General features: G+C 40.6%; 4 protein-coding genes across 5 annotated transcripts; 1 reads left to right on the top strand and 3 right to left on the bottom strand.

Annotated features, from left to right (window-relative positions):
- Positions 1 to 22,333: 22,333 nt before the first annotated feature.
- Positions 22,334 to 32,752, bottom strand: stxbp6l (syntaxin binding protein 6 (amisyn), like). Its single transcript, XM_020091538.2, has 7 exons — positions 32,567 to 32,752; positions 31,046 to 31,262; positions 27,938 to 28,068; positions 25,079 to 25,406; positions 24,907 to 25,005; positions 23,290 to 23,447; positions 22,334 to 23,179 (listed from the first exon to the last, which is right to left on the bottom strand). The coding sequence occupies exons 2-7, from the start codon at positions 31,197 to 31,199 to the stop codon at positions 23,156 to 23,158; spliced, it is 894 nt and encodes a 297-aa protein (XP_019947097.1). The 5' UTR covers positions 31,200 to 31,262; positions 32,567 to 32,752; the 3' UTR covers positions 22,334 to 23,155.
- An 837-nt stretch (positions 32,753 to 33,589) lies between these two features.
- On the bottom strand, positions 33,590 to 50,902 carry ddhd1b (DDHD domain containing 1b). Of its 2 annotated transcripts, none has more exons than XM_069514543.1 (13): positions 49,875 to 50,902; positions 47,704 to 47,880; positions 47,225 to 47,353; positions 46,173 to 46,320; positions 45,965 to 46,074; positions 44,713 to 44,819; positions 44,137 to 44,393; positions 43,814 to 43,889; positions 42,805 to 42,954; positions 42,547 to 42,611; positions 42,023 to 42,201; positions 39,756 to 40,013; positions 33,590 to 38,071 (listed from the first exon to the last, which is right to left on the bottom strand). In XM_069514543.1, exons 1-13 carry the CDS (start codon positions 50,590 to 50,592, stop codon positions 37,887 to 37,889), a joined length of 2,559 nt encoding a protein of 852 aa, XP_069370644.1. In that variant the 5' UTR covers positions 50,593 to 50,902; the 3' UTR covers positions 33,590 to 37,886. The 2 variants fall into 2 exon arrangements, with proteins under 2 accessions (XP_069370644.1, XP_019947072.2); XM_020091513.2 differs by having other exon boundaries at positions 47,686 to 47,880; positions 49,875 to 50,901.
- Positions 50,903 to 51,134: 232 nt separating this feature from the next.
- On the top strand, positions 51,135 to 57,795 carry cgrrf1 (cell growth regulator with ring finger domain 1). Its single transcript, XM_020091865.2, has 6 exons — positions 51,135 to 51,532; positions 52,185 to 52,321; positions 54,322 to 54,499; positions 55,338 to 55,485; positions 55,858 to 55,965; positions 56,545 to 57,795. Exons 1-6 carry the CDS (start codon positions 51,429 to 51,431, stop codon positions 56,857 to 56,859), a joined length of 990 nt encoding a protein of 329 aa, XP_019947424.2. The 5' UTR covers positions 51,135 to 51,428; the 3' UTR covers positions 56,860 to 57,795.
- Positions 57,796 to 58,175: 380 nt separating this feature from the next.
- On the bottom strand, positions 58,176 to 69,853 carry psmc6 (proteasome 26S subunit, ATPase 6). Its single transcript, XM_020091864.2, has 14 exons — positions 69,693 to 69,853; positions 69,178 to 69,257; positions 66,584 to 66,623; positions 66,426 to 66,478; positions 65,977 to 66,044; positions 63,303 to 63,417; positions 62,160 to 62,247; positions 61,874 to 61,935; positions 61,632 to 61,755; positions 61,148 to 61,209; positions 59,606 to 59,726; positions 59,435 to 59,515; positions 58,615 to 58,686; positions 58,176 to 58,526 (listed from the first exon to the last, which is right to left on the bottom strand). The coding sequence occupies exons 1-14, from the start codon at positions 69,775 to 69,777 to the stop codon at positions 58,408 to 58,410; spliced, it is 1,170 nt and encodes a 389-aa protein (XP_019947423.1). The 5' UTR covers positions 69,778 to 69,853; the 3' UTR covers positions 58,176 to 58,407.
- Positions 69,854 to 71,820: the final 1,967 nt, after the last annotated feature.

Raw genomic sequence — 71,820 nt, 5'->3', positions numbered from 1 at the left:
CGATCTCACAGCCCAAGTACCCCCTAAGTTTTTCCACCATCATGTCCCTTTGCTTCATCTGTCCACAAGAAGTCATGAACAAAATTTCACCATCATTCAAACAAACTACCAGAGGTGTGTGAGGAAGGACAAAATAAATCTGAATGTATTTCAGTGACACCGAGATTCATGCAGTGCTAGTAATGTAATGTCTTGCTTCACCTGCTGAGCAACACAGGGAATAGAACCTTAAACCCTGGCAGCGTCAGGATGTTTTGAGCTTACACATGCACCCTGATGTTGCATATTTATAAGCAGCTATAGCTTTCAGATATGACTTCATCCCAGGGGTGTGACCAGGGGTTGAGGAGAGTTGAGTGATTAGAAAGTCCCAGATGGATATGCAGAACTATCCCAGACCTGATTCAGTTTTACACCTGTCAGATTGGATTATCAGTTAATAATATTTCACTGATGACACAGGAAAACAGGCTACACTGGTACCAATACATCCAGCTAAAAATAACACCCACACTCCCTCCCTACTCCGTAGACACAGCATCTTTGTATCCAAAGTAGTGAGACAGAAGTGAAGGCTGCAGCCAGGAGTGATCCACTGTGACAAGCCTGGATTTGATGTCAGCACTTTGTTCTCACCATGCTTTTATTTTGAAGCATCTGAAAATGTAGCAGAGTTCACTCAGTATATAACAGACTTTATTTCTATTTTTATCCTGCATCAGGGCTGAAGAATTTTTTTTTTTTTTTTACTGACATTCTGTTTTAATGAATTTTTTTTTTTTTTTACTGACATTCTGTTTTAATGAATTTATTTTCTGTTCTGTCTGTGTATGTGAGTGTGAATGGTTGTCTGTCTCTGTGTGTCAGCCCTGTGGATGGATTGGTATTTAATATGTGCTTTTTCTTCTTCACTTGTACTTGTAGTTTATCTGCCTGTTTGTGACTCTTCTCTCCTCTTAGACACCCATGTCCACTTTTAGCTCAAACACCATCATATTTAAAATTTAAAAGCACCTGTATCTTTGTGTGTGTGTGTGTGTGTGTGTGTGTGTTAGTACAAACCAGCTTTTCAGACATAGCCACTCAGCATAAATATTCATGTCCCTCAGCAGCCACAATGTATATTCAGGATCAGTGGCTGTGCCTGTCAAAAACAGCGTGGAACTGCATTGAGTGGTCAACTGGTTTTGAAAGAAGCTGTTAAACCACTTCAGCTCTCAGGTGAATTCACCAAGTTGAAATTGTGAATTTGACCCTCAGCAGTCTTCTCTAAAGGGGCTTTAAGTGTCCTGCACTTTATGTCTGCCAGTTGCTGGAGTGGAACAGGCCTCAGTACAGGTTTCCGTCACTAAAAGCACAGCTGAACGATACAGTTCTCAAACAGCAAGAACTTTATATAAGCACAAAACCTAACAATGTGTTAATTATACTGTAGAGAGTATTTTTTACTCGCAGTATGTTTATTGCTTTGTCATATGAAGACAAATGGTCATCAAACAGTATTCAAACAGAAAGTATTCAGCCAAGGTTGTGATAACTCTTTGTGTAATTTAAAATGTGTCTGAGTTGACCACTGTCAAACACAAAAGTGTTGATAAAATACCTGATAAAATATCACATTCCCTGATTCCAAATACTGAGAATTGCTGCATCCAGTCCCTTAGGGGAGTTGATACGGCATGTTGGCCAGCAATATATGTTGTCTGTTTCCCCAATAGGTGGTGAGGTGGGGGCCTGTGTTGGTGCACTGCCTATGTAAGTAGCCCTGTCACCACTGTCACTGGCCTGTCGACTTGCACTGCAGAGGGGCTGTAGTATAGAGTCTTGCACCTGAGCATCCAGACAACAATACAATTGGCAACTGTAGATTACATTGTAACTGTGGTTCTCTGATGAAGATGCACTTTTTATTATGGTACATGTATGCTCCTGAGTTTAGATGTTCCTACTGATGGTAGCTAAACACACTAGGCTTTGGTGAAGCCATTAGTTGCCTTTATGTGCAGCCATACTCATCTTGATGTGTCATATGTTATGTTATAAGAGTTGCAGAGCAGCTAATGAGCAGAGGTCTGTCAGGAACATTCAGTAAACTGAGAGTGCTGCATCTGTGGCTCTCTGCCACCTGCAGTCAAACCATAAAATCTGGCTTTTAATGTTGTCAAAAAACATCACAAATTGCACTTTTCACATAATTTTTTACACGTTATTGATCCTTTCCTTATGTTTTGCATTGCCAGTAAATTTAGATTCGTTTTTTGACCTGAAGACTAAATTATATGATAATGCTAGTGTAAATATCACACCTATTACTAAATATATTAATAATCAACATTTATAGGTTAAATATGGCTCATAATGCCACCTAGTGTTTGAAACAGTCTTGGGCCTTGCAGAGCCATTGCTCCAAGAATGAAGGGAACACTTAATGGTCACAGTATAACACCAAGTCAGTTAAACTTCAGAGATATCAATCTGTCCATTTAGGAAGCACAAGTGATTATGAATCAATTTCACTGCTTTGATGCAAATTAAAGTGACAGCAGGTTCAATGGAGAAGCAAAATCAAAAAGAGGATGGTTTTACATGTGGTGGCCACAGACAGTTGTGCTCTCCTCATCCTTCCTGACTGATTCTTCTCTAGTTCGTGTTCTGCTGGTGTCCTTGTCACTTCTGATAGCATGAGGTGGTACCTGCAGCCCAACTCCACAAGTAGTCCAGCTCCTCCAGGACACATACATGCGGTTGCAAGAAGGTTTGCTGTGTCTCCCAGCACAGTCTCAAGAGCTTGGAGGACATACCAGGAGACCGGCCGTTACACAAGGACTGGGCTGTAGAAGGGCAGGACCTGTATCTGCTGCTTTGTGTGAGGAGGAACTGGAGGAGCACTGTCAGAGCTCTACAAAATGGTTACAGGTTACATGTGTGCATGTTTCTGATCAAATTGTCAGAACTCCATGAGGTGGGGCCTGTGCTCACAGCCCAGCACCATGCAGCTTCATTGGCATTCACCAGAGAACATTGGAATTGGCAGGTTTGACAATGGTGCCCCATTACCTTCACAGATGAGAGCCGGTTCACACTGAGCACATGTGACAAGTGTGAAAAACTCTGGAGATGCCATGGTGATCTGGTCTGGGGAGGGATGTGCTTGGAGGGTAGCAGAGACCTCCATGTCATAACCAGCGATACCCTGACTGCTGTTAGGTACCATAATGAAATCCTCAGAGCGATTGTTGTCAGGGAAAATCAATGCTAAACCTTATGTTTTTTGTCTTTACTGTGGCATACACTGTCACTGCTAACCCTATCCATGGTTATTTTAATTCAATAATTTAAGTTCAGTCTACCATTTAAGATGGTTTCCTGCCAACTAAACATACAGTATATGTAGTATGTATAAATTATGTGGTTTAGTGACAGAAAGCTTTGTTCTATTGTCTGTTTGTGTGTGTGTGTGTGTGTGTGTGTGTGTGTGTGTGTGTGTGTGTGTGTGTGTGTGTGTGTGTGTGTGCGCGTGAGTGTGTGTGGAGGACAGGGAGGTGTGTTGCAATGTGTGGTCTCATGTCATGTCCTCTCCATCAGACCAGGCCAGTGGCCTCCACAACAGCACAGGCCAGTCTCATGTTACCGGGGAGCTCAGGACTTCACACCAGGAGTATGAGTGTGCTCACACAGTGACCTTTACTGCACCACCAGCCACCTGACAGAATAATCATTCAGGTTGAGTACAGGTTGCACAGGATTTGTAAATACTGCAAGTTAAGGGAATGTAACGGTATATTTCCATCCTTTATTGGCTCTGAAATGTAGAGAGTAAGTTTATGTAGTTTACACTACTACATGCTCCTAATGCTCCCACAAGCATCACTTCATCTTAACTCAACATTATTTTTCATATACTCGACCAGGTAAGATCAGGCTGCATCGTGGATCATGGATTATGGGTCGTGATAGTGGATCATGGATCATGATTGTTGCAGCTGAACGGGAATTATGATTACAACTAGATTACTCAGATATCCAAATGCCTACTCACATATAATTTGCAATATATCATTACTATTGCAATTACTGCTCACTTAATTTCTGTCAGATGTTTTCTTTTGTACAAATACTTGCACATCTTCGTTTGTGTTGGACACTTTCATTTCTCATGAATAAATATTCACTCAGCAATCAATCAAATTTTAGTTGTATAGCCCATATTCACAAATTAAAATTTGTCTCTTAGGGCTCAACAACAGCAACACCCTCTGCCCTTAACCCCTCAAATACAGTAAGGAAAAGCTACCCAAAAAAAAACTTTTAACAGGGGAGACCTCAGAGATATCCACGTGAGCACTTCAACAAAATAACAATGCTACGTGCGACATCTATTGCATCTGATTGTGCTGGGAGAGGGATCCCTTAGTAATCATCAAAACAGATGGTAACATACAGCTGGACTATTCTTTTATTGCATAAAAAAAATAATTCTCTTATAAAAATCCAGAGTTAATGCTCTTTATACTTTTACACTTTTTTATGGACCCTATAAACCCCTGGAGGCTGAAAAGCATCTTTATAATAATAATAACTTTCTTTGTATAGCACTTTGTTACTAAAAATGTTGCTTCACAGAATACATGGTAATAAAAAACTATTGAATAAATATAAAAGTATTACATTTTAAGCCCCAATGATAACATGTTAAGGTTGAGACCTTACAGTTCTCATAATCAGCAAGCACCTTGGCGACTGGAAAGAAAGAAACAGTTGGGTTACCGTCATTTAAGCTCTGTCAGACTGGTTGTTATAATGAAATGATAATAATCTTCAGTTGTACCTTAGCGCCATCAGGTTTTTTGGACTTTTAATCACAATAACGTTAAAAGCAGAACCTGAGGGTACGCTGAGGCTAAAGGTAAATCAGACTTTAGTGTAACGTCCTTGGCAGTCAGTGACCATTTGAAGCCTTTGAGCCACAGACATTATTGCCAAAGCCTGAACCACAAGACAGAATGACAGTCTGGGCTCTTTACAGTGACTTATTACCCAAAGGGCCACTACTGCCAGATTTATAGCTGATTTCCAGGGTCGCCATGGCATGAGGGTTAGGGAAGACGTGTGCACTTAATAGGAAAACAACATTTGAAAACCATTAAAGGAAGTAGTTCATGGTGTGCTGTAACTACTGGCAATGTGCAACTGGTATGGTGCTTTATTGAACACATCACAAATGTTTTTTCTTATTTTAACACTTAAAAAACACCCAAACTGATTCACCTGCAGTTTATAGGCCTACATGATGTGTACATGCAATTTTCTAAGCCTTTCTCCTTTTTCTCTTCGTTTAGTACAAATAAAAGTTTAGTTGTTTATTTTCAGGTGACATGTTGAATGAAATGGCTATTTTTGGAACCCAGACAGGGGAGGGGAAGATGAATGTGTGGTCGCTCACAGGCTATAGGTCTCCAAAGAGAGGGGGATGCGACTCAGCTCTGCCCCACCTTGCCACTGATAGATGGCCCTGGGGACTACAGGGTCCATACTTGATTTGGCCCCTTTGGAGCCTGACCTCAGTGGTGAAGGACAAGCTCCATCCACTGAAAGGTATGAGGCGTCATGCTTAACCGTACACACACACACACTTTTCTCAAGCTGTGTCATTTGATTATTCACATGAGAAAGGCCCAAACTTTAACAACTGTTCGTTGAAGGAAAAGAAATCTGAACTCCAGTTGGACACGTGAAGCAAATCAAGCAAGCGAACACTCACATGACACACGCCTTTCACCTGTGACTAAACAAAGAGATTTGTTTTAGAGGCAGTAATTTTGTATATATGACCTTTAAACTGATTTTTAAATAGTTCTCCGTTGCCTCAAGTGTTACATTTGGAATATAATATGACCCAAATTGCTGACTACTGGATAATAATAATGGTAAGCTTAATAAAAAAAACAAGCTTATAGTCTCTTTTGGAGGTGGGGTGGGGGGTGGGGAGGTAAATAGAAAAGCAGTGGATCCAAACAGGAAACCAACTCCAACCCCTCACATGGAGAAACTCATACCACATTGAGGAAACATCAGTGAATCAAAATATCAGTGAAACAGGAATTGATAAAGTTCAAAGTCCAAACAACAAGAAGGAGCCAGAGGGAGGTAGGAGGAGCCAGGAAGAGAATCACCAGCCTTCCAACTAGTGCACAACCGGCTCTATCTTCTGAGCATCATGGCTACAGCTGTCCACCAAATGTTTGTAATGATATCAATTATAATGGTATCAAGAGTAACAGAAGGACATAGGTAAGGTAGAAGATCATTCACCACATCAGTAAATACAGTTTAATTGGCACGACAAGACCTGAAAAGTTCAAAGTGATTAACGTCAGGTACAGTACAGAGGTTTTAAAAGAATGGAATGTTATAGGCTATTTGATAATCACATTGTGGTATCTTAACAGTTGAAGTTTAAAACTCCCTGACTGGACAAACTAGCTAATTCAAATGAGCAAATAAAGGTGAGCTTTGAAAGGACTGTCTGATGTAAATATCTATCTCATTACAGCTGGGTTACCATTAGGTTATCCCGCTACAAAACCTTGAGGCTGGATTACCAAAACATTAGCCACACCCTCAGTGGCCCATTGGCAAGAGCTCCAAAGGCTCAGTGTTGTGCCAAGCCGAAATTAGTTGGATATAATTTGACTTACTGCAAATGTAATTCTGTTGACTTTTCGGTCCCTGCCCTCATGTCAACCTTATTCTTTACCCCTGGTGTTTCCCACCAGTTCTACATTTCAAATACCTTTGCAATTTGCCAGATTGTCTTTGCGAGCTCTGTGTGCACAGCTCTCTTGCTCTCTTGATTCCTGATGTCTAGCTGTATCACTTTTGTATTTAATTTTACTCAGATCTTCTGAATTTTCCTACACCCTGTCTGATTTCTTTGCTTCTTGGACTGACTTTTTGTGTGTTACCCAAAGGATTCCCAAAAGAGACTGCATAGACTCTCATTTTACCTAATCCAACCATCTAACCTACCACAGCGTCTCTGAGTTTTGCTATTGTTTCCAGAGGTGTTGCACAAATAAACCATACTGATTATAAGTCAATACTCATTATAGTTGTCAGTAGTGCACCGTATCCTGTATCGCATTGTGGCCAGGGACGTTGCCACTGGGATCCCCCAACAACAGTCAGAGACAAACCATTCACTTTTTAACATGTTTATTAGAGAATAGAAAAGGCAAACATAAATTCAAATAATAACTCCTTCAATTATAATAGGTCTCTTCGCTGTTTCACAGCGCTCAGGCCCTAATAACTAAACATATATTTTCTAGCGGTTTCTGCTGGCATCGTGGCAGCTCAGCTCTTTAATGTGTCTTCCCATGTGTCTGTCTCCAATGGCAGCTGTCCTACTGCATTTATAATCCAGGAAGAGTAATTGGCCAACTAGACTCAACTGTGCTGATTAACTCTCCCTGGTTCAGTCGGAGGTGCTCTCCCAATCACCACCATGGCCACACACTATATTACAAAGACTAGATATTGGCTCTAGTTGCTGTAGTAGTTATGTAGTAGTAGTTATTTGTGTTCAAATAATCTGAAAGGGGATCGTTAAACTTTAAACCTCTTTTAAAACCATGGTTTCATATGATGGCCACACACAGGCAGACAAACAAAGAGTGACCAGTGTTTGTATTTGTTGTTGTGTGCAGCACTGTCCTCATCCCAGAGTCTGTGTGACATCACAAGTCATCCTGTTGACACTTTTGTTTCGAGGTCACTCCTCAATGAGATGTGCTGTCGCACACTGAGATATTTGCAGTGACGTCCCAAGGTGCAATGTGCTGACACCTGCACACAACGGTGCCATCAAAGGCAGGCTGGTGTTATTCCTGTGCAGTGATTAACAGCCTAAAAGTCAGTTTTGGTGAAATTCCTCTTTAACAGGCTTTGTCCTTGTTTCATCTGGCTCTGTCCCTCGACAGCGAGACCATTAGGCATATTTGGGATTGGTGTTATTCAAAGCACAGAGTGGGATTGTGTCTGGCCTCTTTAATCTTCCAGCAGCCAGCAGCATGTGTGGATTATGGGATTTACTCTCTGTCTCATTGTTTTTCAGGTGAAGTAGGCCAGTGGTTTGGGACACTGGGACAAAAGCCTCCCTGATGGAACACTGTGCAGTCGTTTTATTCTCTGTGGCTGTTTCTCATCTGCAAGCTGCTGATTTCAAACATAATTTTTTTTTTTCAAACAAATAATATGTATTTTTAAAAATAAGTGGAATATGCTGACTTTCTTTCTCTGATTGAGATGAGTAGACATTATTCTGTATGTAAAGTACAGGGCAGGTTAGGGTAGGGTTTAGCTGGCTGAAGACATGAGGCAGTGGAGACAACAGCAGCAGCCATTAAACTTCAGGTTCGTCCACTGTCTCCATCTGTCTCCATCTCTCTCCCTCTCTCCATCTCTTCTTATCCTTGGTATTCTGGCTTCTTCCTGCCTTTGCACCAGAGCTTGTTTCTGATCAGCTAAACTTTCCTATATAGTCTGCAGTATATAAAGGACAGCTCATCCTCACTGTTGATCATTGACCCATGTGGTACAAGGCTTCAGCCAGGCTGTGAACCCATATTTATGTTTAATAAAAACACAAAGCTAGATGGAACAGCCTATGATATTAATTGGCATTTACAGTTGCCAATACCTATCTCCTGCCATCCAGCTCTCAGCATATGCATACTCTTCTTACCATTTTTCTTTTTTTCCCAATTTCTCTCTAATCCTCCTTCTCCATCTTCTTTTTTCTCTTGCAGTGTTTGTTGAATGTCAGGCTCAGATAGGTTATTTATTCAGAATTTTATTTTTCCTTATTGTCACTAAGTACTCACTGTGCCCTCCTGGTCTTGGCCTTAGGGTGAACTTCTGCTGACCCAAAACCAAAGAGCTAAGCAGTGTTCCTGCTGTCTGCCCTGAAAAAAATACAAACTGTAGTTTGTGTGTGTGTGTGTGTGTGTGTGTGTGTGTGTGTGTGTGTGTGTGTGTGTGTGTGTGTGTGTGTGTGTGTGTGTGTGTTCACATCTCTGCATGTGGTTGGTTTATTTTTGGTAGCAGTAGCAGCTTGGCCAAACTTACTCTATCACAAGCAGGCTGGTGTTATTATTCATCCATGATAACAACATCAAGGGTAGTTAATATTTTCATATTTACTATTTGCCTCACCCAAACCCTCACCATAACCTAACCTTAAAGGTATAGTTCACCTGAAAAATGAAAGGTCACCCGTTATCTGCCGCTATGCCCATGAGCAGACGGATCGGAGCCCGTTGTGTGATGAGAGAAACTGACACAGCAGCTCATTGTGAAAATGATACACTGAGGATGAGGAGTGCTGCTGTAACTGTGCAGGAGGATTAAGGACACATAAATAACTACTGGTAGCTGATGTAAGTGGGACAAACCATTTTGTGTGTGCTTGTGTTTGTTCCTGTCCATTATGTGATTCAGGAGTTTTAGTGGGTTGTTTTAGCTACAAGCTACATTTCTTGCTGTTAACCTACTGCATACATTAGGTGTCTGTGGTTGGAGACTGGTAACAGCAGTTGTTTAGTGCAGCAGCAAAAACACTCCACACATTGCACGTGATGGACTTTGTGGAGTTGTGCATGGCTCCCTTGGTGGTGCTTTGGCCGTGCTGTGTGCACTCTGGTCAGGGCAGTGGAGCCGCAGCCTGGGTCCTGGGGTGAAACCCTGGGTAATTGCAGAGCCAAATATTTATTTAAAGAATGTAATGAGATCACCTACATTATTTATTATTTGTTTATTTTTTCATACTCGATTAAGTCGACTAATTTTACTAGCCCAAATACCAGTTTGACCCATAGGGAATTGTCCCAGTCTTCCCGATTAGCCACTCCGGGCCTGTCCATATCCATATCTGTCTTAGAATTCATATTTGCCCATTAAGTCTGTCTGCCCTTTGCTTGGCTTGGACATTCTATCCTCGTGACTTTTATTTTTTTAAAATACTTTTTCCCTGCACACCACTTCCACTTCCAGTCTAGACATAACTGTATTTTATGTGACTGGCAGTTTTGGATTAGTTTTTCATATTTTTATTCTGACAAAATCATTTATTTTTGTTTATGGTTTTGAAACAAATAACAGATTGATGTTTGTTTGATTTAGTTACGAGTGAATTACGGATTATCTGATGATACCCAGACCAGACAGGATTCCTTTATTACAAACAACATTATGTATCCTTTCACTGAAGGTCACTGTATGCCACAACTCATATTAAAATAAATTGTTACGATCATGTGACTGTTTATAATATAGTAACCTGCATTTAAATAGTGCATTTGTTAAATTGTGCAGGTCCAGTAGGCGTTTTCACATCACACCCATCCTACCAACTTTACAGTGACCATCCTCAGTCACATTACTGTATATGCCACTATATATTATGTATATTACACTATGTTTGTACAGGAGAATAGTGCCTGGCTAATTCCACACACATTCCCTTCTCTCTCTAAGCAGAATCAAAGGTCAAGTTATAGATAATGGGCCAACTAGAAGTAACTTGTAGTGTCTGCATCAAGTCTACATTAAAGTCATTTGCATAAGACATCGGCTGCTGCCTGAGTTCTCCTTTCACCAGCTTCCAGAAAACTTCCATAACAACTAGTAAAGTGCCTTGAGATAGGATATGTTGTGAATTGGTGCTATACAAATAAAACTGAATTGAATATAGAGCCTTGATCCGGCACCTGGGTTCACCTCTGACCTGCTCCATCCATAGTTGATACATAAGTTCAGTCACATCTGACTGAACTCCATCTTCAAATTTAACCACTTTTTTATTTCAATTCAAGACCTTAAAATGTCTAGAGAAATGCAGTGGTTCCCAATGAGTAAGCACTTTGGCGACTGTGGAGGGAAAAAACTCCCTCATTGACTATAGTGTATTGTGAAGTAATATCAATCCGATAGTTGTAAAACATTGTTAAACTAAATATTGTTCATTCTAAACATTGTTATTGTTGTGCCGGTCGAGGCAGATGACCGCCCACATTGAGCCTGGTTCTGCTAGAGGTTCCTCCCTGTTAATGAGGGAGTTTTTCCTCTCCACAGTCACCAAAGTGCTTGTTCATTGTGGGAACTGTTGGGTTTCTCTATATTTTGATTTTAAGGTCCTGACCTTCTATGTAAAGTGCCTTGAGATAATGTATATTTTTTATTTTGTATTTCTTGCATGTATGAGTTATGATTTCTATATGATCAAAGATATATTATTGTACAAAAAGACAATTTTATGTCAACAGAGTGCTGCGGCCTAGTGATTCTTACTGCCTCTTTAAATGTCAAAGTAATGTGTGCCTCCTGCCGTGCAGTGCGCACTGCGCATCCAAAGCGCAGGTGAAGGCAAAACAATGTTGCAAAGAAGGACATATCCTTCAGGGGCAGAGAAGTAGTAGTAGAAGTATTTGCTTGATATTTTTTTTAATTCTGTCTGTTTTTGTACAATGGAATTTGTTATTATTTTTATATATCTAATTGATTTTATTTGTTGTTGCACTTTGTGGTTCTTGCACTACAAATTATTTTTGCACATTGCTGTTGCAGTTTTTTTAAAACAAATATAATAAACCAGATGACACTTTTACAGTAAATATGTGTAAATCAATCCCAGGGCACTGTTGTAGCCAAATTTTGCGATTAAAAACCATATGTGGCACCCTGGACATCATTCATTCATTGGTATTATTTGTATTATTATTGTATTGGTATTATTTATGTTATTAACTGGGTGACCCCCCTTAAATGTGTAAAGACATTTCAGGCTGACAATAGGATAATGTAAATGTGGCAAGGAGGGGAGTCGTTTAAATTGATTAAGGGAAAGGTCGAATTAACTAAGGAGGTAACAATAACTTAGGGACCAACAACGCCTCCTGGGGCCTTGCACCGTTGGTCTAAACCATCTTGTTAACCTGTTCCTATAGTCAACTGTACGAGTTTGGAACATCTGACTAACTCTCAGCTGTTTCGGCTTTTGCTGCAATCAATGAACATGTGTTGTCATAGTTTTTGTTGATGAAATAAACTCTGTAGCTCATGATTATTATTGTGTTTTTCATGATTTCAGCTGGCTACATCCTTGGACTTTCTGAAAAGTGCAGGGATCATTCATACAGATTTGAAGCCAAACAACATCATGTTGGTGGATCACGTCAGGCAGCCACTCAAAGTTAAAGTCATTGACTTTGGCTTAGCCTGCAATGATCCTGAGGAAATGATCGGTGAAATCATCCAGTGCTTGTGGTACAGGTAAGTAACTGATAGCACATCTGTGTACCTGAGACAGCTGTGTTTGCTGTAATCGATTATACAAGTCCTGTACGCTGGCATGTCAGGCTTATGTCCCAGAAACTGACAGTAACATATTGACAGAAACAAGGAGTTTAGTAGATTTTAAAACCTCAGTTATATGTTTGTGTTTCTTGTCTTCTCCTAAGAGCTCCTGAGATTCTGTATAGAAATCCTTTCAGCGAGGCCATCGACATATGGTCCCTAGGCTGCCTTGCTGCCGAGCTGTTTATGGGCATACCGCTGTTCCCCACCTCTAATGAGGCTGATTTGGTCAGAATCTGCACTTTAAACACAACAAACACATTTCTGACTTGTTGTTTTAGTAATTTTGAATCCACACCTGTCCATATCCATATCTGTCTTAGAATGCATATTTGCCCATTAAGTCTGTCTGCCCTTTGCTTGGCTTGGACATTCTATCCTCGTGACTTTTATTTTTTTTAAATACTTTTTCCCTGCACACCACTTCCACTTCCAGTCTAGACATAACTGTATTTTATGTGACTGGCAGTTTTGGATTCGTTTTTCATATTTTTATTCTGACAAAATCATTTATTTTTGTTTATGGTTTTGATTTACAGGATATAATGTAAATCAAAAAAATAGTTTAACGAAAAGAAACCTAAAGGGACACAGGTTCATGACTGCGGAGGCAGAGACAGCAAATTATACAATGCAACTATATTTATTGATTCAAAGAAATCAGGACTGGACCTAAAAGAGAAGAAAATAATTGAAGCTGATGGAGACAAAAAACAAAGTTCAGACAAATATAAGTTGAGTAAACGACAATTAGTTTATTGACAGAACAAATATCTAAAATGTAAGCTGGCTAAAGCAATACTAAAAGCTCTAATGACTATGACAAATCTAAAATCAGTGGGCTGGGGCCTCAGTGAGAGGCAGACTACTGGAAAAGTGCCTCACCTCAAGCCTGGGGTGCAACACTACAGAAAAATCACAGCAAACATGCACTAAAATGCCCCAGTGCCTACCTGCATGCAACAGGAGTGAGGTCCTCACCACGTATGTAGTATGTTATTACAATTATTACAGTGTTGATACAATTTGAGTTTGGAGGGAGTAAAAGGTTAAGTAAAGATATTTTCATGTGTAATTAATAGTAGTTTTATCCTCATATATATTACTTACTATACAGTGTGGGCTCATTTTTAATTGTGCACAACAAATATACACATATAGTCATAGGAGTAGTTTTAGTGATATAAGAAATATTCATCGGTCTGTAACATATATTTGATGGAAGCAATAGTTTTAGTATTGGTGGAGTGTTACGATTAAAATGACTAAACTTGATTTACTGTCTGTAAACCTTTCTGCTACATACATAGGACCTTGCTGTCAGGCTGTGTGAGAGCATATGAGGCTTTGTGACTAACTTCCTTCGTTTTTATTCTCCTGACAGGTGTGAGAAATCAACTGGAGAATTATTCTGTCACCATGTCTCAAAACAGGGTGCTTGAAAATGCTGTAGGAGTCCTGATCCCCTCCCCCACTACAAATTACCAAGTGCAGAAATACCTGGGCAGTGGCGCCTATGGAGTGGTCATCCAATGCAGGAATGTGACCACCGATGAAACCGTGGCTTTAAAAATGATCAAAAGCATGGAAGACATTGACAGTGGGGAGGATGAGGAGACCGTCCTACAAATTGGGGTGGCTGTGGCTGAGGGCTAAAGCAGTCATCCTCCAACCAGAAGGTCAGAAGTTCAATTCCCAGTCTTTCCATCTGCATTCCAAAGTGTCATTGGGCAAGATGCTCAAATTGCTTCATAGAACAACAATAAAAGTGCTATTCTAGATGCACTGTATGTGTGAATGTGTGTGTGAATGGCAAACTGTACTGTAAAGCGCTTTGAGTGGTCTTGAAGACTAGAAAAGGGCTATATAAATACAACCATTTACCATTACAAATCATAAAGGAGCTCCACTTAGACAGTTTCAATATCATCAAAATGAAGGAGTCATTCACCTTCAAGGGATATTACTGTCTTGTGTTTGAGCACATGGATATGGACCTGGAAAAATTCATGAAGATCAACCCAGGTCAGCACCTTCAGCTGAAGCAGATCCGCCCCATTCTGCAGCAGGTTTGTTTTTTAAACTCAAGTTCTTACACTAACTAGGGTGAACTTTGTCTCTGTTACAGTTTTTGTCAAACTCCTAATAATAACCAATTATGTTGGTCTAAACCATCTTGTTAACCTGTTCCTATAGTCAACTGTACGAGTTTGGAACATCTGACTAACTCTCAGCTGTTTCGGCTTTTGCTGCAATCAATGAACATGTGTTGTCATAGTTTTTGTTGATGAAATAAACTCTGTAGCTCATGATTATTATTGTGTTTTTCATGATTTCAGCTGGCTACATCCTTGGACTTTCTGAAAATCACAGGGATCATTCATACAGATTTGAAGCCAAACAACATCATGTTGGTGGATCACGTCAGGCAGTCACTCAAAGTTAAAGTCATTGACTTTGGCTTAGCCTGCAATGATCCTGAGGAAATGATCGGTGAAATCATCCAGTGCTTGTGGTACAGGTAAGTAACTGACAGCACATCTGTGTACCTGAGACAGCTGTGTTTGCTGTAATCGATTATACAAGTCCTGTACGCTGGCATGTCAGGCTTATGTCCCAGAAACTGACAGTAACATATTGACAGAAACAAGGAGTTTAATAGATTTTAAAACCTTGTGTTTCTTGTCTTCTCCTAAGAGCTCCTGAGATTCTGTATAGAAATCCTTTCAGCGAGGCCATCGACATATGGTCCCTAGGCTGCCTTGCTGCCGAGCTGTTTATGGGCATACCGCTGTTCCCCGCCAGTATCTGCACTTTAAACACAACAAACACATTTCTGACTTGATGTTTTAGTATTTTTGAATCCACACACTTGCTTCTAATAGTGAGAGCTTCCAGTAAAAGTTCACTGATTTCTACTATTTTACTAATGAGACAAACTAGAGACACTCCATATGTCTCAGTTATATAAGTGCACCTGATCAACAATGAGTTTGTTAACTTGAAGTTAACGAACTCTCACAATGTTGTGTTTTCTCCACAGATGAGTCAAATTGGGAATGCCGTTAGAGATCCACTGCATGAAGGATATTCCCGACCACATGCGTTCTGGCCAAGACACTTGATAGAAAGCAGATTTGTGGTAAGAAAGTAGTTTACCACCACTTAGCCGGTTCCACTAGCTCACTAGTTCTTCAGTCTGTGTTTCTTTACCCTGTGCCTTTGGAGCAAACTATCTCAATGAAACAATTCTTCATTTCAGTCAATAGTTTCAATTCTTGTTTGTGATCAACTACCTGGATGAATTTATAATAGCACATATCTTTTGAAACATTTGGTTTCATAATCAAACATGAGGACATGTAACAATGTTTTTTCCCTCGTCCTGTTAAAGGCGACTCATCCGTTCTGTGGAGACGAAGCCACTGTGACATGGAGTGGTTAATGGACCTGCTGTCACAGATGCTGATGATTAGTCAGTATGAAAGAATTACCCCCAGCGGAATTCTGCAGCATCCGTTCATCACCATGAGCCACCTTCAGGGTTCATCTAGCCTCTAGTAAGTGTCTGCTTAGATGGTCTGTGTAAGTCTGTGCTGAAAGTAAAATATAAGAGATATAAGGAGATTAAGGTGTTTGGCTCAGCAGTTTCATTTGTTCTCCAGTGCATAATCGTGTAAGGATCTGATGGACATCTGCCAGGATCAGAGCTCTGATGATGGAGGACATGGAGACCAGGTGATCCTGCAAATGTCCCTGAACGAGGACTCCTCCAGCAGCACTGCAGGCCCAGCCGAGGAGGGCAGCCCCGCTGGGATGAGAGATGAGAAGCATTCCTTCTCGCAGACCACCACCATCACCAGGGCGAAAAAAATAAAAATAAGTGCAGGATGTGGCAACAGGTGGGTGTTTGAAATATCTCCCTGTCTTGATCATTTGATATTGCACTAGAATAGTTCAACACTTTGATGAATATTATTTTTATTTTGCTCAGAGTTCAATGGGAAGAATGATAAAATTGATGTATTCATTTTGAAACGTTGCCTTAATAACTTTTTCCAAACAGTTTGATAGTGAATTAGAACATATGACATAAAGCATTTGTCTGAAAAGTCATGATTAAACTTGTAATTTTAAAGGGAACACAAAACTCTTTAGAGGCCTGCTGATAAATGTACCTTCTTGTTTGGTTCCCTTTTATCTCCACTGCTGCTGGGGTAGAGTTATGAGAAATTGTCACAAAATATGTTGACAAATAATAGATAAACAACAAATACTTCCAAACTTTTCTACAACACTGATATTTCCTTTAATACAGCAGAAAATCCCTACATGGAAACACAGCCTATTCAATAGATGAGCTTAAGACAAAAGATTAAACTGTTTGTCTAAAAACTAAGAAACAAGCAAATATACAGAACATTAAAGGTGCTAATGCATTTGTGAAATAAAAATAAAAAATAACCTTCAACAGTCCTTTCCCCAGTTGGAGACATACAGGTGACTGGAGTCTATCTACAAGGCCAGTATTACATTGAAGGGACTTAAATCTCGGCATGCTATTAAGCACCTATTTAATTCCAGATAATCATAAGAAATCACTCCAGACCTTATTCCTCCAAATAATCCAACAAAACCATTGAACAAATCTATGCAGATGTATGGTTGCATTATTAAAGTAGTGTTTTTAATCAGGTTTTTAAAATGCAGGAAGCCCAGGTGATCCTCCTCCTTTGACTCTACAACTTTAACTGGGGTTGCTGGACTTCTTACTTCTTCATGATTCACTGACCAGCTCTATTGGTCAAGTACTGGCTCCATCATGTGACATCCATCATGTGACATACACCACGTGACATACATCACTCTCTCAGCCCCTCCACCACCCCAGCATCCACCTGTAGGCTCAGACTGGGGGGTGTTTACTCGTCACTCCCATCATCTATCCATGTAATCATATCGGGGGGAGTGATTAAGTCAGAGCCTAGACGGCAAACACTAACCTGTTCTACTGCCGCAATAAACATTCTAATGTGAGTTGTCTGACCCACAATACAGGACAGACTCAAGGATTCTCCATTTTATTGAAATGGAGAATAATAGTGGCATTCATGTGGAGGCAGGCAAAGCAGCTGTGGAGTGGCAATAAGAGACCCAGCAGCCCTGGAGAAGCACTCTGTGAGCAATTGGGGGATATGGTGCCTTGCTCTAGGGCACCTCAGCAGTGCCCAGGAGGTGAACTGACACCTCTCCAGCTACCAGCCCTCCTTCCATACTTTTTGGTCCTTGCTGGACTTGAGCTGGCCACCCTCTGGTTCCCAAGCCAAATCTCTATGGACTATGCCACTGCTGCCCCAAATAGTGAAGATGGCTGTGGCAGACAGGTTTAGCAGGTGGCGTTGCTTAGGCGCTGCAGGCATACAGGCGGGGATGGTTCTGAAAACAAGGAAACAAGAAGTTAGGTACGAGCACAGGCAAGGTTACACACCAGTGTTCTCTGGAGGTTAACAGATTACACCCATATGCCTATTTTTCCCATTGTCTTTCCCAGGCCATTCGATCACCAGCAGGATATCTTCCCTCATCGTTTTCCCAGTCATCAGCAGTTCATCCTTTAACACTACAGTAGTCACTCGTTCTTGGCAGCTCAAGATTGCGTATTTAAAGTATTACCCCTTTGATTCGTGTTCACTCACAGTGTTTCTCTTTGTGGCTCCAGGATTCACTCTCCAGTTCTCCTGCCATCCCTCCTCGCTGCCTGGATTCAGCCAGCGAATCCTTCCTTTGTTTTATTACTACCTTATGTTTGTGATGTTACTACAGAAGCATATTAAATGAATGCAATCTTACCTTACCCTTTAAGACCACAAACAGGATATAAAAAAAAGCTATGTAACTATATAGACCCCCTTCTCACTGTATTCTTTATTGCATAGTAAGGCTCTAGGTGGTTGTTATTATATTTGGGGTTAGATGTTTTGTTTATCTCTCCTACCTCACGTTTCCACACTCTCTGATGACCATAGGTCTATAGAAGCCAGCCAGGGTGGGAAACCTGTCACATGGGGGAACGTGGTGAGATCAACTCTGCCTTGAACTTTGACCATTCCCTAGCAAGTAATATGACAAACATGCCAATATACTCTGAGCAGCCAAATAAAAACAGGTGACACATTCTACTCATATTCAGGCTCACAATTTTGATTCAGATTATTACTTGAAAAGATTGACATACGCTTAGAATACACTTCACTTCCTTTCATTAGTGCAGCTGCTCTTTTAAGCGAAGGCATTCATATTTTTGGTGAATGCTGAACTGAATGAATCAGTTTACAAATGATGAATGTTTGCTGGAGTGAACGCGCTCACATTTTACCACATGCTGCATGACGTCTCCACAGACAGACAGCCCAGTATGGCTGGTGTTAGCGGTACAGACACATCTACTACTGCTGAAGCCAGTTTTTTGAGACTGGGAGTGAGTTGGAGTTGAAACAATGAAAATATAGAGTCTCCACTACAGTCCACAGCGGCTCAATGATTAGAAGGTTGTACCTGTGTCCTTCTCCACACTCCTGCTGACCTGCACTTACTTTAACTAACAAACACCAACACTCATCATAAGTTATTAGGTACTGATCAGGACATGAAGCTTAGAGTTTGTTTGATTCAATTCAATTTTATTTGTATAGGGCCAAATCATAATATACATTATTTCAAGGCACTTTACATAGGAGGTCAAGACCCAACAGTTCTCACAATGAGCAGCACTTTGGTGACTGTGGAGAGGAAAACCTCCCTTATTAACTGATTCCAAAATGGTGTCAGTGTATGTAAGAAATGATTCCACTTTACCACTTGCAATCGTGAGTTTCAGACCACAACTCTGCCATTTTGGTTCACTCTCATCTCTCTCAATGACTAAAAATTGAAGAGGGAACATTTGGTCCTATCATAATGTTCATCCTTCTTCATGTGCTTTCACCAGTTACGAGCATGCATAGTTTGATTCCATGGTTTGTGAGTGAAGCACAGTGGTTTATGTGCAGCGGCACAGTTAGTAACATATGGTACTTTTCACTGTTAATGGTGTCAGCTTCAGCGTCACCCACACTTACCCAGCATCAGCAGAACTGACCTTACCTAACTTAACCTAACATTTAGCATGTGTATTGTTTATGGTCCAGGTAAGTGTAGTGTGATTAGTTGTGATTTGGACACACAGTACCTTCAATGCTGATAAACTTTGAATAAACAGGTGACCAGCACTTTAAGGTCCTCAGTGGGGTTGGGGCAGTTTGCCTTCAGTCTTTTCACCGAGTTGAACATATTTTCTCTTACAAGATCAAGTTCAGCTGCGGTCAGCAACTGGTTCACAAGCAGGTCAAAATCACTGCCACATTATTTTGACAACTTATCATTTTTATTTCACGTTATTTGATTGTACCACAGTCAAGCAAACAACACATTCCAAACAGCCATGTTTAGAAAAGGCACTGCACTATCTCTTTATTAGCTTAACCGTCAAAAGTATGCCACATGGTCAGAGGTTCAATCCCAGTCTTCCCCATTCAAAATGCTGAACCCTAAATTGTCCCTTCTCGTAGAGAAAAGTCCTGTACATAGATGCACTGTATGAATGTATGTGTGAATTGGTCAATGTAAAACTGTACTGTAAAGAACTTTGAGTGGTCATCAAGACTAGAAAAGCTCAGTATAAACACAGACCATTTACCATAATTATACACTGCGGGTATGGGGCAATTTGGGATTCAGTATCTTGCCACTTGCCATGGACACTTTAGCTCGCGGAAAGGGGGAGACGAGGATCATGGAATTGTTTAGAAAATATTGGAAAATAAAATTGGAAAATCGTAATTTTCTGTGAAGAGAAACACAGAAAGATTGAGTATAATGGGGAGGGTGTGGCCCAGGAGGTAGAGCTGCGAATACCGAAGTACAAAGACAAACGTAAATTCTGACCTGTCGCTGGTGATAGAAGGAATTTTTCAAACCTATTCGCTGGAAATGTTGTACAGACCATGAACGTATAACATGATTTGCTCAACATATAGATGTTGAGAGAAAGGACAAAGCAAATTGACCTAGCATTAGGCAAACTCTATCTACCATCCAACTGGTTTGTGCATATTTATTTATTTGTGCTTTATTTGTCTGTTCTTATATGTGAAAAGGGGAATTTCCATTTGACGTCTCTCTGAGAAGGGCTGTCATTCAGTTTATTATAAATTATTAGAAGTCATACATCACTGGGTTTTTCTTCCAATCTGCTTCCACATTTAGGTCTGGGTGTTTGGAAAGGGACGGTTGAGGTGGAAAACAATGTGGTTTAAGCAGCTTTGCAGAGAACAACTCCTGTCTGATTTCTGAAGTTGCTGAGTGTGTGTGTGTGTGTGTGTGTGTGTGTGTGTGTGTGTGTAGGACAGGATTATTTAAAGAGTAGTGGTTCATGGACAGGACAAGGTACAGAGAGAGACAGTTTGTTGAGAAATGGACAGCTGCTCTGATGAGGACACATGGAGTGGAGGTTGGGCTTTCTGTTTCATTACCTGGTGATCTGCTCCTCGACACAGTAACTGCAAGCTATTTGGCAGGTGCTGCCAAGTGAATTAGGGCATGGCTATTTGGTTTAGAAATCAGTGAAATCAAACACACTGATTTGAGAGTGTTGACACTGCACTGGATGTAGAAAGTACATTTTCATTTCCTTTCATTCCCTCCACTGATAAGGTGAAAGCTTCTTGCTGTACATTAGCCCTCACAGACATGGTTCAGATATGCAGGTCAAATGTTTATTGCTGTGCTGCTATCTAGCTCAAGCTGCTTTATTCACTACATCTGTGTCTTTCCTTATTCCATTTGATCTGTATTCCTGCCACAACAGCATCATTCAGTCTCCTCTGTGTGTGTAAGGCACCAGTGTCAGTTAGGTGCACACAATTAACAATCTTCTCCTGATCCCATCTCCATCTCTCTCTCTCTCACGCACACGCACACGCACACGCACACGCACACACACACACACACACACACACACACACACACACACACACACAAACAATACCCAATCCTGCATGGCATTATATGTCACACTCGCTGTACTGTGCTTCCTCTTGGTCTATTTATATCTGGTGTAATCCAGCAGTCACTATTCGGAACCTCCTGCTGTCTTATCAGAGATGACTGGTAGAGCAGCAGCTTGGCTGGTGTGGCTGTGTGTGTGTGTGTGTGTGTGTGTACTTATGTATTTGTGAGGACCATTTTGAGCATAGACCCTATGGAGTGAGAACATTTTGGTTGATTCAAAGGCTTGTTTGAGGGTTAAGACTTGCTTTCAAGGGTTAGAATTAGGTTTAGTTCAGGGTTAGGGTTATTGTTGTTTATGTGTTGTTTTTTGCAGAGCAATTTCATTTACTTGTTTTCAGTTAAGAATGTATTATATATGGAATTCCAGTATCCAAACTTTGAAACAAAACAGTTGAGTTTACATTTATTTTTTAAAATATGTTTAAAAGTATGTTTGTTGCTGTCCTCTTAATCTCAGAGTTGACATATGTAAGTCTGTTTAGTGATTGGACTAAAGTCACATTTTTAAATCTGTTCATTCAAACAATATAATTGAATGACAGTTCATCAGTCACATTTCAGCAGTGTTTCTGTCAATTGCTTTGGGATTGTGTCTTTTTTGTCACTTGAGCACCACCTGCTGGCCTTAATCTGAACAACCAATATCCCGAATTGGGGTAAAAGTCAAATAACTGCTCAACATACAAGTCCAGTTTTATTTAACTGGGTCAATGAGAGGAGAGAGAGGATTGTCAATAGGTTAATACATCAGAGACTCATACATTATGAGCATTAAAACCTTATCCAAAGGCAATGAACAAAACACAAAAGAGAAGTTTGGTTAGAATTTATTCCATTTTCTCAGAATAACAAGGTACAACAAGTTCAAATCACAAACACACCACTAACTGTTTGAATCAGATGAAAATATAAGGAGATTCAATGTTTCAACCTCACTACACAGACCAGCTTTACTCACACTACTCAATATGGAACTCCTCTCAATAAAAACACTCAGAACAATACACACTTAAGAACAGTAAGGACGTGTACAGAACAGATGACACAGTACAACACACAAAATATAAAGTGACGCTTTGACATTAAGGACAAATCAATATGAACTTAGAGGACAATACAGGTTTGACAACATGACACTCCACTGTACGCTGACACATCCAAACACACAGACACATACATATAACAGGAACACATACGAATGGCACCAAGGGGTTATAACAGTTGCAGGTTAATTATCAAATCAAACATTAAGTGCAATTTAATCATGTACATACCTTACCGACTATTTAGCATCCCCTCTGATAAATGTGATCAATTTCAACTTTCATATGCAACACAAATGTTAAATAACTGTAGCTTCATCTAATAGTAGGATAAACATAAAAGCTGAACACAGATGATCCTCAGATCGAGCAAAGGAGGTGAAAAGCAAAGATTATAATGACATACTATTTAGCTGTCTCTGCTGCACTCTGGTTTAAAAGAAGCAGTTTAGGGACAGTCTATAATGCCTGAGAGTCGCTCTTCTCCGGTTGTCTCCACACAGACAGACTGAGTCCAGAGTGCATCAGACAGCGTTAGTGTTCATGTTACAAGACTCATCTTCAACATCCTGTAGAATTCATCCTCTACTCTACTTTGAATACTTCAGGGACAGCTGCATGGAAAAAAAAACATATTCAAATATGAACTATAACGTTAACGTTATCATATATTATTAATTACTTATCTTGTAGAAAAAATGTAATAACTGAATGTTTATGTCACCTTGTGAGCAGTGTCTGCAAACTGCTGAGCTTTTTGCATCAGCTCCACAGTCTTGTCCTCAGCACGAGTCAGTCTTTCTCCACGCTCCCCCAGAGCCACGTTCACCCTCTGGACTACATTACCCACAGTGCTGAATTTGACACGCTGCCCAGGCTGACCTATTCACATACACACACACACACACACACACACACACACACACAGTGTCAAAAGTAGTGTTATAGGAAAGGTCAGTGGGTCAGGGAGGGGGGCCTTCTGGGGTAATATCTGCTATAAGCATTTTGACCTGGCAACCCAAATGTCTCAACAGTCTGGTTCAGAGGGGAACCAGGGGGAAAATTGTTGATAGACGGACAGACAGACCACTGAACCATCACAGCCCAGGATGGTGTGTATAGACAATCTAAAGAATACTACTACTATGTTACTTTTCATGACATCTCAAGATGTCTCAGCTGTTACTTGAACTTCTATTTACTTGCAAATTCCCTGCTGCAGCTTCAAATACATATTTCAAAGGCACAAAAATAATATAATCTACCCTGCACAATGTCAGGTAAGAGTGCATACAACTAGAGGCAACACATGAAGTCAGGGTAGATTCAGAGACAAATTTCTAATTCTCCTGTCATTCTATACCAAAGCAGAAACAGATTTGTCTGTCTAAGTACCTCTGTTTTCATGCTCATCTGTTTGTTGGTTGGTTGTTTGTTCAAACAGAACAACAACCAATATTGCTCAAAAATCTTGGTCGACTGAGGTTACACATGCACACATGCACGCACTGCTGAACTGTATCTCGGTGCTTTGCTGCAGCCTGGCACATCTCCCACACATTACACTGCCCCTGTCAGTGGGTTCAATGGTGCACTGGGCACCCTCTCAGTCTCTTCCTAAAGAACGGCTATTGTATTCACCTCCCCGAAATAAACAAAGTCTTCTCTCATCTGACCGCCACATCACAGGGAGGCCTTTCTGCTGCAGCAGAGGTGCAGCACAGTGGGGACAATAGACAAAAAGACAGAAGAGAAAATGACCCAGAGTGACACAAGGACCAAGATGCTTTGACCTGTTCATCATGGTGGCCTACAGTAAAGGTAAGGAGGAAACCTGTGACAGGATGTTTATTGTTTTGAGTCTAACAATACACCGGAAAAGCTGTTATATTATAACATGCTTAATTTAAAGTTCAAAAGCAGTCTTCGAGTGATGAAAATGGGAGGTGTGTTACAGGATCTGGCAAAGACTTACCTTGCTTCCCATAGTAACCCTTTGTCTATTGACAGGGAAGGAATAAGCCAGAGCCCACCTCAACCATGACTTGTCATCTGCTATGACTCTGGCAGTCGTAGCAAGTAGCAATAGAGGCTGAGATCTTTTAATCCCCAGTATGTGTCTTAATCCTATACAATGAACCCTACATTTCCCATAAAGCATTGAATACCACTTTCAATCGTCACACCCCCTCTTTATCACACAGGTGTCTACTGATATGGACCCTGATGACAGCACTGACATCCCCAAGGCAATTTTCCCTGACTCACAGAAGACATTGTAGATTATACATTATCCTGAGCACATGATGAACATGTTATTGCCCCGTCATCACAGTCTTACCTCGACCTGCTGATCGAATTTGATTTGCAACCATCTTATTCTTCATATGGTTCAAGAAGGCTTTGCAGCGATAGATGACCAGATTCATGGTGCAGGCATCTAAAAGAACAGGGTCATTACATTACACATTGGGTCATTCACATATTAACAAAACTTCATCATGTGGCACTACCTCTTGTGAGTTTGGACTGGCAGTTGATGAACTCTGTCTGTTTGGGAGGAATGTAGCTTTTCCGTCTGGCCTGCAGGGTTCTGGATGTAGAGCTGGGTGAGGGTTCACTAGGACCAGCTCTGATCTCATCGCGGGTGCCCTGACTGACACTCCCCTGGCGGCCCATCTTGCCCACCTTGCCAGTCTTTCCCAGATCACCTGCTTTTCCCACCCAGTATGTCTGGCAGGCATGGTACAGGATCTGGACAAAGATACACTTCTCTGCTGATGAGCTGGCCACCCACTGGTCCACAGCATTGTCAAACACCAGGTCAAACTCAGGGCTGTCCTGGAACAGCAGGGTACAGGAGAACAAAATGATCACTCACTGAGCACTTTAGTAGGAACACCATACTTACTATACAACGCTCTAAAAAACAGCCTCATATCTTCTGTTGGATACTTTACTTTGATATTCAGCTCCATTTGATATGACTACATCACATCTTTTTATTAGTGTTGAGGAATAATCTCCTTTTCCATGACATCCCTACATACACATCCCTTAGAAACGGGTGGATCCATCAAATTCTTTTACAGAGACCGGAACATCAAATTGGCATCAAAGGAACCGCCTTAAGCTGGTTTAAGTCCTATTTTTTAGATCGATCTCAGTTTGTCCATGTCAATGATGAATCCCCCGTGCATACCAAAGTTTGGTTCTGTGTTAGGACCACTTCTATTCAGTTTATATATGATTCCTTTAGGGAACATTATTAGGAATCACTCCATTAATTTTAATTTTTATGCCGATGACACCCAATTATCCTTTTCGATCAAGCCTGATGAAAACAATCAGTTAACTAAACTTCAAGAATGTCTTAAGGATATAAAAAGTTGGATGACCGACAATTTTCTGATGCTAAATTCAGACAAAACTGAAGTTCTTGTAATTGGACCCAAAAACCTCAGAAACTCTCTTTCTAGAGACTTAGTTACTTTAGACGGGATCACCCTGGCCTCCAGCTCCACCATTAAGAATCTCGGAGTTGTTTTTGATCAGGATCTGTCCTTTAATGTCCATATAATACAAATTTCAAAGTCTGCTTTCGTCCACCTATGTAACATCACCAAAATTAGACCCATTGTTTCTCAAGCGGATGCAGAAAAACTAGTCCATGCATTTGTTACTTCTAGGCTGGACTATTGCAACTCTTTGTAATCAGGATGCTCCAATAAGTCTCTTAGGACTTTGCAGCTAATTCAGAATGCTGCTGCACTTGTTCTAACAGGAACCAAGATCAGAGATCAAATCTCTCCCATTGTGGCTTCTTCACATTGGCTACCTGTTAAATCTAGAATAGAATTTAAAATTATCCTCCTCACATACAAAGCTCTTCATTGGCAAGCTCTATCATATCTCAAAGAGCTCATAGTACCTTACTACCCCTCCAGAACACTACGCTCTCAGAATGCTGGGTTCCTTGTGGTTCTCATAGTCTCCAAAAGTAGATTGGGAGCCAGAGCTTTCAGTTATCAAGCTCCTCTTCTGTGGAACAAACTACCATTTTGGGTTCGGGAGGCAGACACGGTCAACACTTTTAAGAGTAGACTTAAGACTTTCCTTTATGATAGAGCTTACAGTTAGGGCTGGCTCAGGTAATCCCTCAGTTATGCTGCTATAGGATTAGACTGCCGGGGAACACCCCCCCTTCTCTCTCTCTATTATCATCCCCATCTCTAAACATACATGTCTCATTAATGCATGTTACTAACTAAACTTCTTCCCCAGAGTTTCTGTGCTCTCTCGTCCAGCAGGTTCTCATGGATCATGGCTGCTCCCAGTCATGGATCGTGGTTCCCACTACTGCCATGGCCCTGCCTGACATCCACTCTTGTTATTACTATTAGTCATAATTCCATGACATTAATATTAACTTGTTTATTATTGTATCATTGTTACATATTACCACCACTGCTAACCACTGCTACTGTAATCATTGTCTTTCATTGTAAAATATGTTTCTGTTGCGTTATTCTGTACACGTGACATCCATTGCACGTCTGCCCCTCCTAGGAGAGGGATCCCTCCTCTGTGTCTCTCCCTGATGTTCCTTCCACCTTCTTTTCCCTGTTAAAGGGGTTTTTTTGTGGGCAAGTTTTTCCTCACTCGAACCGAAAGTCTAAGGACAGAGGGTGTCACTCCCTGTACAGATTGTAAAGCCCTCTGAGGCAAAATGTGTTTTGTGAATTTGGGCTATACAAATAAAATTTGATTTGATTTGATCCCAAAGGTGTTCTTTTATCTAGTGACTGGGAGTACACTGAAGTTCAGTCATGCTCATGAAACCAGTTTGAGACTTTTGTTTTGTAACATGGAGCAATATCCTGTCAGAAGTAACCATTATAAGATGGTAGAATGGGGCCATGACGGGATGCATTTCATACATATTCAAACCAGCCTAGGACTAGGAATCAGGCCACTTGACTGTCAATAAGAGCAAAGTTTCATGTTTAATGTGAACATTAACTGAAGCTCGTGACTTGTATCTGCAGGATTTTATCCGACTGAATGGCTGATTGCTCATTTATTAAGTTCATAGATGCAAGAGCAAGTTGCAGGATTTCCATCCAACCACTTTTGTGGCAGAAATGTCACTTCACTGATTTTGTTTCATACATATTGTGTATGTATAGTGGTGGTGTCATGCATGGGCGAGGCTGTGGGAGCAATCACAGTATACCCAACGTTGTGCTGGCCATCAGGCCTACCAGGACAAATCCTGATGGGCCGCCACATCTGTAAGTCAGTGTGTCCAATATCGATAAAGTTTCCATCAGCCCTGTCTGGTGAGAAGCTAATGTCTGAGTGCTACTGACCTTTTTTGGGTTAATGCCATTGACCTGTCGGAGCTGCTCCACCGTCCACTGGGACCTCCTGGTGAAGGAGGAGGATCCACTGAATCGCTTCACCTTTGTAATGAGGAGCTGATGTGGCCTTGTCCTAGTCACTATGTAAACAGATCATGTACAGAAAATTGAAAATTTTTGTTTAATGAAAAAAAACAACTCTTCAATGGAATATCTAATTTCCATAAAAGCTAAAGACAGTGGAAAATGTAAACTGAGCATTTCTAACTAAAGTCTTGCCTTTTATTCTGAGACAAATTAAGTCAAATAAAGTTATTGACCATTTACCTCAAATGGTCATTTCACCTGTATTTGGTGAAAAGGTTCTTTATCACTCATAAATATATGAAATGTATCAGGCAAAAAGCTTAAGTTGCTATCAGAATCAACTGAATGCAAGACAGCATTTAGAATGTTAAGGAACACAAAATATTTCAACTGAACTCACTGTGCTGAATCATCACTGTCACCAACTGAATCTGCAGTCTGTAGCAGGTGAGCTCCTAAGTTTCCTACTTTCTGTTTAATACTAATCTTCTGTTTGGTGTCCCTAAGCCTTTTTTAACCATTCAAAAAAACATATTTTATACAATCATCACATCTAACTGAGTAACTGAGGTCTGATTATTACTTATACTATGGAGATTACTGTATGTTTTCACTCCTGTCTGTTGTTTGTTGGTTTGTCAGTAGAACTACATAAAAACTACTGGAGATTTTCACAAAACATGGTGGAAGAATGGGACATGGACCAAAGAAGCACCCTTTAAACATTGGTGCAGATCTGTAGAAACAGGTGGATCCATTTTTTTCCCCACGTTCTTTATTCATTTCCTTCTGACTTCATTACAATATGGACGGTTGTTTTCTGAGATTTTCAACAGAATAATGCATGGATCTTTATTTGAAAAATCAGCCATATTATGGTCCTATTATGGTCCATTCTAGTTTATGATTGGGATCAAGTCATTCTTACTCGACAAATATTGTTGGCAAGTAACTAACTAATAATAACTACTCTTTGGACATTATATAAAAAGACTACATTACATCATTACTGCCAAATTCAAATTGAAGAGTTTCAATGCAATAGAAACATGGTTAGTAAAAAAGGCCCCAGAGGAAGATTTACATTGTATTATTTCATTTCACCAACTGCAGTGTAATAGCGAGGTATTTTGATGGCTCTTGTGCAAAGCTACACTGTTTATTGTCTTTTGATGGACATGTCACTGGGATGAAATGTGCTCAGCAGGTCTTCCATAAATACCTTAGACTGACTGTCTTGTATTTCTGCCACCCTGTATTCCCATGAACAATGACTGCTGTGATGCATGGTTCAACAGCGTATCTTTTCTGAGCCATAATAACTGGGGTTAACCTACACAAACCATCCAGAAGATTGAATGTGATTTAAAAAAAAAAAAAAGACTGAGAAAAGTCTCTCACAGGGGACAGGAGAGCCAGCTTGAGCCATCCATTTGTGATGTAAGATTGCTGTTCGGACAGGTCCTTCTTAAAGGCAGTCTTGAACCTCTCCACATAAGCTGGGTCCTCATCCAAGATTTACATGGTGTGGTAGAGGTGGCAGAGCAGGAAACACCACAGAGCATGGGACATAAGTCTCACCTCCAAGGAGCTCAGTTACATATCTGCATGGTTCAAAGAGGGTCTCTAGCCTCTTCAGTTTGTTCAACTCAGATGCAGTCAACATGGCTAGCTTGTGCTTCTGTCGGCTCAGGGTAGCCTTGACAGCATCCTGGTTCTTCAGGAGACGAGAGATCATGACAGGTGACGAGTTCCATTTTGTGGAAATGTCCTGTATAAGCTTGTCTGCTTGCTGCCGAAGTTGTTTTTGCTGCTGGTGTAGCTCCTCTGTTCTGGCAGAGCTGTGTTTAAAATATCCCACAATCTTGCAACACTTTGCCAGTGCATCAAATGACCCGCTGTCAGAAAGGCAGACAATGATGCCTCTCTGTAGCGTGTGAGCCATTCAAGGCTTGAGCACGAAGGGAAGCTATTTTGCTGAACTTCCCATCCCTCCACCACAGACGTAAACCGTTGCAGGCATCAGCATAGTGCCTGGTGACAGATTTTAGCACGGTTCATGCTAAAATCTGAAGTTTCTACTAACTTTCTATGATGTGTGCAGTCACACTGAGGTAGTTGTGATAACTAACCGAAGTCCAGTGATCCCCAGTGAGCACAAAATATTCGGCTCCTGCTACTCAACCCCTTTGCACGCTTAGAGTTAGACTGGTTGTCCTCCAAATAGAAGGTTGTTGGCCAAAATCCTAGCCCATGCCAAAGTGTCCTGTGCTGAACCCTAAATGGCCCCTCACTAACTGAAAGTTGCTTTGGATAAAAGCATTAGCGAAATAACATGAAATGTAAAGCTGCAGGATTTTGGACACAATTGTAATTCTTGATGGCAGCTTATAACTTGGGTCAGCGGATGCTATCCGTAAAACCTTTGCCATCCCTGTGTCCTCTACCACCAAAACTGTCCATTTGCGAGGAAGTTAATTGGTCACTTGTAGACTTGTTCAGTTTGCGTATGAATGCCTGGTGGAGTGAGGCTTGGTAAGGCTGGCTGATAAGGCTAGCATCAGGGGCTGTGCTAGTAGCTCCGACCCCTGAGCTTGCTGCTAGGTGCTTTGCATTGAGGTGATGTTCTAGGCTTGAAGTGTGCCGTTGATAAGAAAATTCCCTATTGCAGATATTGCAGATGCATTAAAATGGATACATCATTTATTCTTGTAAACAGTAATTAAAGTCCATTTGTTCTCTGCTTTACTTTTCACTGTTTCTGTTTGGACCATGATTAAAAGGTTAGACAGCTCACTTCACATAAATGAACCGCAGCTCACCAGTGTTCACAAGTAAGAAGACTGAGAGAGGATCCAGCTGATTGGATAACAGGACCAGTCTCTCTGACAAGATGCAATTGGTAACTGACCAATCACAGCTCATGTTACTAATCTGAGGGTTGAATCTCCTTTCATTTTTAATTTTCTTTGTGTGTAAATTACATAACTGGTTAGCCAATGATCCTTGAAAAAAAGTCTACAGCTTTACCTGACACACAGATGAATGTGGCATAGTCTGCTTTGGCTCCACTCAGTAGGAGGGATAGTCTCTTCCTTTTCCGCCTCCACACCTCCACTGCCACCAGCATCCGCTCATCACGAGGGATGAAGACCTCTTTGTTGATGGCAGACTGAATGTTCATTGTGCTTCTGTGACAGGTGATGGATTGATGTGAATGTGCTTGTTAGGCCTGTTGGACTAATGTCTGAAAAGCAAACAAGACAAAGTTTTCTGGCAGCAAGACTCAAAATCAGCTGATCAGAGAAACCAACTGATCTGATCTGAGAGCATTGGACCTTATCCATCAATATCTTTTCTTAAATTTTCTCTCAAGATAGTTCCTAGATATTTTACACAGCACATGTCTAGGAAAACAAAAAATAACCATCTGTGTTCGGGGATCAGGGTAACACGAATTCAGTTGCCGATTACTTTATCTGGCTGGGATCGGGTTGGGACGCAAAAAAAAGGAATTTCTGCTTGGTTCATTTTCTATCAGGCTCGGACGAGTTCAGACAGAAAAAGTCTGGATCAGTGTGGGTACAGACTTGGGCACCTTGTGTGACGATGCATCTCCTGGGTCATCGCTCAACTCAGAATCAGAAAGTGAACTTGCTTTTTAGAATGAACAGGCTACACTTGGATGGAAAATTTTTACTAAACGCTGTAGCACTAAACCCATGCAACATGGGGTACGTTCAATTTGTAGATATCAGTGTGTAAAACCTAAAGATGGTTTACTATCTTTGTGGGCAAGTGTTCTCCTCTTGAACATGTGCATGTTTTTAAAATGTCTGAGACACTTAAAGAAATTAATACAAATTTGCAAAAATAAAAAATGCAATGCACTGATCTGTTTTCGATAAAAATGTAAAATATTTTGCACAAGCATGTCTATCAGGTTTGTGTATGTTTGCTTTTGAGTGCAAGTAGATTTGGTTTCTACCTAAGAAACAGTCAAACATTGTTGAATGTGAGAAAAAAAAGACATTTTTTCTTAAGAACATTGGGTGAGGTCCATAGTCCTCACAGAAGATATTTTATGAACTTCATTTGAAATCTATAAAACAAGTCCCATGCACTTCTCTGTTACAAAACTATTTTCTGAAATGATCTGCCAAACTGAACAGGAAATTGATCATGAGGAGTTTTTTAATCATTTATTGTTGAGGTCACCACACTGTGAGCATGTGTCACAGTAAACTGAACACCTTTGAGCTTTGCTTTGTCATTTGGAAAAAACACAACAACTGACCAAGTCATCTCAGGCTCTGGGAATATTCATATTTCTCATCATATCAGAGTTTTGCATTACAAATCCTATATTCAAAAATTATACCAATTCCAGCTGTTGTTAGAAAGATTTTTTTTTAAATTAATATTTCTGTCTGTTGACTAAATTATCCACAGCCACAGTTAAACTCGCCTTTCAATAGTTTTACGATGTCCTAGATTTCTATGGGACATGATTCAACAAATGTAGGTGAAAAGGCTTTTAGGATGGCCTACCTGTTCTTGTCCTTTTCTCCAATGAAAAGATAGACTCTTGCTTCTTGCTGTGCTTCAGAGCCTAAGAGGCTGTCCCTTAAGTTTAGGTGTTCAGTTAGTAGCCTTATAACTCAGAATTTCCCAGGATTCTCCTGGGAATTAATACCCCGGCACACCAAATGGCGTGCCTTGCTGGGAAGGCACAAATCCACCACAGTTCACCCCATTTCAAGAGGTTGACATGCACGTGGTTAAAGGCTAGAAGAGAGAGAACAATAAGTAGCTGTCTCATGGACAGAGCAAGGGGCAGGGTTGGGGAGGAGGGCACTAGCAGGGGTGGTGAATGTTTGCTGATCTTCTATGGAAACCCAAACTGTTTGTTATAATGAAAACATCTGAATGAATAGAGAAAAGAAATACAAATAATAATGACCTACTATATTATTTACTACATAGTATAGTATCTAATCGCTCAGCATATTGTGGTGTGTAATTTATTGAGAGGCAGAAGTTGTTGTTTATGGTTGAAAACTCAGTTTAAATAGCTTCAAGAGAAAGTGTGTGCGTGTGTGTGTCTGTTTGTACAGAGGGCTGTTTCATAAGCAGGGCTTCCTGTGAAAAGGCTGTCTTGTATAAGCCTCCCAGGACTGGAGCTAACATATGGGATTGGACAAAATGAAGGAATGGAGACTAGAGGGTGTAGGGGAGGTGTAGTTCCCCTTTTATTTGGGTAAAAAAAAATCAAAGCTCTATCAGGGTAAAGCACCACATCATCATCTTCATCATGTAGTAACAGTACAGTGAGGGCTGACAGGGTGAGAATGACAATAGACAAAGAAGGATTCATGTATTTCCGTCCACTCAGCTGAGGAAGCTGACCTGTTTTCTAGAATGTCTCAGTCTTCACACTGATCAGCAGCAAAGTAACATTAGATTCATTTCTTTTGACAAACAGAGGGATTGAGAAACAGAATGGCAATCATTTCAACAACAAATAAACAGTGTACTGTCGTGTCCTATCACAAAATATCTTTTCACCATATATTGATTTACAGAACATTAAAACTTTATTTTATTTTCATTTTTTCCCCTGTTAATGGGGTTTGAGTAGTTTTTCCTTACTCGTGTTGAGGGTTAAGGACTGAGGATGTGACAACATGTTAAGCCCTATGAGATATACAAACACAATTTGATTGATTGATTAAAGGGGATCTATCACATCACCAGTACACCACACATGGGGTTGCTGACATTTGGCACAGGTAGTGGTAGGCCTTGGGTGCTCCACAGAAGGAGATGTAAACAAGGACAAATTAAGTCCTGGGGGAGGGGGTAACCACCAGCTACCAACTCAACACCAACAGTTCTTCTCAATTACCAATCAATGCAGCCCAGTCAAAGTGATATAGGGTGGGGGTTGTGGATGCCTCATTCATCCTTGTGGCACTTATTATCTATAACTGTATGTGGCTTAGAGCGGTATTGTTTGTCTAACTTTGTGATTTCACTTAAATTGTTGACAGTTTTTACTACTGTAAACATATTTATGTGAGCTGATCAGTATATACATAATGCTGTAGAGAAGGAGAGATCATTTCACCAGAAAACAATGTCTGCAAAAATCATATAAAATCCATAACTCATTTCTACTCTTTGCAACCCCCCACTGAGATAGTACATTTTAAAGGATAGTCTGATTGTTAGATCTCTGTGAATGTATTCCCTTGATATTGAACTTTTTCAAATATTAATAGAAAATAATGATGAAGTCACAGAAAATGATCTATGGAAATGCAGCTACTGAATAACAGTCAATGAACAAACAGCAGATACAATCAAAATCAAAATAGCATTTTCAACATAACAGAACTGTTACTGCAGAAGAGGTACATGTCAACACAATAGAAAGGAAATGTGGGTTTGCAGTTTAATAACAAATCAGGCTTAGATCCACTGTTCTTCTCATAGCTGACTGAACAAAGTTTAGACCAGCTAATTCAGCCTGAGGACAAAAAGCAGAACTACAGAACAACCCATCCTCTGAGGCAGAGCTGCTCTGGAGTCAGAAATCATTTCATTGTCACAACGGAACATCAGTGTACAGAGTCAAGGCCTCTTTTCTTTGCAATCGGGAGTTTTACAGTCTGAACTACATACGTCAAACATGAGAAAAGCAAAGATAACAACAGGACTGGAAGTGTATCACAACACAACAATGAACACAAATGTAAAAACATTCCCTTAGAAGCTTCATGTATGGCAGGCTTGAATGTTTAATTTCTACAACGAACAGAATCAGCAGGTTCTCAGTATTGGTCTGTTTGCTCGTGTCTTCTTGTCTCAGCCACAATTAATCAAAGCCAATAATCTATGTACATGGCACATATTCAAAATCACGCCTGGTTTGAGCCAAAGTATGATTTCAATTCCTTAAAAAGTTTAAATGCTCAAAGATCAATAAATAAATGTGAAAAACTATTCTCTGATGTAATCATTTTTTCATGGATATCCAGTCTCACAATCACCTCTGAGTCATGAGCTTCGCCTCCAGACCATGTGTCAAATGGTCCACGGGCAAAACAATGAAGTCCAAATTGCCCCTAATGGCAGATGTGTGAGTCGAGAAGAGCTGCATGAATGAGCGTTTAAATATGAATCATAGTGTAAAGCACTTTGAGTGGCTGTTGAGACTAGCAAAGGTCTGTAAATGCACTCCATTTATTGTTGAGTTGTTGCAATACTAAACTATTTTGTTGACTGACTCTGGTCTGACAGAGAGGTGAGGATTTTGCTAATATTGGACTGAAGTGACAATCATCTGTCAATGAGCACAACAACTTGTCTGTTGATTTCAATTGGGGTTAACACACCACAAGGTCAAAAATCCCTTGATGCTGCTTTAACTCAGATATTGACTAAGTATTGAGGTTTTAAGATTCAATAGGTCTGTGTAGGGCATCGTGTTGGATAACATTGGGTTTGTATCTTCTCTTTTTAGATATAAGATTATGAGAAATGATTCAACTTAATTCCCATAAACTCGAGGTTAGACATGGACAAAGCACTGGCAGCTTCTCTGTGGCTACAGTTTTTAACAATCACAGAGCAGGAGAGGTCTGTGGGGAAATATTAGTGTCAGCAGGAGCCCTGATTCATCTGACACACCAGGATCCTGTCCACAGGAAACACGATGGCCTCAGTGAGGGCGCAGTCAGGACCCAGTCTGCTCAGTCCATTTCACAGTGTTTGGACTGGGATGATGTAGGACAGATACATGATTTGTATGAGTGTGTCAGTGTAAGGTCAATTCATTTTCAATTGTCTCTGTTAAAACAGTCATTTGAGTTTATCTATTTCATTTAAAGTTAAATATGTACTGCTGTCAAAGTTAACTGTTGTAACTTGTGCAGCACATATCCTCCATATATCATTTTCATCTGAATTATAGCTTCTTTATGCCCGGTGCACACTAGAGGATACAAATCTTAAAGGTTCAGTGTGTAGAATTTTAGTGACATCTAGTGGTAAGGTTGCATGTTGCAGCTAAATAACTGTTACTTCACCCTCCTCTTCCAAACATGCAAGAAAAGCTGTGGTAGACTTCAGTTGTCATAAAAACTCAAAAGGTGTTAGTTTGTCCAGTTTGCACGTAAAAAATATGGCATTCTCCGTAGAGAGAGAGAGAGAGAGGACCCCCTCCCGATGTAAGTATTTCATAATATAAAGGGCCCGTTCTAGGTTAAAGCACACAATAATTTATACAATTTAGATGAAACACACGTATTTTTATTATTATTATGATATATAAAATTTCTGCCAATAGATCCCTTTCACCTAAATCTTACACACTGGACCTTTAACCGTTTTTTTTTTAAATGTTGGAGACCACAGACATAATGAGAGATTTGACAAATTTTTTATAGTATAATAGTCAGAAAGCACACTCGAGATAATTTGTCCAGAAGGTAAGACCATACACTTGCCATTTGTAGGAAACGATTTCCACTACTTTCTGAACTGGAGTGTGAAAAACTTGTGAAGTTAAACGTGAAAAGCAAAAATGGATGAGGACTGATGTTATGTGTTCCATTTTGCAGCGAAAAAATAAATAAATAAATTTTGCAGCGCAAGCTGGAAGTGAGTTGGTGTGTGTGTTGTTGTTTTTATAAGCAACATAGGGCCTGATCTACTAAGATCCCTAATAAGGAGTGCTAAATTGCATGTGCATTATAACATATTACACGTTTGGTTGACGTGTTCTGATTATGCGGGTGATCTACTAAAATGAATTGCGCAAATGTTAATAGGTGCAAACATGGTAGAGGCAGCAGTATTTCAATGAGTGTTTTGCGTGCGTTACTGGTTTCTGACATGGAGCATTACGGAGAGCACAGGCGCGACACTCGGGCCATTGTAGCGCACACAGAGCACACACCACACCTTTTTCTTCCTACTGTCTCCTCCTCATCACAATAACTGCAGCCATCTATGTGTAACACTGTGCCGATTAGCACCTACCTTTCAAACGTAATAAATATAGACGCAGTCACAATCACCGCAATTATTTTCAGGCTTTGTAAATCACATTGCATTGAATTTGCATCTACTTCTCTCAATATTTTGTGCACTTGCATATTTATTAAGGCAAATGTACTCAATGAACAGTGCACATTATTCCGTTAGTAGAAGTTTTTTTGCTGGTGAAATCAAGTTTGCACACGCTTTACATGCGCAAACCTTCAGTAGACCAGGCCCTAGGTGGCGATATCAGGTTGGTTTCACTTCCCAGTAAGCATGCACGCATTGGCTATGCAGGTTTGCTCAGTAATCTGTTGGTGGCAATTATCATAAATATTAGACATGTTTTCAATGATTCAAGATTGAGGAGGCTCCAACCAAGCATCAAGATTATTTTGTAAACCCCTCACATTTGAGGATTATTTGGGCAGATAATCATCACCAACTGGTGTCCAATCTGGAACCACCCCACAATTGTCAGAAGGGACAAATAGGGTTTAAAATCGTCCCAATAATCCTCTAGTGTGCAGCAGCCTTTAGTGCGATTAACATGATAAAATGATATCAGGAAACAGAATAGATGTATCTACAGTTAAAATGAAAACATCTTTAAAATAAGAATTGGTCTTCCAGTATTCCACATTTCCAAAACCAATATTCATAACAATATGAATATAGTGTATCATCATTCTTTAAAGCAAATTATGTATAAAGAAAATTGTACAAGGAGGAATGAGGTCAGTCAGTTTAGACTTCAAGAGGCATGAATAGAAAGTGAATTGACCCAAGGGTTAATGAATCCATGCGTCACTCTGCACTTATGTTACGAGGCATCTTGGTTATCTTCTGGAGGTTCAAGTGGTTCCTGTGGTCTGTACATAAAGGTAAGGAGAAAAAGAGCCACGTCATAAGAGCACCAATAGGCTGTGTGTGAGGTAACTGCTGACCAATAGCGGCTCTCCACCATGCCCTCCCGTAGCTCGAAATCGATGCGTCTCTCCAATTCCACTGCAAAAGAGAAAATGACACATCATTATCCAGCATGTAAGTGTCAAAGATATTTTTGTCTGCAGTGTTCACTGTCATCTAACTAAGTCTGTGTATTCTACTCATCCAGTCTTAACTGTACTGACTCTGCTAATAATCCCATCGATAGCACAAGTTTTTGGTGCATTATGGTCCAGAGGACTCATTCGGACGAACAAGGTTTGACCCACATCACTGTGTCGGTTCAGATTAGATGTTACTCTGCAGAATATTCATAAATCATAAAAATGGCACAAAGATATAATCTCTTCAAGAACAAATTATCTTATTATTTCTACACATTTCTTCCACTTTGTCACATCTTGCCACTGTGCCGATGGAGGGGCGGGTGAAGCGTTTGAGTCCACAAAACACTTTAGGAGTTTTAGGGGTAAACAGTGTCTTCTTCATAAGTAACAAAACAACAGAAAAATAAGCATACCATGCCTCCATGCTGCTCATGAGGTGTAATCCAAGTGTCCGTAAGCCCCGACATTCAGATTCAACTCGAAACAGCATATTTTACACCATTTTTTAAACCTAAAAGTCCACTGCTGGAAGTGGCAATGCTAGTGGACGTAGCCACAAGACTGCGCACCCAGTGCGTGCCCTTGGGCAAGAGTGTATGCGGTTTTCCGGTGTGTCCATCCATACGTGAATGCAATATCAGAGGACCTAGGCTCAAAACATGGTGTAAATGATGTTGTTTTGAGTCGTATATGAATGTCGGAGCTTACAGACACTTGGATGACACTACACGAGGAGTACGGAGGCATCTTAATTTTTGTTTTTTGTTTGTGTTTTTTCTGTTGTTTTATTACGTCTGAAGAAGAGGTTACATTTATTTAAATTGCATTGGATTTGGCTGCAACACTGATTAACCCTAAGACTCCTTAAGTGTTTTGTGGACTCAAACACTTTCACCCAGCCCCTCCATCGGAATAGTGGTGAGTAGATAATGAGTACATTTTACGGTTAACTATCCCTTCTAGTTCTTTTTTAAAGTGAAATCATACTTATCTCACAGAATATATCTTTTTATTATTTAAGTTTCTATTTATCTGGACATTTTTTATGAACATCAGTCTATGGTGAACACACTATAAAACAACAACAAAACAGTTAGCAATCCAGATTGGATGAAGCCAAGTAAAATGTAAGGATCTATGATTTGGAAACATCCATAAATCTATTGTGTTAAGATGGAAATATTACAGAGGCCCAATGATCCCCCTTCCAGACTCATCACAACTAGCTGTGGTCAGAAGTGGGCTGTTGAATACTCATACCACAGTCAGGCACAGATGCACACAGGCTGTCACCAGCTGGCATCCACCACACCCTGAGGGCGGAACTGTGGTACAGCAGGTGGTCAGCAGCCTTGGGTGCCCCCTCTCCTAAGTTCCTCCCTGATCCTGGTTCTCTCTGCAAGGTGTTTAAATGTTTGCACCACGGTTTAAAGGGTGGGCAAGATTCCTGGCCAGAGGTATCGGTGCTACAGTTGCAGGGACATGGGAACTGGATCAAAGAGATCTTAAGAAAAATATGAATGGGACAATGGCTCAAACCTCATGACAGAGGCAGAGTAGGTACAATGGATTTTGACCTTCTGTCCCCAACAGCCAGTGAGTTCACCTGTTTCTCACACCAAACACACAGTACTTACACGAGGTGCTGTCCATTACAGCCGAGGTGGACTGGGACATGGTTGGCTCCACCTCCCTCCTTTCCTCCTCTACTTGTTTGTCCTTCTCTTCACTGTCTACCACTGCCGTTCCTTCCTCTCCCAATGCCACATTTTCCACTTCAGAGGCTCCACCCTCGCAGTCTGACGGCTCCTCCTCCACTCCACCCACCTGGCTGCTGGAACGGGAAAAGCGGGAAAACAGGATTCCTCCTATTCCCTTCCCAAGACTTGCAGCACCTGAGAGGCAGCAAGATTCATACATCACAAAAATGTAATTTCAATTTCAAAAACAGTATATTGTACATCACCTTTAATAAGCTGAATTAATTTACAGCATCTATTGCACTTCTGTCTGTTTTGGGTGAGGGATTTCTCACACAAAGCTCTCTATGAGGTTTCTGAATTATTTTGGGGGTAGTTTCTCCTTACTCTTGTGGAGCGAAGCCACGCTGCACCTTATTAAGCCCTATGAGACAAATTAGAATTTGTAAATATGGGCTGTACAAATAATTTTTGATTTGAATGATTGATTTACAAACAGAATTGGATCCAAATGCCTGTACTGTATTCCATAGAGTTCTAAGGAACTGGTTCACCAGCTCTGAGAGGAGAGGTAACAGCAGACTGGACAGCAGTGTTTCACGGACCTCTACTAGTTAAGACATCTGATTACATTCACCATGATGGATGAAGTTAGAGGTTGGTGTGTTTTCAGCCTTTGATTGTGCCGCCAAACTTACTGCAAGTGGCAAGGAATACATTTGCAGCAGGGTTAGAGCTGACAGGGAGTTTTACAGGGGGGCATGTGCTGGACTACTTCTTGGCCTGGTGCTTCTTCTTGTTTTTTGTTTTTTGTTTGGATGAACAAAAACCATATAACTTGCTAGTTAGGGAGCTTAAAAGGTGGGTAGATATTATCTTCAGACTGAACAAGGCTAGCAGGTAACCAGCTGATAAATGCACTTGTATATTCTATGTACAGATATCAGATCGCAATCAATCTGAACATCAGACTCTAAGAAAGGAAATTGATGTGTGTATTCTCCAAAATGTCAAAACTAACTCCTTTAAAATTATTCTGATGGAATTCTCTCCATTGTAACAGCTTATGGCCTAAAACTCTTTGTGACGAGGTTGACGAATAACGAGTTGGCCAGAAGAGTGGTTCAGTGGTTAGAAGGTTCTTGGTATTTTACATGTTTTCCCTTTGTCTGTGGTGGTTCTCTCCAAGGTAGCACAACTCACCTGCCTGAAGCTATGAATTTGTCTGTGTGTGTTAATCGTGTAATACACAGCTGTCCTGTCTAGAGACTATCCTGTTTCTGGCCCAATGTATGCTGGGATTGGCACCAGCCTCCATCTCTCAAAAATCAAATTATATTTGTATTAGTGCTGTGCCTGTTCTTAACCTGCCTGTTTGGAATGGGCTGTTCTCTTGACCAGTGGTCCGGAGCTACTTCAGAATTATCCCTTGTGATTAGTGAGTCCTCAAACAATTCTGCAAATAATGTCAATTTTAGTTTTGTTTGCGTGAGCTTTCTATTTTTGGTCTATGTTGGTGAACTTTGTGTTTTTTAAATTAATGTTCATGTGAGTGGTTTATATATAAGTTTGAATGATTGTCTCGATTGGTGTTATTTTTTCATACATTTCATTACATGCGTTTGATTCAGTTGCTGACCACTGCTGCAGACATATTCAACATACAGACAGACATTTGTGGAATTAGTAGGTAGCACATATTGACAAATCACAATTTACCTTATAGGGCTTAACAGGATATAAAGGTTGGAAAAATGAATGATGCAGAACAGTTTGCATAAATTAAATTAGTTATTAAGAAAGAGCTTTTTATGTGTGCTGTGTAGAGTAGAGGACATCTAAGAGTAACAGCAGCTGCCATACAATACAAAACATCTTTCATCAATTTCAAGAGGCCTGATTTTAGTCTCTACTTGCCATCTGATGCCTTAAGGAGAAGTAACATCATGTTGTCAATCCAGGAGATAGAAGTTAATTGCTTCTATTGATTTGTTTAGACAAAGCTTTTTTCCCACTGCTTACCCTGCTACCATATCAGCAATGGAAGTAGCTCCTGTTTCCCCTTAGCTCAGATCTGGTAGCCTGTAAGTTGTATTTTATTTCTTACAATGGTTCTTCGAAAGAACACAGACTTCCACTTATATCATACTTATATCCAACTGCATCTGCCTTCCATGTAGCCATAACCCTCTATGTGTACTCACCCATGATGCTGGCCTTGCCCAGGTTGGTAATAGACTCTCCGTAGTGCCTTCTGGCCTGGGGTGGGGAGGTGCAGGGGCTGGGGATGCTCTCAGAGTCTGAGACAGATGCATTCTCCTTCGGGGGGTTGAGCAGTGTGGGCCTGATCTGATCATATGGTGTCGGACTGGTGGTGTTGTACCTGCACATGAAATCCATATCAACCTCAGGTCACTTACACATACACTGCAGTCCTCATTCTGTTTTCAGCTCTGATTTCATCAAAGTGAGAATACTGTAGCTTTAGTCACAGCTGGGCTACATCACAACAGACAGAAGGAACCATGATCATATGATTTATACAGCTCAATATATCTGTACTCTTATTGTAAGTTTGTTAATCACAAATAACAGACAAAGAGAACGAGAGACAGATGTAAACTGTGGATGAATACATGTCAGCCTCGATGCATTTGCTAAATTCACAAGAGAATTCCTAAATAAGCATCAAATTATTTCTCATATACTGTATAACCACATGACTTACCAGTGGATTTGAACAGGGGTAATGTTATTGTAGTGTTTTAAGATCAGAGGCTCCAATCTGTAGGCCTGAAACAAACAGATGTAAATGCTAGAGGAGGATTTCTCACATTCATTCTCAGGATTTCATTTTAATGTAATACTCAGAATGTCACCTCATTTTCATCATTCTGTAGTGTAATATAACATCACCACATACATACATATATTGTATCAAGTGAGCAGAATAGGGAGACAATCAGTTGAGGACACTGTAACTTACCACAGGGTCTGTGGGATGGAATATGTTGAAGAGGCGTTTGCAGATAGATGTAGGGAGGATGTGGTCCTGCACACAATTGTTTCCAGGCCGGATCCCTCGTAATGCCAAGAAAACCGCCAGAGGGGAGCCCATGCAGAAGAAATTTTCTACCTGCAACATAGAGAATAGGGTTGATTTAAGATGCGAGAACAAGGGAAATTCCTCACCTGAAAAACCGTCCGACCATAGCTGCTCCGAGATGCTTGTTGGCCACTTACAAAGAACTGCAGCTGCAGAACTGCTGTGCTAGGTCACCTCAAGGTTTCACTGCATGTGTAAATGCAAGCTAATCAAATCTTCGTAAATATATGTCTGATTGCATCCCTCTGTTCATGGATTTCTGCTCTCTCTTTACTCAAGCTACATATATTGTAAAGAGCTTTGAGCGGTCATCTAGACTAGAAATGTGCTATATAAATACAGACCATTTTACCATATTTTTTCCAAATAAAAGTATTTCAAAGTAATAAATAGTAAACACATATTCATATGCATATACTGCATCAGTGTTTGTACATCTGATATAGTTGGGATACTTCTGAGACAATGTTTGTGATCTGAATCAGAAGTTTATAGTCTGCTTCAGGTTTGTAGTTTGAATCAGAAATTTGTAGTCTGCTTCAGGATTGTAGTTTGAATTAAGATTAAGATTCCTCTTTATGGTCCCACACACAGCATGCAACATGCAAACATGGGGAAATTTGACCTCTGTATTTAATCCACCCGTGTGAACGGAGCACACAGGGAACACACGGAACACAATCCACACGGTGACCACACACAGAATCAGAAGGTCTGAAGTTCAAATCTGAGGTTTGTAGCTTGAATTAGAAGATTTGCAGCGTAAATCAGAGGGTTCGTAGTTTGAATCAGGTTAGTAGGTGTCATCATATGTAGGACATGTGCAGAATAGAAAATAGATGGTGACCATTGGTGACAGATATAGTACCATCTAACTTGTCAGTGTTACCTTGAATTTCAAGGCTGGCACTGCAACACAAGATGAGGTCTGTAGACCTTGGAACTGGTCCTCCAAGTCCCTTAACCTGGTGGGATGATAGATATTCAGAGTTACTCTAATGCATGGCAGCTACATGCCTGCACAGCAAGTGTTTAAATTTATAGAAAAATATGTCACAAAATCATTTTTTGTTAATTGCTTACTTAAAGATTTCTCGTTCTTTTCTCATATAGCTTTGGGCACTGTGTTTTAAAGACAACATATCCCATGCAGTCAGAACAGATGTGGAATCAAACTTCTCACTTCTTCCAGAATAAAAACCTGTGCAGTACCTGAGGCGTGTGAGTCTCAACTGCTCCTGAAGGTGGCGCTCCTCATCACTTGGCCAGCGAGCCTTTGTTTCCTCTGGGTCTGGCGCTTCTTGGTAATGAAAGCGCACAGGGTCCCAGCCTGTCATGATGTCAAAGGTGATAACGCAGCCCAGCGAATGTGACACTATGGACACTTTCCCGTTTATCTCAAAGTCTGGATTGCGTGAGCAGAAGAGTGAGTAGAGACGATTCAGCTCCAGAGTCAAACCCCTGGTGATCTGAATGAACACACACACAAACACACACACACACACACACACACACAAATGACACTCATGTTCACTTTACCTCTGTTGCTATTTTTAATTGGGTTAATAAGGAATGTTTGATCCTTCAGAGCATTGATTATTCTATTATTTCCATGGCAGGATATCAACCCTGATTCAGTGGTATACAGCTGTGTTGGATTAAAACAGATTAGCCAGGATTTCGTTGTGACTGAGAGGATCACTTCCGACTAACGTTCCCAAACTGACAGCTGAGTGACCATGTGCAGCAGCACTGTCGAAGTGGAAGTACGAGTTATCTCAGGCTTACCTCATCTCTGTACAGAGGGCTGGTGTAGTACATAATGTCCATGGCACTACTGTTCAGCATGTCTCTAAGACCTCGCACTTTGTCCGGAGTGATGGAGTCCACAGTGTCTAAAGGGAGAACATGAAAATATATCCAACCCAGCTTTTTAATACTGTTTCATATTCTAATGAAAAACTGTGATTCTTATGTCGGTACTCCACATGCCTCCACATCGACTCTGTTTACGACAATCCTCCACTTCTCACCTTTCCACTTGAGCTCCACCCTAAGAATCAGTATTTCCAGTATGCCTTTGTTAACTTGGTGGTCCATGATGTAATGTCTTCAACAGAACCTGCCTTCACAGTAAATTCTTTCTCCCTCTGCTGTGTCCTGCACTGGCAGGAACAGGAGACATCTTTTCCAAGAACAAAGAACCTTCTTTCTTACTGACCCTGCTGTTACAGTAGGATAACCTGGTTATCTGACATACACAAACACTGCACCCAGCCAAAGATGGAAGGTTCAAACCTTGCTGACTGTTAAAGGGATAGCTCACCCAAAAAGCTCACCAGAGTCACTACGCTAATGGAGGGGTGGGTGAAGTGTTTGAGTCCACAAAACACTTCTGGAGTTTAGGGGGTAGTTCAATTTGACTCAAAACGGCATCAAGTCTTTTGTGGACTGCAACACTTCACCCACCCCTCCATCGGCATAGTGGTGAGTAGATAATGAGTGCATTTTTATTTTTCAGTGAACTATCAAATTAGATTGTACATATAAAATTTGATTGATTGATTGATTGAATGAATGATCATTCGATCAACAAACTTGGCATTATAATAAGATAATGAGATTATTGATAACAATAATAATCATAGAAATTACTATGGTATTTTTTTGTGTGTGTGTGTGTCATTTACTATGTAATTAATCTAGAGCTGAAACAGTTGCATGATTAATGGACAAATGAACACAAATTAATTGGTAAGCAATGTATAAACTGTAGCGAGTCAGTCTCAGTGACTGAGAGAGAGAGAGCACAGTCAGTGTGTGTGTTTGTGTGTGTGTGTGTGTGTGTGTGTGAACCTCTTTTTATAAACTATTTTATTAAACAGTCGTGATCGTTGTTGCTTCTGTAAATTTTACAATGTCATGGTAACCATGGATAACATTTGGTCCTGCTTGTGTCTGGCTACTTCTGAATCAATCCCAGTTTATTTCTATTTACAAGGTGAAGAGATGGGTCAATATAAACTGAGGTGCAGCATACCTCCATCCAGAGCCAGTTTCGACCTCCACTCCACAGGGAGGAACTCTACATGCTCTGTGGTACGATCAGAGAAGTGCTTCTCCTCCATCTTCCTGGCAGCATCTCTCATCCTGCTCACAAGCCAAGAGAAAACAGTGACTTCAAGAGTTCTCTGATTCCATTCAAGTCTAGAGTAAGGGTTCCTGCTAGAAAATTCTCCATTACTCACATGCTGGTATTCCTAATGATGCGGCCCTGGTCCATCTTCTGGCCAATGCCATGCACAACGAAGACAATGTGTGTGGTTTCAGGTGGGGTGTCCTCCGGTGCTGCCTCCTCCACATACCCCCGATGGAGACGTGTCCCGCTGCTCGAGGCTGAGGACATGAGAAGGCACATAGTTAGATCACTACACGGCATGTTATGGTGCTAATGACCACTTACCTAAAGTGACCAAAGCAAAAACCTAGCAACAAGACATCACCTTTTCTCAGACACCCCTCTACACCAACAAGCAAACCATGTTACAGCACATGTCCATGTGTATCCCTGAATTGTATGTGCACCATAGATGTTCCGTACCCTGAGATAAAACTGCAGTTCAACTTTAACAAATCTATTCATACTTTATTTAAGGGTCAGGCGAAATAAAATGATTCCTCTCTTCCCTGGCGGTATCACTCCAGTCCAATCGTTTTGGTTTGGAGATGTGTCTCAGAGATTTCTGCCTCCATGCAACTAGAGTGGAGGAGAATGGAATTAGTCTGTGGTTTTCACAGTAAAGAAAAGTGACATGATGATTTGTAGAAAATTCCACAGCAACATCTCTTTTGTCCCTGTTCATCTTCCTAATAATTCCAGAAATCAATATGTCTGTCTGTCTGTCATACATTTTCTCTACAACCATTAATCCACTCAACTTCAAACCTCACCACCATGTGTCTCTGAGGGAAGTGCAGCGTAGACTGTGTAGTAGTGTTTTCAATCAGCGGTTGTTCAAACCCCAACCAAGACCTCCAATTTATTCTAAACTGTACTTACTGTGATGTCTACTTTGGTGTTGGGTGACATCAAAGTAATGTCACAGAATGCTGCTTGGCAAGCCCATTTCCCCACAAGGATATTTGTAGGTACAGCGCCATGCACTTTTAGGCACAGTTTGACAGACGTGTTGTTCTGACCATTCTTCCTTGTCTATTTTATAGTTCAAATGCTTCGGTGGCTGGGGTATCTTGCCTTTTACTCCTGCCGTTCACAATAGAATGTTTTTTTTTCATCTACCTTTGGAGAAGCCCAGTTTCTGAGTGACGGTGCGTGCGATCTTGGAGGTGGTGGCATCGCTGTACAGGTACACCTCGTCCACACTGTGCCAGTCCACATGACTCCTGCTCAGCTTCAGACTGTGGATTGCTGCAACACGGTCACACTGTGATTAACATTAAGTGACACAGTTGTGCCAGCATAATTAATTTACCATTCCACATGAGAATGTGCAGGATGTGTGTATGTGTGTGACGAGTAATTTCACAGATTTTAAACACACTCATTTAAGCATCCTGTTGGTTCAGCCAGTCTACTACAATAAATCACACGACTTGTTTTTTGGCCTTAGGAGAGCTACAGCCACACCCACAGACACTCTTGATGCATCTATACACACACACTCAATAGGTCACCTCAAACCATGCTTTTATCCTCTTTGCCACACACAAATCTCTCTGGGTCCGTTTTTATCCACACACCTGTCTCATAGTCCTCACCATCCTTGCTGTCCACGGTGGTGGTAACCGCTTCCATCTCATACGTGTCCCTCATCTGTTGCCCCCGGTAACAAGTGAGGTGCTCCAACTCGATTAGGTCACTCTCATCCTCCTCCAGGGGAAGCCACGTTCCATCGATGAACCACTGACCCCTCATCACAGGAATACGGTCTTGCTCTGATAAATTGAATATTTACTGCTCTGTCAGAAAATACAAGGTACCACATAAACACATCATAAACTCATAAGACATTTTTTCTTTTATTTGTCTTTCTTTATTTCCTATCAAACATATTCCTTAAAGCAGACAAAGTAATTATTGTAGGTGATTTGACATTGATAATAATAGCTAGATAGTTTATTTCAATATTAACTCAATTTAGACTCAGTTGGTTTCAGTCAGTGTGTACATCAACCCACACCCTTGGCCTTGTTCTGACATATGGCATTAAAATTGAACATATAATAATCCTTCAACATAATCTAAGTCTTATTTTTGGACTACAAGCTAAAAAAATTAAACTCTCTCAAGATGTCAGTCTGATAGTGCTGTAGCTAAATTTAAGGAAATAATTTCATCAACATATAACTCAATACCATATGCCTCAATATAACAAAAGCGTCCTTTAAAAACCTAGACATCAAGACTAGAAAAGAGCTATATAAATATACACCATACAGACCATTTACAATTAACTCTATAGCACCTTTTAAGAAGCTCAAAACATAGGAAATGAGCGCTTTGGTATAATTCCAATAAGCATGGATTAAATAAATTGAAATAAAGCAAACTTAAAAATACTAGAAAGGAACAATCTTAATGAAATTCACTTAGCCTGGAAGTCTTAAAATATAGAAGAATACCCGCAATAGCCTGCTACCATGCATCAATAGAGGAAAATAAAAACAAACCTATTCTATTCAGCACTGTAGTCAGGCTGACGGGGAGCCACAGCTCTATTCCATCTCAGCTCTATTCAACACATCCTACTTCAGAGACTGGTTTAAAGCTGGTTTAAATCTTGTTTATCAGATCAATTGCAATTTGTACAAATTTCCAATGAGTCATCTGCACACTCTAAAGCAAATTCCTGGGTTCCTCAGGGTTCTGTGCTCAGCCCAATATTATTTATCATGTATATGCTTGCATTAGGAAACACACCCATCCTCCATGGGTGAGGATTAAAGGTGATGTGAAGACCTATATGAGACAAATTGTGAATTATGAATATAATAAGATAATGATATTCATGATTTTAATGATAAAAAATAATAATCATAGAAATGACTATGGTACTTTTGTTCATGTGTGTGTGTCATTACTATGTAATTAATCTAGAGCTGAAACAGTTGCTTGATGAATGGACAAATTAACACAAATTAATTGGTAAGCAATGTACACAATGAGTTAAATGTTAATAATGTTTTATTTAAGATATAACAAGTGAGCGAATCAGTCTTTGTGTGAGTGACTGATGTGTGATTTTGGCAGTTCGACAATACTAGTTAACTATCAGTCAGACAGATCATCAATCAAGAGGACATGGGAGATTGGCTGCAGCTTATTTCAGTGAATGCAGAGCATCAATTTGCTCTCTTTCAGACTAAACAAGACATTTCACATTCATTTTGGATGAGCACTTCCTTACATTTTATTGAACTATTATAATTATGATATTTACACCCAGGGAAGCCCAAAGTGATGTCTTACAAGTACAACTATAATCCAGACAGTTTGGGGCGTTTTACCACATTTCTTTACAGTAAGTGGCAATTAATTAGAGTGACTCACTGTCTATCTTCAGCAAGAAAGAGTAGAAGTTGGAGGTGTGGAATATACAGTGCATATAGGTCGACCTGACTGAATGTACAATCCCTTCCCTATATGATGACTATGTGCTGTTTGCTATCTAATGGTTGAAACTTTGGGACTGGAATACCTCTGATAGTCTGGTGGAGGGCTGGCAGCTGAAGCATGTCTGTCCAGTGGATGGCTCAGCTCCAACAGGTCTCACTAGTAGCAGGGTCGGGGGAACTAATAATGCCACTTCTTATTATAGTTAAAGAACCTGAGGTGGCCCATCAGCAGCAGGCATGTGGTTATACTGACTGTGCTAGCAGTGCTAATAACAGTGAGTTACTCATGATAAATACAACATTGGCATACTCACGGTTCCAGTAAACGGGATAGCATTCCTTCTCTCTGATGTCCACTTCATAGAGCCCCCCTCTGACACACACTGCCTCCACGCTGATGCTGATGTCGTCCGGATCCTTCATCTCCTCTGACGCCGTGCGCCGCTGTCCTCCGCCCCGAATCACCGGCGGCTCCGCCCGGACACCTCCACCGTCCCCGGCCCCGCTTTCCTGCTCGATCTCGTCGGACCTGGTCGTCTCCTTCCCCTCGGCCTCGGTGGGATCGACGGGGCGTTTGACCTTGTTGGGGTTCTGCTCGCAGAATCTCCGATAAACTATCTCGATTTTTAAAGAGTCGTGCCCGACGAAGGGCTTCCAAGTCCGCTTGTCCTCTTTGTAAAACCAGCGGACCTCCTCTGGCCCCAGCTCCGTGACGATGTCACCGCGGTGCCTGGAGCTGTTGGACCGTATGCGCTTCTTGGTTGATACGTTCCCATCACTTTCGGTGTAGTTTGGGTCCATGTCCAGATAAGATGAGGCCGGATATTCCTCCCCGGTCAGGCCCAGCATCATGCCACCCTGGGATAGCAGCGGCAGGTGTCTTTCCAAGCCGGGCTGCGCTGGATCCTGGTCCTCAGCAGCAGCACTGTCGTCGTAGCTGGACACAAACACATCATTTGCCATGTCCCACTCGCTGCTGCTGACGGAGTTATTCTCCGAGCTCTGCTGGCGGATGGTCGCTTCCTCCGTCATGTCGCCCACTGTCCGGCCGCAGCTCGTTAGATCCAGCACATTGACACAATGATGCTCCGACGTCGGACTGTTACACCGGATTAAAGGCGTCGTCCTCCACAGCTGCTAACATCTGTATACCGGACCGTTCTGAGCACGATTATGTTCCGTAACATAGCAGCTGCAGGCTTACAAACACTGGTCCAGACTGACACACCGCAGCTGCTGTGCACACTGCCGTGCCCGGGCTCCGTGATGACTGCCGGGACGATCTATGAACGGTACTAGCTCGGATGTAATCTCGGCGGCTCCATACTGTCAAACCAGTTTCCTGTTTGGACATTCAAAATTAAATCCACACCACAACAAAAGAACTATTGTAGTATAATGCTGAACATTGTGCAGAGGACTGTATTGAATGAAAACACACCTGTCCGTGCAGGTGTATTGTGTCTTTCAGAGCTGAGCCAGATAACAGCTCCATCAAGTCTATTTCCATAGACGGGATTTTATTGTGAGGCCGGATGTTTTACTGTGGCTGTCTAACGCGCTTTACTCATCTAGGTTTTTTTATCCTGAACCATAGACTGTATATAGTCCTGAACACAACGACCTCGAGTTGTGACTGAGATCAATCGGTCAAATATTTCACCCCAGCGTGTTCTTTTGAAGCGACTGTTGAGTTCCCTTGCGTTCAAACTGAAACATGTAGAATATAAGAATGAAACCCAGTGTTTGCGCATATGTTGTGACCTTCTCGGCCACCGTAGTGCGATCTGTGGTGTTGGTGTCATGGCCGCGACCGAGCGAGTTTACTTTTAATAAATTGCTGTTCTCTCGGACTCAAGCAATGTAAAATGGCAGCTGTGTTCCTGGTCACGCTGTACGAGTACTCCCCTGTGTTCTACATCAGTGTGGTGTCTTTGTGTTTCGTTGTTACCGCTGCCGTGGTGCTCGGCTGGTAAGTGATATTTAGCCAAGTTAGCTTAGCCACAGCTTTTGGCAGCAGCTGGATGTTTTATTTTCACAGCTTTTCCATGGTTTTCATGACACCATAATTCACCACTGCCACATTTTCACACATTCAAATCCAATGAGCTGACAGTGAATGTTTAACAAGGATTAGGTGCCCCTCGACCAACCAGTGATTTTGTGCTGGTGAAATGAAAGTCTGTTGGATCTAGCACAGAGTGATACCAGAGCTGGGATCACAAAGTAGCATGTGTACTGTCAGGTATAAGAGAATCATCTATCAGGATTAATGAGTGGAATCATTAATAGGTTACAGATTTGTTGCCAAATATGAGGCAGACTACTAATAACTATAGAGGTGATCACAGCATGGCAGGGACTGTGCAGCACTTAACTAATACAAGATGAAACTCTGTGGATAGTTCATAAGTATGCGTCACTGCATTTTATGGCAGTTTCCCCATTCAGTTTGGATGTTTGTGGTGTGCAGACAAAAGCGATAGAGATCCACAGCATTTCAGTTAAGTCAGTAAAGTGGGTCTGACTCAAAAGATGAGAACAACACATTTTTCCCTGATATAAGATGAAGAGAGAACGGACAATTACTTTTGCACTGTACTCACTGGGTCTCCGTCCTGCAGGTTTGGCTTCGATGTCCCTGCGATTCTTCGTAGCTCAGATGAGACGGAGTCCATCCTACCGACCCCCGAGAAGCAAATGGTCCAGGTGACGAATCCCTTCGCCTTGGAGATGGGCTCAGGGACAGCATCTGTCACTGGTGAGAACCATCATTATCAATAATATAGAGAGTGACCGGGAATGGTAATTTGTCTTAACCTGAATTTTACGTTTCTGAAATGCTCTTACTATCGACCAAATGTAACAAAGACATAAAAGGGGATGAGTTAACCCCTCCTGTACCGCATGTGTAGAAGAGGTTTTGTAAAGCTCCCATGTGTGGATATCTGTACCCAACAAACTAAAGTAAGTACCGAAGGCTGGATTACTTACCAGGCTAGTGCCCCGAGGTCTCGGACTGCCAACCTGGGTGCTTATAGCATGAGTTAACTACTAGGGCCCCCCAGAGCCCTCAGTGCTTACAATGTGAGAGCCCCCAGACCCCTTGGTGTTTGAAATGTTAGCTGACCATTAGGGCCCTTGGCCCCTCAGCACCTACAGTGTGAGCGTCACTGGGCCTCTCCACGGTTAAACCCTGAGTTCACAACAAGGGCCCCCGGGCCCCTCAGTACATACATCAAGTGTCACACCTGGGTCCCTTGGTACATACCCTTAGGCCCTGTGCTTAAGAATGAGCTAACCACTAGGGTACATATCCTACAGTGCAGTAAAACCAGAGCCTAGGAGAGTACATGGCTTCTGCACAATGGAGCAACTGGTTGACTTGCTACAATAAACTGTGACAATATTCACCAGCAAGTCAGTTCATACTGCATAACAGGACAGTTTGAAGCACGTCATATAATGGCAAGCTGTTTGTCATTTGACTTACCATAACTAGCTATCCCTTTGTTTTATCACGCTGCACCTTTTCCCTAGCTAGCTGCCAATATGATTAAGCTTATTAACAGAAATTAGTTAGCTAGCTGCCATTTTTTTCGTACAGCCAAATTAGCTGCACTAAAAAGCCAGCTAGTTAAATAGCTATAGGCCTAAAACTCAGCTGTCTAACTACTTAGATAGCAACTTAATTGACTATTGATCATTTGATCAACAAACTTGGCATTATAATAAGATAATGATCTTAATGATAACAACAATAATAATGTTTGGATTGGATGATTGATGAAATGATTATGGCATTTTTGGATATTATGGCGTGCATCTTTAAGTAATCTGATTATATATGTGGGCAAATTTTTTTATATTATCTTAATAGAGCATAAAAAATACGAGGCAAGATTATATAAAAGCAGTTTTAAAGGGAATAAAAGTATTGAAATTTATTATTTTTTAAGTTGATGTTTATATGTAATCAAAACCCACTTTAACAACCAGCCAAATATTGAACAGAGGGAGCCAATGACCTTCTTCTTGGGGCAGTCTATAATCGTTCTTTAATCAGTCAGTTAACGCATGGTTCTAACATGACGTTGATTTGCCTACATACATTCCTTCCCATGTCACATTATAACTGTAAATTCTGAAGCCGTATTCATTGTGAAATTATTATTACGCTAACCACCGAGTGCATGTAATTTACGACACCAGCCAACTGTTATGCTAGCAGTTCTTGAAACGAACGTCAAAGGCACAATTTGATTTCTGTTTAGCAAACAATTTCTCCCTTGATTTAAGCTACAATCCTCCCAGTTTGTCAGTATGTCGGTATATTTAGCATGTGACAAACATCTCAGCTCATTGTCACTGATATCAATAGAGTCTGATCTTGTCAGCATTGAATGATTTTGCGAGGAGATAGGCAAGAAAGACACCAATATAGGAAGGGGGGCTCCATAAGACATGTGCCCAGGGACCTCACAGGACAATGATCTGGCCCTGTAAGTTCTCCTTAGTTCATCATTTCTGGTTACTGAATACATACTATATATGTGTTCTGGGTCCATTGTGGAGTAGAAAGCATTTGTGATTTGTGAACATCGCCAATTAACCAGTTGGATAGCTATTAATATGGACAGTAATTAATCTTCAAGCCTCCAGATGTCCCAGCCTGTATTTATTCAGTATTACTACCTGCGAGTTGTATCCTTTCCTTTCATGTCCTGGGCCATGGTGACATTAGCAAACATTCCCTTGCAGATGGTGCGTCAGTGAGACCTTTTTGTCTGGAGCCCTGCATCCTGAGCTGTTTCTGGGGATGTGAGGTCATCGCCGTGCAGCGAGCGCTGCAAGCCCACCAGCACGGGCCGAGGCTCAGCACCCCCCAACATTTTCAGGAGGCCTTCCACCTACGTTACCACCACTGCCAGAGTTTCCAGTATCCTTTACAGTCATAACAAAGACTCACCAGAAACAGACTGTGCCTGTCAGTGAGTAGGGTAACAAAAAATGTCCTGATGGGAGAAAAAGGGTTCAGTTTACGAACACACTGCAACATTCTGTGACGTCCCAGATTAAATCATCAAAGTTGATACTGAAATATAAAGACTTCCCCAACAAATATATAGAGTTTGAAGCCAGACCCTTTTCCCCTAACCCCCTTTCTTATAAACATATAAAATATTTTTTATCTTGTTTTCTGAGTGTCTCTCAGTACATCGCAAATCACATCATTAAGTCAATTCATTACTACTACAGAAATCTCAGTCAAACTGTTTTTCCGTCTGTCTCTGTCTGCCCATTCTTTGATTTTTTTTAACAACCACTCGTCTGATCAACTCTAACCTTGGGGCATGTGTTTCTGAGGACCCAAGGAAGTGCATTGTATGGACTATGAGCCTTTGCTGAGACCGCAACCCTAAATTTAACACCCTATTTGTTTTAAACTGCGCTTGCTGACGATGACAACACAATGACATCACATGTCACTGTGATGCTCATCCTCCATTTATTTTATTTATTTTTCTGTTCTTGTCTTCACTATAGCTGCAGTGGAACTATCCTGAGGTTATATCCCATCCATGTTGGGCCCCTTCTCTGTGGAAATGTGTCTCCAATATGTATTAGCACAGGGCAGCACAAAAGCACCCCCCCAGCAGTCAGTGCTGTCATTTTATCATAGTGACATATTATATATGTCCCTGATGGCTGAGGCAGTTATCTTTTTGACTGATATACATTGTTCCTTGTCAGCCTCTTTGACTCCATCCTCCCAGTGTCAGCAGTGACAACAGCGAGGAACACCACACACAGATTCCTGCTGAACAGGGGATCAAAGACTTTGGATTGCTGCCAAGGGCACACTACCCTCTTGTGGCTGTGCTGACGTTGGCAGAGCCAGAAGCTAGAGACATGTACAACATTGTGAGTCCATCTCACATCTACACATGTGGGGAAGTGTCAGATGAGGCGAGTGAAGGAGGTGGGGTTGTATACATATTACTCAGTGAAAAGAGTAATGCCTGCACACTGACTCCTGAAAGACAGTGTGTCAGTCATTTTCATCAGCATTTTCACCAGACAAAGGTCCAACTGTGATCAAAACCATGTCTTTAGTCAGTGTCTCAGTTTCATCTCTGTATTTTCACCACTTTGAACAAACTGAGACCAGAGGCCAATGTAAGTCAGGAGCTTTGTTTTGTCCCAACACACATGCACACTCACCTGATCACAGCAACAACCAATTAAATACATTTACATTTAAAGGAAGTCTTTTTGCTGTTTTGCCTCTTTCAGGTGGCCAGTGTGACTGTTATTCATGTTCCCGATGACAAATACAGCCTTTCTGCTCGGATTCTTTTTCAATACCTTCTGACCTCACAGGGGAACATGTTCGAGTTAAAGGTAATGCACTTTTTGGTTCAAGCAGGTTGTAACTTTTTTTTTTCACACAGTCATACTTTGTATGAAGTCAGCGGTTAGCTGAAGGAGTTTGTTGCATCGAATATTGTTCCATGAGGACACTGAGGCAAAAATTGATCTGTGTTTTGTCACTGACTAAGCTTTACACAAGGTAACCTTGATATCATCACCGCAATTGAGTTGTAGTTGGAGGCTCCTTAGCAAATATCTCGATGTTTAGAGGAGGTTGAAACAATGTTGTCAGGGAATTGAAATATAGCTCCATTTCAAAGTGTATTGTACTTTAGATTCAAATGATGTCATTTATTATGCAAACAGAACTTTTAGGCTGCATAATAAAATCACTCTGTAACACTGGTAGGATATTGATTTATTCTCAGTGACAATTTAGGTGCAATCTCCACATCACTTGAACCTGTCACGTGACAGGTTGTACCACATGATGTGCTCTAATCCTCCGTGTTGATATGTTTCTGCCATGTAATTGTTAGCATCAGTTTTTCTCAACTATGACGTTCAAAGTACCTTTTGTGATACAGCTACGCCTCCTGTCTCCTGCAGCCTCTGTTCATGTCAACTGACAGCGGGGGGATGCCGGGGCCTCCTGACTCTGAGCAGAGCACCTCTCCCAGTGAACCCACAGAGGCGGCACACAGTCTGGAGCAGAGTCCTGTGCTGGAGGAGGAGGACTGGTCGGAAGGGTCGGGCAGAGACTGCGTGGTCTGTCAGAATGCAGCAGTGAACAGGGTGCTGCTGCCCTGCAGACACGCCTGTGTGTGTGACTGCTGTATGTCACACTTCCAGCACTGCCCCATTTGCAGGGCATTTGTCCTGGAGTCGTTCGTCCTGACACAGGAACCAGTTGCAGCACCGTGACTCCCCACTCAGTGTGGGATGTGACCGTGTCACTTATTAAATAATATGCAATGAGGCAGTCATCACTGCTAAAGAAACTCTGAATTTACATAATTTTACACCCAGTTTCCATAAATGGAACCATTATTGGAAAAGTTCAGTTGGACTGTAGACATGTATTACGAGTTAAATCAGTGAGTTACACTGCAGCAGCTGTAAACAACACTGACCACTCCATTAGACTGCCTCCAGCACAGTCACTGTGACTATGCTGTAGGGCAATTGTGGCTGAGGGGTAGAGCAATTCGATGCACTATATGAATGTGTGAATGGTACTGTAAAGAACTTGAGTGGTCAAGACTAGGAAAGCACTATATGAATACAGTCCATTTGCCATTTTCCAGATAGACTGGACTGACTACTGAATGAATATAGTGAGTTCAGTCTAACAGCAGCTGGACTTACAGCAAGCTTAAGTCCCTTACATCTGATGTCAAAATGTCAACAGTGGTAAAACATTCCTTAAAGATAACTCATGCTTTTAAATAGGTAATGGAGCTGTAACATTCCTGCTGCTGTGCCACCAGTCAAATTCATCATATGTACTGTGGTTCTATCCGTGCTGAACTGGTCAGTTGGTAGTTGGAAATATTTTTTTAAATGATTTTAGTATTGGTATATTATGAGCTACATAGTATATAATATTAAATATATTGTGGCTAAACAAAGCTGCATAATTTTATTCTCACACAATATTGTAATATTCTCATGTACAGCTTATTTAAATATCCACGATATGAATGTATTTGCTTTGTTTTTGCTTAGTTTGAATTTTTACAGCATCAGTGCAGTATTTATTAACCACAGCCAATACTAATGTTTCATCTGACTCCAAGTACATGAAGGTGATTGTAAACCAGGAGCTTTGAGGAAGAATTAAAGAGGACTGGAGATCAATTTGACATGCATGTATTCTGTTGTAAAGAGTGAGGAAACACCAGTACCCATTTGTCTGGGTATGGATTGAATGACAATCAACAGAGGGTGCTACAAGGTCCATACAGTCACACAGACGACCAGGGTTTGATGGTCCATGTGGCTCATATTGTAAACTTAACATGTGAAAGTGTTGAAAGGGAGGTTGGTCAGCATAAGATAGTAAAAGCACCGTGAGTCAAGAATACCTTTTGTCAATTACTATTTGCAAGATCAGAAACAAAGTTTCCCACTCGAAACACCATGTGTTGAATCAGTTCTGGAGACCGATGAGTTTCCACCACACTCAGAAGACAGTGATGAGAAAAAAGAATGACAGAAGAAAGTGAAAAGCACACAACTTACAACAGTTTGGTATATTTCAGTACATGAAGTTACTTTATATAAGTGGAAACAGGAGTTAATGAGTGAAAGTCATTTGTTGGCAGCTGTTAGGACAATGTCCTCTTTCTAATGCTGCTTCCCACAAACAAAAACCTGTTGTCTCTGGCCTTGTAGCATAGAATACAGCAAATTAACGACAATGTAATGAAAAAGATCAGGTAGAGAAAATGACTATGACACACAGAGGGATTATACAGGTTTGTAGTCCAGCTTGGACTCCAGCTTCTTTGAATCAGCCACTTTCCGCACGGCTTTCATGAAGTCTTCCTGAGTGACATACTCTCTGTCAGCGCGGATCGCAAACAGACCTGTAACCACACAACAGATGTTATTGGACAACACGAATTGAGAAAAATCAAACGAATGATTATATTGAAAGAAAGCTTCACATCCCACCTGCTTCTGTGCACACGTTTCTCAGATCAGCTCCATTGAAGCCATCCGACAGTTTCACTATGGCTTCATAATCTGAAAATAAGCACAAGGAAAATTTTTGCTATGCAAGTTCACCATTAAAAGGAGTTATGAGCGCTGCTACTGCAATTACACATGGTTCATTAATGTGATGAAATTAGTTACGGTAACCCCTGTGAGGCTATGCATTAACATCGCTGTGCAGACACTGCACATTTGGCATCAGCTACTCTGATTTGGCATCAACTTAAACAGAAGTGATTTATGACATCTGCAGGGAGGACTAGTGAACCTTGTGCAAACGTGGCACTTTCAAATATTGTCACCCTGAGTGGAATGTATGAATAATTGTGTTTGTGCTCAAAATACAAAAATTGTTCAAACTACATTTTGAAATTTCTGTTTCTGTGAAATATCCAAGAAAGGAAAGTCAAACGATGAATGAAAAATAAATCTTAAGACATTTTGTTGACCAACTGCCAATATAATTAGTTTAGCTCCAAAAGAACTGTTATTAATTATCTCCAATTACTTGTCTCATTACAAAATGGAACATAAAACAATCCATTGTGCAAAATGTCAGAGAATCACATAAAAATCAGAATGATCACTCATGTAAATGATCAGTTCTCAATCCAAAATTAAGTGTATTACACAGTAGTGTGCACCACGAGTTCTGAAACCACATGTGCAGCATCAAATTTGGATGAGGACAAGTGAGGGGACAAGGACAGACGATATGGAACTGAATTTTACTGTGAGGGTCATTTGTGTTTGAATGTTTACACCAGGGGTCCCGTACCTATTTCTCCGTGCTTGGTGATGGGACTTGAGTGGATCTTTAGGATGTCCAGGCGAGCCTGTTCATTGGGTAGCTCAATGTCTGAAGATCACAATAAGAAATTTGTTTAGCCGTGTGCCGTCATACAGAGCTTACAAACAGGTCCTCAACAGGGACAGAAGGAGATCTTACGGATTTTACGGTCCAGTCTGCCAGGTCGCAGCAGGGCGGGATCCAGAGTGTCAGGTCTGTTGGTGGCCATGATCATCTTGACTCTGTGCAGCGTGTCAAAGCCGTCCATCTGGTTTAGCAGCTGAAGCAACACACACACACAGTACATTAAACAACTCAATCACTGCCTTTTATTAATGAATCTATTGCACTGACTTTCAGAGTTTCACTTACGACTACTAATAATAAGTTACACCTTTCAAGAAAATGCTCCAGCGATGCAGTTTTTAGTTTACAGACAGAGTCAAACATGCTGCTCACAGCAGTCTGCAGACGGACGATATTTTGCTTCAGCTCTCATTCTGTTTGTCTGTAAATACAAGCTTCTACAACTGCAAAGAGCTTTTTAGACATTTTGATGTTTACGAGTTGGTAAATGGTTTGTATTTGTATATATAACTCTTTAACATAAGCTCTTTACTTTGCATCTATTAAGCAGCACTTTTTTCTATGAGGGGCAATTCGTGCATCAGCATCTTGCCCAAGGGCACTTTGGCATTCAGATGGGGAAGACTGGCAAGAAGAGTGAGGAGTAATGAAGAGCCGAGTTAATCAATGCACTGCAGCCCTACCAGGAAATTGTTTTGGGAAAAAAACTTCAAAGTGTTCATTGTTGATATTGTGTCAGTGGCCACTTGAAAATCAACATATATAGTTTAATACTTTCCACTCATTGTGAAAGTGCAGTGGGTAAGGGAGAACTGTGTAGAGGACCTGTTATGTGGCCATAATGTCCCAGACACTGATATCAAGACACTGAGGACACCTTTGAATGGGATCACACCTGTCTCAACACATACTTTTTCTCATTTAAGCAAATATTTTGGCCCATACTGCTGCTTTGATTGTGAACAAGCCTGATTGATAGCAAAATTGCAAAAAAATGCATTTTTGCTAATCAATCTAGACTCAATAACCCATTATTATTATTATTATTATTATTAGGTGTGCATCTTCACTAGATTGCTTTTTCATTAGTCAAACAAATATGAACTCAGTTTTTATTTAGAAAGTGCTTTAGAAAGTATTATAGATTGTTACTATTATAACAAATGGGCTGTAATTTACAAAAAAAGGACTTCAATTTAAAAATCAGACTACAACAGTAAGTCTATGACAGTGGTCAGTGTAGCAGGTCTTAACGTGTCTAATAAGATCTAGAGCAATTCAAACAAACAAACGAAACATCAGTCCTGTTTGTGTCCTAATAACTGTCAGTGATGGTGTTTATTGGTAAAGTGTAAAGTGAGCATAGGTCATAGGGGAAGAGACTCTGACACATAGAGGACGACCTGACCTTTAATGAGCATTTATCCTATCCTATCCTATTTTCAGAAAACTGCTAAAACAATGAACGCAGCGAAGAACATGAATCAATTATCTTCAGTCACTGCATCAACGCAGAGTCGTCCACATCCACAATGTGATGCTTTTAAGAATCAAGAAATTTGCACTCCTCCAATTCTTATGTCACATATTGTACCACAAGCGTGTCTGTGTTACCTCCATCAGTGTCCTTTGAATCTCTCTGTCAGCAGAGGTTCCCTCAGAGAAACGACGGCCACCTTCATGGAATAACGCACATACAAGACAAAACACGTGGTCAAGATTCAGGGTGCTCTAAATCTGTGTGTTTATGTGAAGCTCCCAGTTTGTAATAATAATTGCTTAACTGAGATATAATGATCACTGTTCAGTTTTTCTTAAAGCTACATTTATACTGTCGTTTTATTCATGTAGTTTAGTAGAAATTATTTCTTGCTTTTCCAAATTACCAAACTTTTATTGACGAAAAAAAAAGAAATTCAATCTTTAGACAACCACCTTTTTACTCATTAACAATTGGTATAATCAGCTAGTACATAAAGGTGTGAGTGCACCTACAAATAGAGTAGATGAGAAAAGGCACACGGCCTTAAATAACAATTAAACCTAAATTAAATCCATAAGACCCAGGAAAGACAAGTAGATTCTAGGCATTACTCACCGATGGCATCAATCTCATCCATAAAGATGATGCATGGCTGGTGGTCTCTGGCATAGTTGAACATCTCTCTAATCAACCTGGCACTCTCACCAATATACTTGTCCACAATGGAGCTGGATACCACCTGCCGTGTACACATATGTAAGTACATGTATGTAAGTACACACACACACACACACACTCACTCACTCAGACACTCACACACTCACTCCCACTCCACAATGACAATGGAGCATATGTACCTTGAGGAAGTTACAGTCCAGCTGACTGGCTACTGCTCTGGCAAGAAGAGTCTTTCCAGTGCCTGTTGCAAAGAAATCTCAGTCAATTTTTATCATCATCATTACTATTATGAGTGTGCAAGTTCAATTGAATAATATGATCAACATATATATATGATTCTCATGAGATTCAGACAGAAAAACAAACCTGCATTCTTTGCACAAACAAATGTGATGTGCATTCATGGAAGTCATGGTGAGTGATGTAGCCTAATACAGGTGGGAGAGTCCTTAGTGAAGTACTAACCTGGAGGTCCATAGAGCAGGCAGCCTTTAGGGGGGATGATTCCAACTCTCTGGAAGAGCTCAGGGTTGGTCAGAGGCAGCTCAATAACCTGCCACAAAACAGCAGCAGCAGCATTGTTTTAGACTCAATGATCAGCAGAAAAAAAGGATACATACAATGTCCATCTCATAAAACACACATTCTACAAAAGCCTCTGTTTACACTTTCTTACAATTGCTAAAACACTAAAATGACATGCATAGCACAATTATTTAAACTGACACACAGAGAGCAAAACCTCTTTTCAAGTCTCCAAAGGTCTAAACACATTTTCTACTTTACAGGCATTTTGAAATTCAAAATGTCACTTTTTAAAGGCACTGAACATGGTTCTATAAGACACAACAATCTGACATAAAGTCACATGTTTGCCATTTCAAAACACTGCCATTCAAAATGACACTACATGAGCTAATTGGTCAATATATGTGCCACCTGGCCAAACACCTCAATTTAATTGGTACCCAATCAGGAAGTAAGCACTGTGAAAAGACCACAGGTGAGCAACTTTATTTTCTTGCCTCTTTTTTTTCTTCTATATATTTTCTTTTTCAGTTTTTTGTGAGCATATTTTTATTCACTCCAATGTACATATATCTGCTGTTCATATGTTTCACTGACTTGTTTAGTGAAAAAAAAAAAAAAATGTTTCAACAGCATGTGTATGTGTCTGCAAATATTTCTGTGCATGTGAACAATCTGAAGATCTGAACTATTTTAGTATTATGGCAAAGCATACTAAAGATGAGAGTGCTTTTCATTATGCCCAACTGTGTGTCGTTGGTTCGACAAAAATCTGGTAATATGAATGAAGGGTGTGCCATTTGGTGCAAAAGTTTGATTTTGATAATGCTATATGTAGTTTTCGTTGCAGTGCTTCATTTTGCAGGATATATGAGGTATTTTGCAGTTTGGGTGTGTGGTTTTGTGAATTGTGTTAAGTATTTTGATAAAACCATGCTAGTTTGCAAAATTGTGTTTTAGCAATTGGAAAAAACTGTAACAACACAAACTACAAATTTTGCCAAAACATGGATCAGAATGTGCGCAACACAATCCAAAAGTGTGCATCCAGAGTAATACAATTGCAGGTTGTTGCTGTACCTCTCTCAGCTCACGGATCTGTTCAGACAAGCCTCCAATTTCAGAGTAGGAGACGCTGCCAGGGTCCTCATGAGACATGTTGTACACCAGAGGGTCCACCTCTCTGGGCAGGTACCTTTACAAGAACAGGAAACACATGGTGAGCACATACGCATTACCTGTGTTCATTTGTTTTGCACACTTTGTTTTATCAAACCTATGTGACACATTTATAGCTTGAAGGTGCAAACTGTACACAAATTCCACAGTTTAAGACAAACTACATATATGTAGTCACTAGGGCTGTATCAATAAGCCAAAGAGGGGAGAAGAACACTAAAGAACTGGACATGATTTCACATGAAACCATGTAAACAAAAATTACTTTTTACTTCCAAATGTAAGCCGAGAACTACAACCCTGATATCTTCCAAAAAAAAAACACTTAGGAGGGTATATTTACTATTTTTGCAATTTCAGCTAAAGGCTCAATGTACTGGCATAACTATACACAAAGAATGGCAGGTATGCAACTTTATCTATTCACATTAATATCAATTCATATCTGTTCAATGCACGATATTTTTCTTCTCAGTTCAACAATATATTCTGCAGAGGAGTTGCTACTGCAGCACAATATTTTATATACGTAGGGTTTGCCTTGACTATGACCATAAATATGACAATTTCCATTGCACAAAAGTGTATGTAGACCTCTGTACTCAAATAAATACCAGTATTATACAGTATGAAGCAGTGCATCTTCTGCTCATGCAAATATTTCACAATAAAGCCCCCCTATTATTTTGAACAAAAGAATGGATTCGCTTTTGGAGACAGGAAAGTGCTGATGCAGACGTGAGGTGCTGAACTGAAGCAGATTATTGATCCACTTCATCATTAACATTAAAACCTACAGCATCAGTTGTGCTTGTGCGATTGTAACTGTTCCATAAGAACCTTCAATTGCAAAAGATATAAAACAACTTACAGCAAATTACACCCAGATACCATTAAACTGCAGAGTTGCAGAAACAAGTCATCAATAGTTTTAATAATATCATCACTGTGCGTGTATCATTAAGGAAAAGTGTGTGTAAGATCGCTGCAGTGAACGTGACTGTGCCATCAGGTGCACAGACGCACAGAGCACACTGGAGATCACTCACAAAAATAAAGACAAACTATTTACTTTCAAACTTCTATTTTCAAATAATATCCCAGAGTGGAGGTTAGGATCCACTGATGCCTGAAGTGACTTTCTGTTTGCTCTAAATATATAAATACTATGGTGACACTGCGGTGTGTAATGCTGCGTGATGGACGTATGCAAATGGTTGGATGAGGAGGAAATGAGGGTTCAGCGATGAGTCCAGTCCGGTATTAGATCAACCGACGGAACCGAACCATCCCAGCACAAACAAAAGCATATAATAATAATTCTGTTCACAGCTGTTTCTGAATGTAATAATCCTGCAGCTCTGGATTATTAAAGTACGTACAGTCGATACGCGCTTCCTCACAATCTGAAAGTGTGAAGCAATTTTTTTTGCCTTTTTATTTCAGGCTCCATCGTCTTCAATTTCACTCACTGTATTAACAGCAGCAGCAGAGTATCAGTGTATTTCCTTTATTAGTGACATCACCGCTGTCCCATTAAATTGCTCTTCACCTCCACCTCCCTAACAAACACCTTGATGTCACTGACAGAAAGTTTCACTTCCTCTCATCACTTGATGCTGTGAATCTGTCATGAGTCACCGTGGAGACCCATTGGTCAGCAGGATTATGTAATATTTATGAGGAGCTTTGCATTGACCATTTATAGTTAAATAGCACCCACTGTTCTAAATAGTTTCTTCACAGTACATGTATGCGTGAACACAAATGTCGCGTAAGTGTCTCCGGACTTTCTCCGCCTGGCCTGCGACTATAAAGCCTGCAGAAAGTCGGCAGAATCCGATGTGTGACCACAGCAGGGAATCCCCCACTGGATTCACCACGAACAAGTTGGGGGTTGATGCACACAAAAATGAAAAAAGAAATCTCTGGGTGACAAAGCAGTGCCACACACAAAGACAAGACACCAAAAAAGATGTCAAGAGAGTTTTTGTTGATAAGAGCCGTCAACGCTGTCAATATGCTGTTAACAGTATCATGTGATCTCCGCAGGGGTCCTGCCTCTGTCAGCAGCACTGCCCCTCACCAGAATCCTATGGAGAATTTGTTGCTGTTGTGAACATGTCTGAGCAGAGAACCCCCCACAGTGTTGTGCATGTGTAAAAGGAAAACTGCAGACCCAATTCTGTGAATATCCTCCACAGGACATGTCTGAAAATGGCTTGAGACAACATCTATAAAATGTAACGTCTCCTCTCGGACAAAAAGCTGTGATACCATTTCACATGTGTAGAGGCCATCTTCTGCTACAGGATGGGGCAGGATCTGAGAGACTTGTCACCTCACTCCGTCCTATTTCTAACTCACACATGAAGAGTGTGGAGGTGCATCTGCTGTGAAAAACAACCACTAGGTGTTTAGGGGATTATTAAACAATTCTATGCAAATCTTTCTTGAATGGAAGATGCAAACTATAATCATCAGTTCAGGGTACAGCATAACACAAGTACTGTTAAAACTTATTAGCCGGTGAGACAGTTTCACAGATTCAAAGTGATGATCACATCTGGCCTACCTCATTATAGTGAGTGTGGTCATGTCCAAAGCCACTCTGGTGCCCGGCTTCAGCTGCGACTTATCCAACTGAGAAAAAAAGATTGTATCAATTAGTTTACAGGGCAGCATTCACTGAAAATGCTTTGTATGTCAAATGAACAAGTTTTTCTGCAAGAGACAGATTTACAATACCCTAAAATTGAACACTCTCTTTTTCACTTTTCTAACTCGTAGGTTCAAATTTGGAAAACATCTATTTTTGTTTGACATAAATGTCCTTCAGTCTCAAAAAAATATGCCACACTCGAATCCTGACAGCACATTAACTATATGGTATGATAAGAAGTCATTTCGCAATCAACGTTGTGTCCTGGATCAGAATGTGTTTGGAAAACCCGGAGAAATTAATAGATACAATTACTATACAACAAAAAAAAAAAAAGCCATGAGCACTGATTCAGCACATACCTGTCTGCGGCATCCAACCACATATCGGGGGCCATTGGTAGCCTTGACAATGACTGAAATTACACACACACAAAAGAATTCACATTGACATCAAGTTTCTAGGTGAAATCTAAGAAGTGCAATCTGTGCAATTTGTAGAGAGATTCGGGAGAACTTACATTTCTCTTCAGTCAGCTGTTTGAGCACTTCTCCAACAATCTACAAGGAACGAGGCAAAGCTTTGATTAGTAACGACAGAGTGAACTGGCATGGCACTCAGTGAGCGCTGTAGTTTACCGTGCTCCAGGGGCTTATGAATGAATGAATTTTAACGGAATTCCCTGAGTTTTTAAATGAAGCTTAGTCCTAAAAACAGAGTTATTATCAGTGACATTAATATTCATGTAGACAGTAATAATGACAATACCATACGGTGTCAAAATTGAATATCTAATACTACTTACTAATAATCAATTTCTATCAGACCATAATTCAATAAACTTTGAATTCTCATAATCTGACTACATGCCATTAATGAAAAAAACATTTTCTAGATGTCTACCTTTTAGTGCAGTAGCTACATTTTAGGAAATAATTCCAATTACATTTATCTCTGCCATATCCGTCGATAAAATCATTAACATTAGACTCCACAAAAAAGAAGCATGTAAAACATAGTAAATTAGTTCCCTGGTACAATTCCAAGACATAAATTAAAACAAGCGTCAAGAAAACAAGAAAGGAAGTGGCGCTCTAACAACAACTGTGTTGAAAATCATCTAGCCTGGAAAGATAGTGTTAAAGTATATAAGAAGGCCCTCCACAAAGCAAGAGCTGCTTACTATTCCACATTAATAGAGGAAAATAAAAACAACCCCAGGTTTCTCTTCAGCACTGTAGTCAGGCTGACAGAGAGTCACACCTCCATCAAACCCAGCATTCCTCCATTCCTGAGTAGCAGTATCTTAGTGAACTTCTTTAACAATAAAATTCTAACTATTAGAAATGAACCATTTCCTGTTCCTCCCTGTTAATGAGGGAGTTTTTCTCTCTACAGTTGCCAAAGTGCTGCTCATTGTGATATTTTAAGGCCTTGACTTTCTATATAAAGTGCCTTGAGATAATGTATATTATGATTTGGCGCTATACAAATAAAACTATAGAATATCGCCTATATTAGCTTCCAGTTAATTCTAGAATAGAATGTAAAATTCTCCTCCTCACCTACAAGGCCCTTAATAATATGGCATACCTTAAAGAGCTCATAGTACCATATGAGCACCCTATTGCACTGCACTCCTAGAATTCAGGCTTACTTGTTGTCCCTAAAGTTTCTAAAAGTAGATTAGGAGCCAGAGCTTTCAGCTATCAATCAATCAAATTTTATTAGTATAGCCCATATTCACAAATCACAATTTGTCTCATAGGGCTTTAACAAGGTGTGACATCCTCTGCCCTTAACCCTCAACAAGTGTAAGGAAAGACTACTAAAAAAGAAAAAAAAAACTTTTAACAGGAAAAAGAATGTAGAAACCTCAGTGAGAGCCACATGTGAGGGATCCCTCACCCAGGACGGACAGAAGTGCAATAGATGCCACGTAATCAATCTATCAAGCTCCTCTCCTGTGGAATCATCTCCCAGTTTCAGTTCAGGAGGCAGACACCCTCTCTACGTTTAAGAGAAGGCTTAAAACCTTCCTTTATGATAAAGCTTATAGTTAGAGCTGGTCCAGGCTTGTCTTCGACCTGCTCTTAGTTATGCTGCTGTAGGTCTAGAATGTCGGGGGACATGGAGCTTCTCTTTCCTCTTCTCCCCCCCTCATCACATCAAAGAAATGTCTCATCAATACATGTGACTGACTTGACTTCTTCCCCAGAGACCCTGTGCCTTATCGTTCACAGATCCAGAACTGCAGCTGTGGCCACATTGTGGCTCATGTTAAAAGGTTTATTTTAAGTAGTTTTTCTTTACACCTTGTCCGGAAGCCCCGACATTCAAATTAAAAACAGAATTATTTACACCATGTCTAAATTTTCTCTGATATCCTCCTCACATTAGGGCTTTCGGACACTTGGATGACACCACATGAGCAAGTCTGAAAAAGGAGTCACAAGTAACTTCAATTGTATTGAATTTTGCTGCAACACTGTTTACCCCTAAGACGTTAGTGCTTTGTGAACTCAAACACTTCACTCACCCCTCCATCCGCATACTTTTTCAGACCCAAATCACAACCTTCCAAGATTAATGGTAATCTCTCCAATAGTTGCGTAATGTTACAAACTAACAGACAAACAAAACGAAAACATAATTTTCTTGACGGAAGTAAATCTCCTGGTGTTTTGCATTAATCAAACTACAAGACTACCCCCCCAACCTTAGTATCTTCTGACTGAAGGATATGACTGAGGGCCATAACACAGAACAGCTGAGTCTTGGTTAAATAAACAGTACACTTTTCTTTGCTCACTAGATAAACGTAGCTTGAGGTTTTGTACATTGTCAAAAATGGCATCATCTATTTTGTGGATCCAATGTCAAATACAGATTGATACTCATAACCTAAATATATATACCATGCATACCTAACCATGAGTCCTCTGGCTCCGGTGTCGTGAATTTCAAGCATATTCAGTGCAGCTGTGTACCCTAACCCAGCCCTATCACAACACATGATTGAAATCGGGTCAACAACGTGAGCCCTGTGTACATTGTTTTGAACCAAAGACCATGGGGTGCGCTGCCAATAAGAGAAGGCAGACATCTTCTTACCTGTCCGACGCTCTGCAGAGCCTTCAGGTCGTTCTCTGACTTCTCGTATTGTTTGGTTTGTTCTCTCAGTTGCTCTCTCACTGGGAAAAAAAACCAACAACATTTAACACAAACTCACATGGAACGCTTTAGACCACAACACAAAGTGCTCGCTGAGTTCACATTAGCTGTCCAAGTTTAGCTTAGCCAAAGCTCCCGATAGCCTTGACAACACAAGTGCAACACTTCTAACAAAGTAATGGAGGCACGAACTGTCGTTAACTTCATTTCCATTGAGCAGCTTTCTGACTGTCTGGTGAGTGTCGAGTCTGATTGCTCCCTCGTAAGCTAACTTAGCACTGCTAGCGCTGACCGCTTCACCTCCATTCATTTTCACGAAGTTGCTAACTGCATGACAAAGCACTAACTGCCTGCCCGGCTAGCTGATGCTTGCTATCATGTAACATGGACCTCACCACAGCAGACAGGGTGTTTCACTGCTATACGACTAACGACCAAGTTAAAACGTCTCTTACATTCTTTTAACCGCCCGTCAACTTCTTTGTGTTCGAGTAATTTTTTTCTGTAATCTTGCAGCGCCTTCTCTCTGCCGTCCGCCATGATGCCCAACTGAATTATGGGGAATTCTTCTTCTTGTTTTTCTGGGTTTCCGGCAGGTTTGGTATCGTACGGCACACTGCTGCCTCCCTCAGGTTGGGATTCATTTGTTGATCGGGCAGGGGAATATAATGAAATATATCATACTGACAAACCAAACAGTAGTTGTAAATGAACTGATCAATGTGCAATGTGCACCTTAATCTAAATGCCCAAAGCAGTACTAAGGTAAAAAAGATAATTGGAAATTGAATGTAGACCTTTAAAGTGACAAGGGATATATTAAAGCCATCAAAGAGTAAACAGAGAAAATTAAAAATTATGGAAACATAAGTACTTGGAGAGCTAGTTATAAATGAACAGATCAATGTGCAATGTGCACCTTAATCTAAATGCCCAAAGCAGTACTAAGGTAAAAAAGATAATTGGAAATTGAATGTAGACCTTTAAAGTGACAAGGGATATATTAAAGCCATCAAAGAGTAAACAGAGAAAATTAAAAATTATGGAAACATAAGTACTTGGAGAGCTAGTTATAAATGAACAGATCAATGTGCAATGTGCACCTTAATCTAAATGCCCAAAGCAGTACTAAGGTAAAAAAAGATAATTGGAAATTGAATGCAGAACTTTAAAGTGACAAGGGATATATTAAAGCCATCAAAGAGTAAACAGAAAATTAAAAATTATGGAAACATAAGCACTTGGAGAGGTAGATGGGAATACTTTAATACTTTGATGGGAATATTCAACAATATGTAGTAAATCCAGAGCCCAAGGCATAAGCGAACTAAGCGCCTGCTTAGGGCCCCGCGGCCACTAGGGGCCCCCAAGAGCAATTCTTTTTTTTTTTTTTGCATATATGAGTGATGATATCTATATGACCAAAGATATATTATTGTACAAAAAGAACATTTTATGTCAACAGAGTGCTGCGGCCTAGTGATTCTTACTGCCTCTTTAAATGTCAAAGTAATGTGTGCCTCCTGCCGTGCAGTGCGCACTGCGCATCCAAAGCGCAGGTGAAGGCAAAACAATGATGCAAAGAAGGACATATCCTTCAGGGGCAGAGAAGTAGTAGTAGAAGTATTTGGTTGATATTTTATTTAATTCTGTCTGTTTTTGTACAATTGAATTTGTTATTAGTTTTATATATCTAAGTGATTTTATTTGTTGTTGCACTTTATTGTGGTTCTAGCACTACAACTTATTTTTGCACATTGCTGTTGCAGTTTTTTTAAACCAAATATAATAAACCAGATGACACTTTTACAGTAAATATGTGTAAATCAATCCCAGGGCACTGTTGTAGCCGAATTTTGTGATTAAAAACCATATGTGGCACCCTGGACATCATTCATTGGTATTATTTGTATTATTATTGCATTGGTATTATTTATGTTATTAACTGGGCCACCCCCTTAAATGTGTAAAGACATGTCAGGCTGACAATAGGATAATGTAAACAACACTGCCAGAGTTTATAGTAGGTGTGTAAATGATCAACAACAATATTATTGGCAGAAATAGAGGGCCCCAAAAGCCAATTTTGCTAAGGGACCCATGGAGTCTTGGGCCGGCTCTGAGTAAATCTAAAAGTAGATAACAGAGGGAATATGAAATCAAACTGGTACAGGAAATAAGTGACTGCTGCAGTAAGACCTTGATATCTGAATTGATCAAACCATTTTCATCAGCCTACTTGCCAAGTAAAGTGCCTTGAGACTTACATTTCAAAAAAGCAAAAGGTGCTTATATAAGATAGAAGAATATGTCTTATTTCATTGGATAAGAAAAAAGCAGACAGGAGAGAAAAAACAATTATAGCATTCGTATTTGTTAGCTAATGTAATTAAAATCATCTTTTTACTTTTTTAGGTAATAAAAGAAATGCAATTGTGATTTGTTTCTCCATTTTTGGCCAAATTATCAGGATATTCTTTATATTTCGACCCTCTCTCTGTTCAGTGCATAGTTCTTGCTTTCCAGAAGGTGAACTGTCAGGGCCTGGTCAGACTGGCTTGGGTTGCACTGCAGACAGGCTGC

This window comes from Paralichthys olivaceus, chromosome 19 (genome assembly GCF_024713975.1).
Source record: "Paralichthys olivaceus isolate ysfri-2021 chromosome 19, ASM2471397v2, whole genome shotgun sequence".
NCBI classification, from domain to species: Eukaryota; Metazoa; Chordata; class Actinopteri; order Pleuronectiformes; family Paralichthyidae; genus Paralichthys; species Paralichthys olivaceus.
The sequence above is the reverse complement of the archived record's forward strand: the minus strand, read 5'-3'. Positions and strand labels throughout refer to the sequence as shown.

Coding starts and splice junctions, on each gene's coding strand:
- stxbp6l (XM_020091538.2), bottom strand. CDS start 31,199: ATGAACATTCAGTCTGCCATCAACAAAGAGGTCTTCATCCCTCGTGAT. Junction 25,407..27,937: donor ATGGCATTAACCCAAAAAAG/GTCAGTAGCACT, acceptor CTGCTGTTCCAG/GACAGCCCTGAGTTTGACCT. Junction 23,448..24,906: donor AATTCGATCAGCAGGTCGAG/GTAAGACTGTGA, acceptor GTATGTGAATAG/GTCAGCCTGGGCAGCGTGTC.
- ddhd1b (XM_020091513.2), bottom strand. CDS start 50,592: ATGACGGAGGAAGCGACCATCCGCCAGCAGAGCTCGGAGAATAACTCC. Junction 47,354..47,685: donor TGGTGAGGACTATGAGACAG/GTGTGTGGATAA, acceptor ACCGTGTTGCAG/CAATCCACAGTCTGAAGCTG. Junction 46,075..46,172: donor ATCATTAGGAATACCAGCAT/GTGAGTAATGGA, acceptor GCTTGTGAGCAG/GATGAGAGATGCTGCCAGGA.
- cgrrf1 (XM_020091865.2), top strand. CDS start 51,429: ATGGCAGCTGTGTTCCTGGTCACGCTGTACGAGTACTCCCCTGTGTTC. Junction 55,486..55,857: donor CTAGAGACATGTACAACATT/GTGAGTCCATCT, acceptor TGCCTCTTTCAG/GTGGCCAGTGTGACTGTTAT. Junction 55,966..56,544: donor GGAACATGTTCGAGTTAAAG/GTAATGCACTTT, acceptor TGTCTCCTGCAG/CCTCTGTTCATGTCAACTGA.
- psmc6 (XM_020091864.2), bottom strand. CDS start 69,777: ATGGCGGACGGCAGAGAGAAGGCGCTGCAAGATTACAGAAAAAAATTA. Junction 62,248..63,302: donor AGATCCGTGAGCTGAGAGAG/GTACAGCAACAA, acceptor GTTTTGTGGCAG/GTTATTGAGCTGCCTCTGAC. Junction 59,727..61,147: donor TTCAAAGGACACTGATGGAG/GTAACACAGACA, acceptor GTGTTGCTTCAG/CTGCTAAACCAGATGGACGG.